The sequence below is a fragment of the Apodemus sylvaticus genome, unplaced genomic scaffold (genome assembly GCF_947179515.1).
Source record: "Apodemus sylvaticus unplaced genomic scaffold, mApoSyl1.1 scaffold_153, whole genome shotgun sequence".
Taxonomy (NCBI): Eukaryota; Metazoa; Chordata; class Mammalia; order Rodentia; family Muridae; genus Apodemus; species Apodemus sylvaticus.
In genome coordinates, this window is record NW_026263111.1 from 430,214 (window position 1) to 502,302 (window position 72,089).

At 36.6% G+C, this 72,089-nt stretch overlaps 1 non-coding gene and 2 pseudogenes across 1 annotated transcript; all 3 read right to left on the reverse strand.

Moving 5' to 3' along the window:
* Positions 1–40,778: 40,778 nt before the first annotated feature.
* LOC127676112 (U6 spliceosomal RNA) lies at positions 40,779–40,880 on the reverse strand. Its single transcript, XR_007975661.1, has one exon. It is a non-coding gene; the product is annotated as a U6 spliceosomal RNA (small nuclear RNA).
* Positions 40,881–40,884: 4 nt separating this feature from the next.
* Positions 40,885–40,984, reverse strand: LOC127676110 (uncharacterized; annotated as a pseudogene).
* Positions 40,985–40,988: 4 nt separating this feature from the next.
* Positions 40,989–41,060, reverse strand: LOC127676111 (uncharacterized; annotated as a pseudogene).
* Between the last annotated feature and the right edge of the window lie 31,029 nt (positions 41,061–72,089).

Here is a 72,089-nt window from a genome sequence, read left to right on the forward strand (position 1 = left end):
TTTATTTCTTCTCATAGAGTGTTTCAAATACATATGTATTTGTCTTTACTCTGCAAAACTGTATTTCCTTATAATGTGGTATTCTTACATGTTCTTTCGAGAGAAAACTCTCCTGTGCATTCTCTTTTGAGGCTACACGCTTAGACATACACGCAACATCAAAGCTTTTCTAGTTACAACGTGTTGTTTAGGAAAAACAAGATAATTTCGCACGATGAGTGATTTCCTTAAAACATGGATTTCTGACAAATTTTACGAACAAAAATTCTCCTGTGGGTTCTCTTTTGAGGCTTCACGTTTAGACGTACACGCCACACCAAATCTTTTCGAGTTACAATGTGTTGTTTAGGAGATACAAGCTAATTTTGTACGATGCGTTATTTCTTCTCATAAAGTTTTTCCAATAAGTATTTGTCTTTACTCTGCAACACTGTATTTCCTTATAACGTGGTATTCTTACATATTTTTTCGAGAGAAAACTCTCCTGTGCGTTCTCATTTGAGGCTACACGCTGAGACATACACGCAACAGCAAAGCTTTTCGAGTTACAACGTGTTGTTTAGGAAGAACAAGATAATTTCTCACGATGCGGGATTTCCTTAAAACGTGGTTTTCTGACAAATTTTGACGAAAGAAAATTCTCCTGTGGGTTCTCTTTTGAGGCTAAACGTTTAGACGTACACGCCACACCAAATCTTTTTGAGTTGCAACTCGTTGTTTAGGAGATACAAGCTAATTTTTTTACAATGAATTATTTCTTCTCGTAAAGTTTAAGTGTTTCCCATACGTATGTATTTGCCTCTACTCTGCAACACTGTATTTCCTTATAACGTGGTATTCTTACATATTCTTTCGAGAGAAAACTCTCCTGTGCGTTCTTTTTGGAGGCTACACACTTAGACATTCACGCAGCACGAAAGCTTTTCGAGGTACAACGTGTTGTTTAGGAAAAACAAGATAATTTCGCATGATGCGGGATTTCCTTAAAACGTGGTTTTCTGACAAATTTGACGAAAGAAAATTCTCCTGTGGGTTCTCTTTTGAGGATTCACATTTAGACGTACACGCCACACCAAATCCTTTTGAGTTCTAACGTGTTGTTTAGGATATACAAGCTAATTTTGTACTATGTGTTATTTCTTCTCGTAAAGCTTAAGTGTTTCCAATATGTATGTATTTGTCTTTACTCTGCAACACTGTATTTCCTTATAACTTAGTATTCCTACTTTTCTTTCGGGAGAAAACTCTCCCGTGCGTTCTCTTTTGAGGCTACACGTTTAGACGTACACGCCACACCAAATCTTTTTGAGTTACAACTTGTTGTTTAGGAGATACAAGCTAATTTTTTAACGATGAATTATTTCTTCTCGTAAAGTTTAAGTGTTCCAATATGTATATATTTGCCTCTACTCTGCAACACTGTATTTCCTTATAACGTGGTATTCTTACATATTCTTTCGAGAGTAAACTCTCCTGTGCGTTCTCATTGGAGGCTACACGCTTAGACATATACGCAACACCAAAGCTTTTCGAGTTACAACGTGTTGTTTAGGAAAAACAAGATAATTTCACATGATGCGGGATTCCCTTAAAACGTGGTTTTCTGAAAAGTGTTGACGAAAGAAAATTCTCCTGTGCGTTCTCTTTTGAGGCTACACGTTTAGATGTACACGCCACACCAAATCCTATCGAGTTATAACCTGTTGTTTAGGATATACAAGCTAATTTTGTACTATGTGTTATTTCTTCTCGTAAAGCTTAACTGTTTCCAATAAGTATGTATTTGTCTTTACTCTGCAACACTGTATTTCCTTATAACGTGGTATTCCTACATATTCTTTCGGGAGAAAACTCCCCTGTGCGTTCTCTTTTGAGGCTACACTTTTAGACGTACACGCCACACCAAATCTTTTTGAGTTACAACTTGTTGTTTAGGAGATACAAGCTAATTTTTTTACGATGAATTATTTCTTCTCGTAAATTTTAAGTGTTTCCAATACATATGTACTTGCCTCTACTCTGCCACACTGTATTTCCTTATAACGTGATATTCTTACATATTCTTTCGAGAGAAAACTCTCCTGTGCGTTCTCTTTGGAGGCTACACGCTTAGACATACACGCAACACCAAAGCATTTCGAGTTAGAATGTGTTGTTTAGGAAAAACAAGATAATTTCGCACGATGCGGGAATTCCTTAAAACGTGGTTTTCTGACAAATTTTGGGGAAATAAAATTCTCCTGTGGGTTTTCATTTGAGGCTAAACGTTTAGACGTACACGCCACACCAAATGTTTTCGAGTTACAACGTGTTCTTTAGGAGATACAAACTAATTTTTTACGATGCTTTATATCTTCTTGTAAAGTTTAAGTGTTTCCAAAAGGAATGTATTTATCTTTAATTTGCCACAATGAATTTCCTTATAACGTGGTATTCTTACATACTCGTTCGAGAGAAATTTCCTGTGCGTTCTCTTTTGAGGCTACATGCTTAGACATACACGCAACACCAAAGATTTTCGAGTTACAATGTGTTGTTTAGGAAAAACAAGATAGTTTCGCATGATGCGGGATTTCCTTAATAAGTGGTTTTCTGACAAATTTTGACGAAAGAAAATTCTCCTGTGGGTTCTCTTTGGAGGCTACACGTTTAGACGTACATGCCACACGAAATCTTTTCGAGTTACAACGTGTTGTTTAGGAGATACAAACTAATTTTTTACGATGCGTTATTTCTTCTCATAGAGTGTTTCAAATACATATGTATTTGTCTTTACTCTGCAAAACTGTATTTCCTTATAATGTGGTATTCTTACATGTTCTTTCGAGAGAAAACTCTCCTGTGCGTTCTCTTTTGAGGCTACACGCTTAGACATACACGCAACATCAAAGCTTTTCGAGTTACAACGTGTTGTTTAGGAAAAACAAGATAATTTCGCACGATGAGTGATTTCCTTAAAACATGGATTTCTGACAAATTTTACGAACAAAAATTCTCCTGTGGGTTCTCCTTTGAGGCTACACGTTTAGACGTACACGCCACACCAAATCTTTTCGAGTTACAATGTGTTGTTTAGGAGATACAAGCTAATTTTGTACGATGCGTTATTTCTTCTCATAAAGTTTTTCCAATAAGTATTTGTCTTTACTCTGCAACACTGTATTTCCTTATAACGTGGTATTCTTACATATTTTTTCGAGAGAAAACTCTCCTGTGCGTTCTCATTTGAGGCTACACGCTGAGACATACACGCAACAGCAAAGCTTTTCGAGTTACAACGTGTTGTTTAGGAAGAACAAGATAATTTCTCACGATGCGGGATTTCCATAAAACGTGGTTTTTTGACAAATTTTGACGAAAGAAAATTCTCCTGTGGGTTCTCTTTTGAGGCTAAACGTTTAGACGTACACGCCACACCAAATCTTTTTGAGTTGCAACTTGTTGTTTAGGAGATACAAGCTAATTTTTTTACAATGAATTATTTCTTCTTGTAAAGTTTAAGTGTTTCCAATACGTATGCATTTGCCTCTACTCTGCAACAGTGTATTTCCTTATAACGTGGTATTCTTACATATTCTTTCGAGAGAAAACTCTCCTGTGCGTTCTTTTTGGAGGCTACACACTTAGACATTCACGCAACACGAAAGCTTTTCGAGGTATAACGTGTTGTTTAGGAAAAACAAGATAATTTCGCATGATGCGGGATTTCCTTAAAACGTGGTTTTCTGACAAATTTGACGAAAGAAAATTCTCCTGTGGGTTCTCTTTTGAGGATTCACGTTTAGACGTACACACCACACCAAATCCTTTTGAGTTCTAACGTGTTGTTTAGGATATACAAGCTAATTTTGTACTATGTGTTATTTCTTCTCGTAAAGCTTAAGTGTTTACAATATGTATGTATTTGTCTTTACTCTGCAACACTGTATTTCCTTATAATGTAGTATTCCTACTTTTCTTTCGGGAGAAAACTCTCCCGTGCGTTCTCTTTTGAGGCTACACGTTTAGACGTACACGCCACACCAAATCTTTTTGAGTTACAACTTGTTGTTTAGGAGATACAAGCTAATTTTTTAACGATGAATTATTTCTTCTCGTAAAGTTTAAGTGTTTCCAATATGTATATATTTGCCACTACGCTGCAACACTGTATTTCCTTATAACGTGGTATTCTTACATATTCTTTCGAGAGAAAACTCTCCTGTGCGTTCTCTTTGGAGGCTACACGCTTAGACATACGCAACACCAAAGCTTTTCGAGTTACAACGTGTTTTTTAGGAAAAACAAGATAATTTCGCATGATGCGGGATTTCCTTAAAACGTGGTTTTCTGACAAATTTTGATGAAAGAAAATTCTCCTGTGGGTTCTCTTTTGAGGCTACACGTTTAGACATACACGCCACACCAAATCTTGTCGAGTTACAACGTGTTGTTTAGGAGATACAAGATAATTTTGCATGATGCGTTATTACTTCTCCTAAAGTGTTTCCAATAAGTACATATTTGTCTAAATTCTGCAACACTGTATTTCCTTATAACGTGGTATTCTTACATATTCTTTGGAGAGAAAACTATCCTGTGCATTCTCTTTGGAGGCTACACGCTTAGACGTACACGCAACACCAAAGCATTTCGAGTTAGAACGTGTTGTTTAGGAAAAACAAGATAATTTCTCATGATGCGGGAATTCCTTAAAACGTGGTTTTCTGACAAATTTTGAGGAAATAAAATTCTCCTGTGCGTTTTCATTTGAGGCTAAACGTTTAGACGTACACGCCACACCAAATGTTTTTGAGTTACAACGTGTTCTTTAGGAGATACAAGCTAATTTTTTACGATGCTTTATATCTTCTTGTAAAGTTTAAGTGTTTCCAAAAGGAATGTATTTATCTTTAATTTGCCACAATGTATTTCCTTATAACGTGGTATTCTTACATACTCGTTCGAGAGAAATCTCTCCTGTGCGTTCTCTTTTGAGGCTACATGCTTAGACATACACGCAACACCAAAGATTTTCGAGTTACAATGTGTTGTTTAGGAAAAACAAGATAGTTTCGCATGATGCGGGATTTCCTTAATAAGTGGTTTTCTGACAAATTTTGACGAAAGAAAATTCTCCTGTGGGTTCTCTTTGGAGGCTACACGTTTAGACGTACATGCCACACCAAATCTTTTCGAGTTACAACGTGTTGTTTAGGAGATACAAACTAATTTTTTACGATGCTTTATTTCTTCTCATAGAGTGTTTCAAATACATATGTATTTGTCTTTACTCTGCAAAACTGTATTTCCTTATAATGTGGTATTCTTACATGTTCTTTCGAGAGAAAACTCTCCTGTGCATTCTCTTTTGAGGCTACACGCTTAGACATACACGCAACATCAAAGCTTTTCTAGTTACAACGTGTTGTTTAGGAAAAACAAGATAATTTCGCACGATGAGTGATTTCCTTAAAACATGGATTTCTGACAAATTTTACGAACAAAAATTCTCCTGTGGGTTCTCTTTTGAGGCTTCACGTTTAGACGTACACGCCACACCAAATCTTTTCGAGTTACAATGTGTTGTTTAGGAGATACAAGCTAATTTTGTACGATGCGTTATTTCTTCTCATAAAGTTTTTCCAATAAGTATTTGTCTTTACTCTGCAACACTGTATTTCCTTATAACGTGGTATTCTTACATATTTTTTCGAGAGAAAACTCTCCTGTGCGTTCTCATTTGAGGCTACACGCTGAGACATACACGCAACAGCAAAGCTTTTCGAGTTACAACGTGTTGTTTAGGAAGAACAAGATAATTTCTCACGATGCGGGATTTCCTTAAAACGTGGTTTTCTGACAAATTTTGACGAAAGAAAATTCTCCTGTGGGTTCTCTTTTGAGGCTAAACGTTTAGACGTACACGCCACACCAAATCTTTTTGAGTTGCAACTCGTTGTTTAGGAGATACAAGCTAATTTTTTTACAATGAATTATTTCTTCTCGTAAAGTTTAAGTGTTTCCCATACGTATGTATTTGCCTCTACTCTGCAACACTGTATTTCCTTATAACGTGGTATTCTTACATATTCTTTCGAGAGAAAACTCTCCTGTGCGTTCTTTTTGGAGGCTACACACTTAGACATTCACGCAGCACGAAAGCTTTTCGAGGTACAACGTGTTGTTTAGGAAAAACAAGATAATTTCGCATGATGCGGGATTTCCTTAAAACGTGGTTTTCTGACAAATTTGACGAAAGAAAATTCTCCTGTGGGTTCTCTTTTGAGGATTCACATTTAGACGTACACGCCACACCAAATCCTTTTGAGTTCTAACGTGTTGTTTAGGATATACAAGCTAATTTTGTACTATGTGTTATTTCTTCTCGTAAAGCTTAAGTGTTTCCAATATGTATGTATTTGTCTTTACTCTGCAACACTGTATTTCCTTATAACTTAGTATTCCTACTTTTCTTTCGGGAGAAAACTCTCCCGTGCGTTCTCTTTTGAGGCTACACGTTTAGACGTACACGCCACACCAAATCTTTTTGAGTTACAACTTGTTGTTTAGGAGATACAAGCTAATTTTTTAACGATGAATTATTTCTTCTCGTAAAGTTTAAGTGTTCCAATATGTATATATTTGCCTCTACTCTGCAACACTGTATTTCCTTATAACGTGGTATTCTTACATATTCTTTCGAGAGTAAACTCTCCTGTGCGTTCTCATTGGAGGCTACACGCTTAGACATATACGCAACACCAAAGCTTTTCGAGTTACAACGTGTTGTTTAGGAAAAACAAGATAATTTCGCATGATGCGGGATTTCCTTAAAACGTGGTTTTCTGACAAATTTTGATGAAAGAAAATTCTCCTGTGGGTTCTCTTTTGAGGCTACACGTTTAGACGTACACGCCACACCAAATCCTTTCGAGTTATAACGTGTTGTTTAGGGTATACAAACTAATTTTTACTATGTGTTATTTCTTCTCGTAAAGCTTAAGTGTTTCCAATAAGTATGCATTTGTCTTTACTCTGCAACACTGTATTTCCTTATAACGTGGTATTCCTACATATACTTTCGGAAGAAAACTCTCCTGTGCGTTCTCTTTTGAGGCTACACGCTTAGACATACACGCACCACCAAAGCTTTTCGAGTTACATGTTGTTTAGGAAAAACAAGATAATTTCGCACGATGCGGTATTTCCTTAAAACGTGGTTTTCTGACAAATTTTGACGAAAGAAAACTCTCCTGTGGGTTCTCTTTTGAGGCTACACGTTTAGACATACACGCCACACCAAATCTTGTCGAGTTACAACGTGTTGTTTAGGAGATACAAGCTAATTTTGCATGATGCGTTATTTCTTCTCCTAAAGTGTTTCCAATAAGTACATATTTGTCTAAAATCTGGAACACTGTATTTCCTTATAACGTGGTATTCTTACATATTCTTTCGAGAGAAAACCATCCTGTGCATTCTCTTTGGAGGCTACACGCTTAGAAATACATGCACCACCAAAGATTTTCGAGTTACAACGTGTTGATTAGGAAAAACAAGATAATTTCGCACGATGAGGGATTTCCTTAAAACGTGGTTTTCTAACAAATTTTGACGAAAGAAAACTCTCCTGTGGGTTCTCTTTTGAGGCTACACTTTTAGACGTACACGCCACACCAAATCTTTTCGAGTTACAACGTGTTGTTTAGGACATACAAGCTAGTTTTGCAAGATGCGTTATTTCTTTCATAAAGTGCTCCCATTACATACGTATTTTCTTTACTCTGCCATACTGTATTTCTTTATAACGTGGTATTCTTACATATTCTTTCGAGAGAAAACTCTCCTGTGCGTTCTCTTTGGAGGCTACACGCTTAGACATTCATGCAACACCAAAGCTTTTCGAGTTACAACGTGTTGTTTAGGAAAAACAAGATAATTTCACATGATGCGGGATTCCCTTAAAACGTGGTTTTCTGAAAAGTGTTGACGAAAGAAAATTCTCCTGTGCGTTCTCTTTTGAGGCTACACGTTTAGATGTACACGCCACACCAAATCCTATCGAGTTATAACCTGTTGTTTAGGATATACAAGCTAATTTTGTACTATGTGTTATTTCTTCTCGTAAAGCTTAACTGTTTCCAATAAGTATGTATTTGTCTTTACTCTGCAACACTGTATTTCCTTATAACGTGGTATTCCTACATATTCTTTCGGGAGAAAACTCCCCTGTGCGTTCTCTTTTGAGGCTACACTTTTAGACATACACGCCACACCAAATCTTTTTGAGTTACAACTTGTTGTTTAGGAGATACAAGCTAATTTTTTTACGATGAATTATTTCTTCTCGTAAATTTTAAGTGTTTCCAATACATATGTACTTGCCTCTACTCTGCCACACTGTATTTCCTTATAACGTGATATTCTTACATATTCTTTCGAGAGAAAACTCTCCTGTGCGTTCTCTTTGGAGGCTACACGCTTAGACATTCACCCAACACCAAAGCTTTTCGAGTTACAACGTGTTGTTTAGGAAAAACAAGATAATTTCGCATGATGCAGGATTTCCTTAAAACGTGGTTTTCTGACAAATTTTGATGAAAGAAAACTCTCCTGTGGGTTCTCCTTTGAGGGTACACGTTTAGTCGTTCATGCCACACCAAATCTTTTCGAGTTACAACGTGTTGTTTAGGAGATACAAGCTAAGTTTGCATGATGTGTTATTTCTTTTCGTAAAGTGTTTCCAATAAGTACATATTTGTCTACACTCTGCAACACTGTATTTCCTTATAACGTGGTATTCTTACATATTCTTTCGAGAGAAAACTATCCCTTGCGTTCTCTTTGGAGGCTACACGCTTAGACATACACGCACCACCAAAGCTTTTCGAGTTACAACGTGTTGATTAGGAAAAACAAGATAATTTCCCATGATGCGGCATTTCCTTAAAAAGTGGTTTTCTGACAAATTTTGACGTAAGAAAATTCTCCTGTGCGTTCTCTTTTGAGGCTACACATTTAGACGTGCACGCCACACCAAATCTTTTTGAGTTACCACGTGTTGTTTAGGAGATACAAGCAAATTTTGTACCATGCATTATTTCTTCTCATAATATGTTTCCAATACGTATGTATTTGTCTTTACTCTTTAGCAATATATTTCCTTTTAACGTAGTATTCTTACATATTCTTTCGAGAGAAAACTCTCCTGTGCATTCTCTTTTGAGGCTACACGCTTACACATAGAGCCAACACCAAAGCTTTTCGAGTTACAATGTTTTGTTTATGAAAAACAAGATAATTGCGCACAATGCGGGATTTCCTTCAAACGTGGTTTTCTGACATATTTTGCCGAAAGAAAATTCTCCTGTGGGTTCTCTTTTGAGGCTACATGTTTAGACGTATACGCCACACCAAATCTTTTCGAGTTACAACGTGTTGTTTAGGAGATACAAGCTAATTTTGTACGATGCGTTATTTCTTCTCCTAAAGTGTTTCCAATATGTACGTATTTGTCTTTACTCTACAACACTGTATTTCCTTATAACATGGTATTCGTACATATTCTTTCGAGAGAAAACTCTCCTGTGCATTCCCTTTTGAGGCTACACGCTTAGATATACACGCAACACCAAAGCATTTCGAGTTAGAACGTGTTGTTTAGGAAAAACAAGATAATTTCTCATGATGCGGGAATTCCTTAAAACGTGGTTTTCTGACAAATTTTGAGGAAATAAAATTCTCCTGTGGGTTTTCATTTGAGGCTAAACGTTTAGACGTACACGCCACACCAAGTGATTTCGAGTTACAACGTGTTCTTTAGGAGATACAAGCTAATTTTTTAATATGCTTTATATCTTCTTGTAAAGTTTAAGTGTTTCCAAAAGGAATGTATTTATCTTTAATTTGCCACAATGTATTTCCTTATAACGTGGTATTCTTACATACTCATTCGAGAGAAATCTCTCCTGTGCGTTCTCTTTTGAGGCTACATGCTTAGACATACACGCAACACCAAAGATTTTCGAGTTACAATGTGTTGTTTAGGAAAAACAAGATAGTTTCGCATGATGCAGGATTTCCTTAATAAGTGGCTTTCTGACAAATTTTGACGAAAGAAAATTCTCCTGTGGGTTCTCTTTTGAGGCTACACGTTTAGACGTACATGCCAAACGAAATCTTTTCGAGTTACAACGTGTTGTTTAGGAGATACAAACTAATTTTTTACAATGCGTTATTTCTTCTCATAGAGTGTTTCAAATACATATGTATTTGTCTTTACTCTGCAAAACTGTATTTCCTTATAATGTGGTATTCTTACATGTTCTTTCGAGAGAAAACTCTCCTGTGCGTTCTCTTTTGAGGCTACACGCTTAGACATACACGCAACATCAAAGCTTTTCGAGTTACAACGTGTTGTTTAGGAAAAACAAGATAATTTCGCACGATGAGTGATTTCCTTAAAACATGGATTTCTGACAAATTTTACGAACAAAAATTCTCCTGTGGGTTCTCCTTTGAGGCTTCACGTTTAGACGTACACGCCACACCAAATCTTTTCGAGTTACAATGTGTTGTTTAGGAGATACAAGCTAATTTTGTATGATGCGTTATTTCTTCTCATAAAGTTTTTCCAATAAGTATTTGTCTTTACTCTGCAAAACTGTATTTCCTTATAACGTGGTATTCTTACATATTTTTTCGAGAGAAAACTCTCCTGTGCGTTCTCATTTGAGGCTACACGCTGAGACATACACGCAACAGCAAAGCTTTTCGGGTTACAACGTGTTGTTTAGGAAGAACAAGATAATTTCTCACGATGCGGGATTTCCTTAAAACGTGGTTTTCTGACAAATTTTGACGAAAGAAAATTCTCCTGTGGGTTCTCTTTTGAGGCTAAACGTTTAGACGTACACGCCACACCAAATCTTTTTGAGTTGCAACTTGTTGTTTAGGAGATACAAGCTAATTTTTTTACAATGAATTATTTCTTCTCGTAAAGTTTAAGTGTTTCCAATACGTATGTATTTGCCTCTACTCTGCAACACTGTATTTCCTTATAACGTGGTATTCTTACATATTCTTTCGAGAGAAAACTCTTCTGTGCGTTCTTTTTGGAGGCTACACACTTAGACATTCACGCAACACGAAAGATTTTCGAGGTACAACGTGTTGTTTAGGAAAAACAAGATAATTTCGCATGATGCGGGATTTCCTTAAAACGTGGTTTTCTGACAAATTTGACGAAAGAAAATTCTCCTGTGGGTTCTCTTTTGAGGATTCACGTTTAGACGTACACGCCACACCAAATGCTTTTGAGTTCTAACGTGTTGTTTAGGATATACAAGCTAATTTTGTACTATGTGTTATTTCTTCTCATAAAGCTTAAGTGTTTCCAATATGTATGTATTTGTCTTTACTCTGCAACACTGTATTTCCTTATAACGTAGTATTCCTACTTTTCTTTCGGGAGAAAACTCTCCCGTGCATTCTCTTTTGAGGCTACACGTTTAGATGTACACGCCACAACAAATCTTTTTGAGTTACAACTTGTTGTTTAGGATATACAAGCTAATTTTTTAACGATGAATTATTTCTTCTCGTAAAGTTTGTTTCCAATATGTATATATTTGCCTCTACGCTGCAACACTGTATTTCCTTATAACGTGGTATTCTTACATATTCTTCCGAGAGAAAACTCTCCTGTGCGTTCTCTTTGGAGGCTACACGCTTAGACACGAAAGCTTTTCGAGTTACAACGTGTTTTTTAGGAAAAACAAGATAATTTCGCATGATGTGGGATTTCCTTAAAACGTGGTTTTCTGACAAATTTTGATGAAAGAAAATTCTCCTGTGGGTTCTCTTTTGAGGCTACACGTTTAGACGTACACGCCACACCAAATCCTTTCGAGTTATAACGTGTTGTTTAGGGTATACAAACTAATTTTTACTATGTGTTATTTCTTCTCGTAAAGCTTAAGTGTTTCCAATAAGTATTCATTTGTCTTTACTCTGCAACACTGTATTTCCTTATAACGTGGTATTCCTACATATTCTTTCGGAAGAACACTCTCCTGTGCGTTCTCTTTTGAGGCTACACGCTTAGACATACACGCACCACCAAAGCTTTTCGAGTTACATGTTGTTTAGGAAAAACAAGATAATTTCGCACGATGCGGTATTTCCTTAAAACGTGGTTTTCTGACAAATTTTGACGAAAGAAAACTCTCCTGTGGGTTCTCTTTTGAGGCTACACGTTTAGACATACACGCCACACCAAATCTTGTCGAGTTACAACATGTTGTTTAGGAGATACAAGCTAATTTTGCATGATGCGTTATTTCTTCTCCTAAAGTGTTTCCAATAAGTACATATTTGTCTAAATTCTGCAACACTGTATTTCCTTATAACGTGGTATTCTTACATATTCTTTGGAGAGAAAACTATCCTGTGCATTCTCTTTGGTGGCTACATGCTTAGACATACACGCACCACCAAAGCTTTTCGAGTTACAACGTGTTGATTAGGAAAAACAAGATAATTGTGCACGATGCGGGATTTCCTTAAAACGTGGTTTTCTAACAAATTTTGACGAAAGAAAACTCTCCTGTGGGTTCTCTTTTGAGGCTACACTTTTAGACGTACACGCCACACCAAATCTTTTCGAGTTACAACGTGTTGTTTAGGACATACAAGCTAGTTTTGCAAGATGCGCTATTTCTCTCATAAAGTGCTCCCATTACATACGTATTTTCTTTACTCTGCCACACTGTATTTCCTTATAACGTGGTATTCTTACATATTCTTTCGAGAGAAAACTCTCCTGTGCGTTCTCTTTGGAGGCTACAGGCTTAGACATTCACGCAACACCAAAGCTTTTCGAGTTACAACGTGTTGTTTAGGAAAAACAAGATAATTTCGCATGATGCGGGATTCCCTTAAAACGTGGTTTTCTGAAAAGTGTTGACGAAAGAAAATTCTCCTGTGGGTTCTCTTTTGAGGCTACACGTTTAGATGTACACGCCACACCAAATCCTATCGAGTTATAACCTGTTGTTTAGGATATACAAGCTACTTTTGTACTATGTGTTATTTCTTCTCGTAAAGCTTAACTGTTTCCAATAAGTATGTATTTGTCTTTACTCTGCAACACTGTATTTCCTTATAACGTGGTATTCCTACATATTCTTTCGGGAGAAAACTCCCCTGTGCGTTCTCTTTTGAGGCTACACGTTTAGACGTACATGCCACACCAAATCTTTTTGAGTTACAACTTGTTGTTTAGGAGATACAAGCTAATTTTTTTACGATGAATTATTTCTTCTCGTAAAGTATAAGTGTTTCCAATACGTATGTACTTGCCTCTACTCTCCCACACTGTATTTCCTTATAACGTGATATTCTTACATATTCTTTCAAGAGAAAACTCTCCTGTGCGTTCTCTTTGGAGGCTACACGCTTAGACATTCACCCAACACCAAAGCTTTTCGAGTTACAACGTGTTGTTTAGGAAAAACAAGATAATTTCGCATGATGCGGGATTTCCTTAAAACGTGGTTTTCTGACAAATTTTGACGAAAGAAAATTCTCCTGTGGGTTCTCTTTTGAGGCTACACGTTTAGACGTACACGCCACACCAAATCCTTTCGAGTTATAACGTGTTGTTTAGGATATACAAGCTAATTTTGTACTATGTGTTATTTCGTCTCGTAAAGCTTAAGTGTTTCCAATAAGTATGTATTTGTCTTTACTCTGCAACACTGTATTTCCTTATAACGTGGTATTCCTACATATTCTTTCGGAAGAAAACTCTCCTGTGCGTTCTCTTTTGAGGCTACACGCTTAGACATACACGCACCACCAAAGCTTTTCGAGTTACAACATGTTGTTTAGGATAAACAAGATAATTTTGCACGATGCGGTATTTCCTTAAAACGTGGTTTTCTGACAAATTTTGACGAAAGAAAACTCTCCTGTGGGTTCTCTTTTGAGGCTACACGTTTAGACATACACGCCACACCAAATCTTGTCGAGTTACAACGTGTTGTTTAGGAGATACAAGCTAATTTTACATGATGCGTTATTTCTTCTCCTAAAGTGTTTCCAATAAGTACATATTTGTCTATACTCTGCAACACTGTATTTCCTTATAACGTGGTATTCTTACATATTCTTTGGAGAGAAAACTATCCTGTGCATTCTCTTTGGAGGCTACATGCTTAGACATACACGCACCACCAAAGCTTTTCGAGTTACAACGTGTTGATTAGGAAAAACAAGATAATTTTGCACGATGCGGGATTTCCTTAAAACGTGGTTTTCTAACAAATTTTGACGAAAGAAAACTCTCCTGTGGGTTCTCTTTTGAGGCTACACTTTTAGACGTACACGCCACACCAAATCTTTTCGAGTTACAACGTGTTGTTTAGGACATACAAGCTAGTTTTGCAAGATGCGTTATTTCTCTCATAAAGTGCTCCCATTACATACGTATTTTCTTTACTCTGCCACACTGTATTTCCTTATAACGTGGTATTCTTACATATTCTTTCGAGAGAAAACTCTCCTGTGCGTTCTCTTTGGAGGCTACAGGCTTAGACATTCACGCAACACCAAAGCTTTTCGAGTTACAACGTGTTGTTTAGGAAAAACAAGATAATTTCGCATGATGCGGGATTCCCTTAAAACGTGGTTTTCTGAAAAGTGTTGACGAAAGAAAATTCTCCTGTGGGTTCTCTTTTGAGGCTACACGTTTAGATGTACACGCCACACCAAATCCTATCGAGTTATAACCTGTTGTTTAGGATATACAAGCTACTTTTGTACTATGTGTTATTTCTTCTCGTAAAGCTTAACTGTTTCCAATAAGTATGTATTTGTCTTTACTCTGCAACACTGTATTTCCTTATAACGTGGTATTCCTACATATTCTTTCGGGAGAAAACTCCCCTGTGCGTTCTCTTTTGAGGCTACACGTTTAGACGTACACGCCACACCAAATCTTTTTGAGTTACAACTTGTTGTTTAGGAGATACAAGCTAATTTTTTTACGATGAATTATTTCTTCTCGTAAAGTTTAAGTGTTTCCAATACGTATGTACTTGCCTCTACTCTCCCACACTGTATTTCCTTATAACGTGATATTCTTACATATTCTTTCGAGAGAAAACTCTCCTGTGCGTTCTCTTTGGAGGCTACACGCTTAGACATTCACCCAACACCAAAGCTTTTCGAGTTACAACGTGTTGTTTAGGAAAAACAAGATAATTTCGCATGATGCGGGATTTCCTTAAAACGTGGTTTTCTGACAAATTTTGACGAAAGAAAATTCTCCTGTGGGTTCTCTTTTGAGGCTACACGTTTAGACGTACACGCCACACCAAATCCTTTCGAGTTATAACGTGTTGTTTAGGATATACAAGCTAATTTTGTACTATGTGTTATTTCGTCTCGTAAAGCTTAAGTGTTTCCAATAAGTATGTATTTGTCTTTACTCTGCAACACTGTATTTCCTTATAACGTGGTATTCCTACATATTCTTTCGGAAGAAAACTCTCCTGTGCGTTCTCTTTTGAGGCTACACGCTTAGACATACACGCACCACCAAAGCTTTTCGAGTTACAACATGTTGTTTAGGATAAACAAGATAATTTTGCACGATGCGGTATTTCCTTAAAACGTGGTTTTCTGACAAATTTTGACGAAAGAAAACTCTCCTGTGGGTTCTATTTTGAGGCTACACGTTTAGACATACACGCCACACCAAATCTTGTCGAGTTACAACGTGTTGTTTAGGAGATACAAGCTAATTTTACATGATGCGTTATTTCTTCTCCTAAAGTGTTTCCAATAAGTACATATTTGTCTATACTCTGCAACACTGTATTTCCTTATAACGTGGTATTCTTACATATTCTTTGGAGAGAAAACTATCCTGTGCATTCTCTTTGGAGGCTACATGCTTAGACATACACGCACCACCAAAGCTTTTCGAGTTACAACGTGTTGATTAGGAAAAACAAGATAATTTTGCACGATGCGGGATTTCCTTAAAACGTGGTTTTCTAACAAATTTTGACGAAAGAAAACTCTCCTGTGGGTTCTCTTTTGAGGCTACACTTTTAGACGTACACGCCACACCAAATCTTTTCGAGTTACAACGTGTTGTTTAGGACATACAAGCTAGTTTTGCAAGATGCGTTATTTCTCTCATAAAGTGCTCCCATTACATACGTATTTTCTTTACTCTGCCACACTGTATTTCCTTATAACGTGGTATTCTTACATATTCTTTCGAGAGAAAACTCTCCTGTGCGTTCTCTTTGGAGGCTACAGGCTTAGACATTCACGCAACACCAAAGCTTTTCGAGTTACAACGTGTTGTTTAGGAAAAACAAGATAATTTCGCATGATGCGGGATTCCCTTAAAACGTGGTTTTCTGAAAAGTGTTGACGAAAGAAAATTCTCCTGTGGGTTCTCTTTTGAGGCTACACGTTTAGATGTACACGCCACACCAAATCCTATCGAGTTATAACCTGTTGTTTAGGATATACAAGCTACTTTTGTACTATGTGTTATTTCTTCTCGTAAAGCTTAACTGTTTCCAATAAGTATGTATTTGTCTTTACTCTGCAACACTGTATTTCCTTATAACGTGGTATTCCTACATATTCTTTCGGGAGAAAACTCCCCTGTCCGTTCTCTTTTGAGGCTACACGTTTAGACGTACACGCCACACCAAATCTTTTTGAGTTACAACTTGTTGTTTAGGAGATACAAGCTAATTTTTTTACGATGAATTATTTCTTCTCGTAAAGTTTAAGTGTTTCCAATACGTATGTACTTGCCTCTACTCTCCCACACTGTATTTCCTTATAACGTGATATTCTTACATATTCTTTCGAGAGAAAACTCTCCTGTGCGTTCTCTTTGGAGGCTACACGCTTAGACATTCACCCAACACCAAAGCTTTTCGAGTTACAACGTGTTGTTTAGGAAAAACAAGATAATTTCGCATGATGCGGGATTTCCTTAAAACGTGGTTTTCTGACAAATTTTGACGAAAGAAAATTCTCCTGTGGGTTCTCTTTTGAGGCTACACGTTTAGACGTACACGCCACACCAAATCCTTTCGAGTTATAACGTGTTGTTTAGGATATACAAGCTAATTTTGTACTATGTGTTATTTCGTCTCGTAAAGCTTAAGTGTTTCCAATAAGTATGTATTTGTCTTTACTCTGCAACACTGTATTTCCTTATAACGTGGTATTCCTACATATTCTTTCGGAAGAAAACTCTCCTGTGCGTTCTCTTTTGAGGCTACACGCTTAGACATACACGCACCACCAAAGCTTTTCGAGTTACAACATGTTGTTTAGGATAAACAAGATAATTTTGCACGATGCGGTATTTCCTTAAAACGTGGTTTTCTGACAAATTTTGACGAAAGAAAACTCTCCTGTGGGTTCTCTTTTGAGGCTACACGTTTAGACATACACGCCACACCAAATCTTGTCGAGTTACAACGTGTTGTTTAGGAGATACAAGCTAATTTTACATGATGCGTTATTTCTTCTCCTAAAGTGTTTCCAATAAGTACATATTTGTCTATACTCTGCAACACTGTATTTCCTTATAACGTGGTATTCTTACATATTCTTTGGAGAGAAAACTATCCTGTGCATTCTCTTTGGAGGCTACATGCTTAGACATACACGCACCACCAAAGCTTTTCGAGTTACAACGTGTTGATTAGGAAAAACAAGATAATTTTGCACGATGCGGGATTTCCTTAAAACGTGGTTTTCTAACAAATTTTGACGAAAGAAAACTCTCCTGTGGGTTCTCTTTTGAGGCTACACTTTTAGACGTACACGCCACACCAAATCTTTTCGAGTTACAACGTGTTGTTTAGGACATACAAGCTAGTTTTGCAAGATGCGTTATTTCTCTCATAAAGTGCTCCCATTACATACGTATTTTCTTTACTCTGCCACACTGTATTTCCTTATAACGTGGTATTCTTACATATTCTTTCGAGAGAAAACTCTCCTGTGCGTTCTCTTTGGAGGCTACAGGCTTAGACATTCACGCAACACCAAAGCTTTTCGAGTTACAACGTGTTGTTTAGGAAAAACAAGATAATTTCGCATGATGCGGGATTCCCTTAAAACGTGGTTTTCTGAAAAGTGTTGACGAAAGAAAATTCTCCTGTGGGTTCTCTTTTGAGGCTACACGTTTAGATGTACACGCCACACCAAATCCTATCGAGTTATAACCTGTTGTTTAGGATATACAAGCTACTTTTGTACTATGTGTTATTTCTTCTCCTAAAGCTTAACTGTTTCCAATAAGTATTTATTTGTCTTTACTCTGCAACACTGTATTTCCTTATAACGTGGTATTCCTACATATTCTTTCGGGAGAAAAGTCCCCTGTGCGTTCTCTTTTGAGGCTACACGTTTAGACGTACACGCCACACCAAATCTTTTTGAGTTACAACTTGTTGTTTAGGAGATACAAGCTAATTTTTTTACGATGAATTATTTCTTCTCGTAAAGTTTAAGTGTTTCCAATACGTATGTACTTGCCTCTACTCTCCCACACTTTATTTCCTTATAACGTGATATTCTTACATATTCTTTCAAGAGAAAACTCTCCTGTGCGTTCTCTTTGGAGGCTACACGCTTAGACATTCACCCAACACCAAAGCTTTTCGAGTTACAACGTGTTTTTTAGGAAAAACAAGATAATTTCGCATGATGCGGGATTTCCTTAAAACGTGGTTTTCTGACAAATTTTGACGAAAGAAAATTCTCCTGTGGGTTCTCTTTTGAGGCTACACGTTTAGACGTACACGCCACACCAAATCCTTTCGAGTTATAACGTGTTGTTTAGGATATACAAGCTAATTTTGTACTATGTGTTATTTCGTCTCGTAAAGCTTAAGTGTTTCCAATAAGTATGTATTTGTCTTTACTCTGCAACACTGTATTTCCTTATAACGTGGTATTCCTACATATTCTTTCGGAAGAAAACTCTCCTGTGCGTTCTCTTTTGAGGCTACACGCTTAGACATACACGCACCACCAAAGCTTTTCGAGTTACAACATGTTGTTTAGGATAAACAAGATAATTTCGCACGATGCGGTATTTCCTTAAAACGTGGTTTTCTGACAAATTTTGACGAAAGAAAACTCTCCTGTGGGTTCTCTTTTGAGGCTACACGTTTAGACATACACGCCACACCAAATCTTGTCGAGTTACAACGTGTTGTTTAGGAGATACAAGCTAATTTTACATGATGCGTTATTTCTTCTCCTAAAGTGTTTCCAATAAGTACATATTTGTCTATACTCTGCAACACTGTATTTCCTTATAACGTGGTATTCTTACATATTCTTTCGAGAGAAAACTATCCTGTGCATTCTCTTTGGAGGCTACATGCTTAGACATACACGCACCACCAAAGCTTTTCGAGTTACAACGTGTTGATTAGGAAAAACAAGATAATTTTGCACGATGCGGGATTTCCTTAAAACATGGTTTCTGACAAATTTTGACGTAAGAAAATTCTCCTGTGGGTTCTCATTTGAGGCTACACGTTTAGATGTACACGCCACACCAAATATTTTTGAGTTACCACGTGTTGTTTCGGAGATGCAAGCTAATTTTGTACCATGCGTTATTTCTTCTCTTAATGTGTTTCCAAAACGTATGTATTTGTCTTTACTCTGCAGCAATATGTTTCCTTATAACATGGTATTCTTACATATTCTTTCGAGAGAAAACTCTCCTGTGCATTCTCTTTTGAGGCTACATGCTTAGACATACACGCAACACCAAATCCTTTCGAGTTATAACGTGTTGTTTAGGATATACAAGCTAATTTTGTACTATGTTTTATTTCTTCTCATAAAGTTTAAGTGTTTCCAATAATTATTTATTTGTCTTTACTCTGCAACACTGTATTTCCTTATAACGTGGTATTCCTACATATTCTTTCAGGAGAAAACTCTCCTGTGCGTTCTCTTTTGAGGCTACACGCTTAGACATATACGCAACACCAAAGCTTTTCGAGTTACAACATGGTGTTTAGGAAAAACAAGATAATTTCGCAGGATGCAGGATTTCCTTAAAACGTGGTTTTCTGACAAATTTTGACGAAAGAAAGCTCTCCTGTGGGTTCTCCTTTGAGGCTACACGTTTAGTCGTTCACGCCACACATAATCTTTTCGAGTTACAACGTGTTGTTTAGGAGATACAAGCTAAGTTTGCATGATGCGTTATTTCTTTTCGTAAAGTGTTTCCAATAAGTACATATTTGTCTATACTCTGCAACACTGTATTTCCTTATAACGTGGTATTCTTACATATTCTTTCGAGAGAAAACTATCCCTTGCGTTCTCTTTGGAGGCTACACGCTTAGACATACACGCACCACCAAAGCTTTTAGAGTTACAACATGTTGATTAGGAAAAACAAGATAATTTCCCACCATGCGGGATTTCCTTAAAAAGTGGTTTTCTGACAAATTTTGACTTAAGAAAATTCTCCTGTGGGTTCTCTGTTGAGGCTACACATTTAGACGTGCACGCCACACCAAATCTTTTTGAGTTACCACGTGTTGTTTAGGAGATACAAGCAAATTTTGTACCATGCATTATTTCTTCTAATAATATGTTTCCAATACGTATGTATTTGTCTTTACTCTGCAGCAATATATTTCCTTATAACGTGGTATTCTTACATATTCTTTCGAGAGAAAACTCTCCTGTGCATTCTCTTTTGAGGCTACACGCTTACACATACACCCAACACCAAAGCTTTTCGAGTTACAATGTTTTGTTTATGAAAAACAAGATAATTGCGCACAATGCGGGATTTCCTTAAAACGTGGTTTTCTGACAAATTTTGACGAAAGAAAATTCACCTGTGGGTTCTCTTTTGAGGCTACATGTTTAGACGTACACGCCACACCAAATCTTTTCGGGTTACAACGTGTTGTTTAGGAGATACAAGCTAATTTTGTACGATGCGTTATTTCTTCTCCTAAAGTGTTTTCAATATGTACGTATTTGTCTTTACTCTACAACACTGTATTTCCTTATAACATGGTATTCGTACATATTCTTTCGAGAGAAAACTCTCCTGTGCATTCTCTTTTGAGGCTACACGCTTAGACATACACGCAACACCAAAGCATTTCGAGTTAGAACGTGTTGTTTAGGAAAAACAAGATAATTTCTCATGATGCGGGAATTCCTTAAAACGTGGTTTTCTGACAAATTTTGAGGAAAGAAAATTCTCCTGTGGGTTTTCATTTGAGGCTAAATGTTTAGACGTACACGCCACACCAAATGTTTTCGAGTTGCAACGTGTTCTTTAGGAGATACAAGCTAATTTTTTACGATGCTTTATATCTTCTTGTAAAGTTTAAATGTTTCCAAAAGGAACGTATTTATCTTTAATTTGCCACAATGTATTTCCTTATAATGTGGTATTCTTACATACTCGTTCGAGAGAAATCTCTCCTGTGCGTTCTCTTTTGAGGCTACATGCTTAGACATACACGCAACACCAAAGACTTTCGAGTTACAATGTCTTGTTTAGGAAAAACAAGATAGTTTCGCATGATGCGGGATTTCCTTAATAAGTGGTTTACTGACAAATTTTGAAGAAAGAAAATTCTCCTGTGGGTTCTCTTTTGAGGCTACACGTTTAGACGTACATGCCACACCAAATCTTTTCGAGTTACAACGTGTTGTTTAGGAGATACAAACTAATCTTTTACGATGCGTTATTTCTTCTCATAGAGTGTTTCAAATACATATGTATTTGTCTTTACTCTGCAAAACTGTATTTCCTTATAATGTGGTATTCTTACATGTTCTTTCGAGAGAAAACTCTCCTGTGCGTTCTCTTTTGAGGCTACACGCTTAGACATACATGCAACATCAAAGCTTTTCGAGTTACAACGTGTTGTTTAGGAAAAACAAGATAATTTCGCACGATGAGTGATTTCCTTAAAACATGGATTTCTGACAAATTTTAACAAACAAAAATTCTCCTGTGGGTTCTCTTTTGAGGCTACACGTTTAGACGTACACGCCACACCAAAACTTTTCGAGTTACAATGTGTTGTTTAGGAGATCAAGCTAATTTTGTACGATGCGTTATTTCTTCTCGTAAAGTGTTTCCAATACGTACGTATTTGCCTTTAGTCTGCAACACTGTATTTCCTTATAACGTGGTATTCTTACATATTCTTTCGAGAGAAAACTCTCCTGTGCGTCCTCTTTTGAGGCTACACGCTTAGACATACACGCAACACCAAAGTTTTTCGCATTACAACGTGTTGTTTAGGAAAAACAAGATAATTTCGCACGATGAGGGATTTCCTTAATACGTGGTTTTCTGACAAATTTTGACAAAAGAAATTTCTCCTATTGGTTCTCTTTTGAGACTACACGTTTAGACGTACAGGTCACACCAAATCTTTTTAAGTTTCAACGTGTTGTTTAGGAGATACAGGTTAATTTGGTACGATGCGTTATTTCTTCTCATAAAGTTTTTCCAATAAGTAAGTATTTGTCTTTACTTTGCAACACTGTATTTCCTTATAAGGTGGTATTCTTACATATTTTTTCGAGAGAAAACTCTCCTGTGCATTCTCATTTGAGGCTACACGCTGAGACATACACGCAACACCAAAGCTTTTCGAGTTACAACGTGTTGTTTAGGAAGAACAAGATAATTTCTCACGATGCTGGATCTCCTTAAAACGTGGTTTTCTGACGAATTTTGACGAAAGAAAATTCTCCTGTGGGTTCTCTTTTGAGGCTAAACATTTAGACGTACACGCCACACCAAATATTTTTGAGTTACAACTTGTTGTTTAGGAGATACAAGCTAATTTTTTAACGATGAATTATTTCTTCTCGTAAAGTTTAAGTGTTTTCAATACGTATATATTTGCCTCTACTCTGCAAGACTGTATTTCCTTATAACGTGGTATTCTTACATATTCTTTCGAGAGAAAACTCTCCTGTGCATTCTCTTTGGAGGCTACACACTTAGACATTCACGCAACACCAAAGCTTTTCGAGTTACAACGTGTTGTTTAGGAAAAACAAGATAATTTCGCATGATGCGGGATTTCCTTAAAACGTGGTTTTCTGACAAATTTTGACGAAAGAAAATTCTCCTGTGGGTTCTGTTTTGAGGCTTCACGTTTAGACGTACACGCCACACCAAATCCTTTCGAGTTCTAACGTGTTGTTTAGGATATACAAGCTAATTTTGTACTATGTGTTATTTCTTCTCGTAAAGTTTAAGTGTTTCCAATAAGAATGTATTTGTCTTTACTCTACAAGACTGTATTTCCTTATAACGTAGTATTCCTACATATTCTTTCGGGAGAAAACTCTCCTGTGCGTTCTCTTTTGAGGCTACACGTTTAGACGTACACGCCACACCAAAACTTTTTGAGTTACAACTTGTTGTTTAGAAGATACGATCTAATTTTTTAACGATGAATTATTTCTTCTCGTAAAGTATAAGTGTTTCCAATATGTATATATTTGCCTCTACTCTGCAACACTGTATTTCCTTATAACGTGGTATTCTTACATATTCTTTCGAAAGAAAACTCTCCTGTGCGTTCTCTTTGGAGGCTTCACGCTTAGACATTCACGCAACACCAAAGCTTTTCGTGCTACAATGTGTGTTGATTAGGAAAAACAAGATAATTTCGCACGATGCGGGATTTCCTTAAAACGTGGTTTTCTGACACGTTTTAAGGAAATCCCACATCGTGAGAAATCATCTTCTTTTTCCTAAATAACATGTTGTAACTCGAAAAGCTTTGGTGTTGCGTGTATGTCTAAGCGTGGAGCCTCAAAAGAGAAGGCACAGGAGAGTTTTCTCTCGAAGGAATATGTAAGAATACCACGTTATAAAGAAATACAATTTTGTAGACTAAAGGCAAATAAGTACATATTGGAAACACTTTACGAGAAGAAATAATGCATCGTACAAAATTAGCTTGTATCTCCTAAACAACACGTTGTAACTCGAAAAGATTTGGTGTGACGTGTACGTCTATACGTGTAGCCTCAAAGGAAAGCCCACAGAAGAATTTTCCTTTGTCAAATTTTTCAGAAAACCACGTTTTAAATAAATCCCGCATCGTGCGAAATTATCTTTTTATTCATTAACAACACGTTGTAACTCGAAAAGCTTTGGTGTTGCCTGTATGTCTAAGTGTGTAGCCTCAAAACGGAACGCACAAGATAGTTTTCTCTCGAAAGAATATGTAAGAATACCACGTTATAAGGAAATACAGTGTTTCAGAGTAAAGACAAATACTTACATATTGGGAACATTTTACGAGAAGAAATAACGCATCGAACAAAATTAGCTTGTATCTCCTAAACAACACATGGTAAGTCGAAAAGATTTGGTTTGGCGTGTATGTCTAAACGTGTAGCCTCAAAGGAGAACACAAAGGAGAATTTTCTTTCGTCAAAATTTGTCAGAAAACCACGTTTTAAGGAAATACCGCATCGTGGGAAATTATCTTGTTTTTCCTAAACAACAAGTGGTAACTCGAAAAGCTTTGGTGTTGCGTGTATGTCTAAGCGTGTAGCCTCAAAAGAGAATGCACAGGAGAGTTTTCTCTCTTTAGAACATGTAAGAATTCAACGTTATAAGGAAATACAGTGTTGCAGAGTAAAGACAAATACGTACATATTGGAAACACATTGCGAGAAGAAATTAAGCATCACACAATATTAGCTTGTATCTCCTAAACAACAAGTGGAAACTCGAAAACATTTAGTTTGGCGTGTATGTCTAAAAGTTTAGCCTCAAAAGAGAACCCACTGGAGAATTTTCTTTCGTCAAAATTGGTCAGAAAACAAGGTTTTAACGAAATCCCGCATCCTGCGAAATTATCTTGTTTTTCCTAAACAACACGTTGTAACTCAAAAAGCTTGGGTGTTGCGTGTATGTCTCAGTGTGTAGCCTCAAAAGAGAACACACAGGAGAGTTTTCACTCAAAAGAATAAGTAAGAATACCAGGTTATAAGGAAATACAGTGTTGCAGAGTAAAGACAAATACGTACGTATTGGAAACACTTTACGTGAAGAAATAACGCATCATAAAAAATTAGCTTGTATCTCCTAAACAACACGTGGTAACTCGAAAATGTTTGGTGTGGCAGGTACGTCTAAACGTGTAGCCTCAAAAAGAGAACACACAGGAGAATTTTCTTTGGTCAAATTTGTCATAAAACCACGTATTAAGGAAATCCTACATCGTGCGAAATTATCTTGTTTTTCCTAAACAACACGTTGTAACTCGAAAACCTTTGGTGTTGCGTGTATGTCTCAGCGTGTAGCCTTAAAAGAGAACACACAGGGGAGTTTTCTCTCAAAAGAATATGTAAGAATACCACGTTATAAGGAAATACAGTGTTGCAGAGTAAAGAAAAATACGTACGTATTGGAAACCCTTAAACTTTACGAGATGAAATACAGCATCGTACAAAATTAGCTCGTATCTCCTAAACAACACTTTGTAACTCGAAAAGATTTGGTGTGGCGTGTACGTCTAAACTTGTAGCCTCAAAAGAGAACCCATAGGAGAATTTTCTTTCGTCAAAGTTTCAGAAAAGCACGTTTTAAGGAAATCCAGCATCGTGCAAAATTATCTTGTTTTTCCTAAACAACACGTAGTAACTCAAAAATCTTTGGTGATGCGTGTATGTCTAAGCGTGTAGCCTCAAAAGAGAACACACAGGAGAGTTTTCTCTCGAAAGAATATGTGAGAATACCACGTTATAAGGAAGTACAGTGTTGCAGAATAAAGACAAATACTTACGTATTGGAAACCCTTAAACTTTACGAGATGAAATAAAGCATCGTACAAAATTAGCTTGTATCTCCTAAACAACACGTTGTAATTCGAAAAGATTTGGTGTGGCGTATACGTCTAAAGGTGTAGCCTCAAAAGAGAACCACAGGACAATTTTCGTTCGTCAAAATTTGTCAGAAAACCACGTTTTAAGGAAATCCCGCATCGTGAGAAATTATCTTGTTCTTCATAAACAACACATTGTAATTCGAAAAGCTTTGGTGTTGCGTGTATGTTTAAGCGTGTACCCTCAAAAGAGAACGCACAGGAGAGTTTTCTCTCGAAAGAATATGTAAGAAATCCACGTATTAAGGAAATACCGTGTTGCAGAGTAAAGACAAATACGTACTTATTGGAAACACTTTACGAGAAGAAATAACGCATCGTAAAAAATTAGCTTGTATCTCCTAAACAACAGGTTGTAACTCGAAAAGATTTGGTGTGGCGTGTACGTCTAAAAGTGTAGCCTCAAAATAGTACACACAGGAGAGTTTTATTTGGTCAAAATTTGTCAGAAAACCACGTTTTAAGGAAATCCCGCATCGTGCGAAATTATGTTGTTTTTCCTAAACAACATGTTGTAACTCGAAAAGCTTTGGAGTTGAGTGTATGTCTAAGCATGTAGCCTCAAAGGAGACCGCACAGGAGAGTTTTCTCTCGAAAGAATATGCAAGAATACCTCGTTATAAGGAAATACAGTGTTGCAGAGTAAAGCCAAATATTTACATAATGGAAACACTTAAACTTTATGAGAAGAAATAATGCATCGTAAAAAAATTAGCTTGTATCTCCTAAACAACACGTTGTAACTCGACAAGATTTAGTGTCTCGGGCATCTAAATGTGTAGCCTCAAAAGAGAACCCACAGGAGTATTTTCTTTCGTCAAAATTTGTCAGAAAACCACGTTTTAAGGAAATCACGCATCATGCTAAATTATCTAGTTTTTCCTAAACAACACATTGTAACTCGAAAAACTTTGGTGTTGAGTGTATGTCAAAGCGTATAGCCTCAAAAGAGAACGCACAGGAGAGTTTTCTCTCGAAAGAATGTGTAAGAATACCACGTTATAAGGAAATACAGTGTTGCAGAGTAAAGACAAATACGTACATATTGGAAAATCTTAAACTTTACGAGAAGAAATAAGGCATCTTACAAAATTAGTTTGTATCTCCTAAACAACACGTTATAACTCGAAAAGATTTGGTGTGGTGTGTACGTCTAAACGTGTAGCCTAAAAAGAGAACCCAAAGGATAATTTTCTTTCGTCAAAATTTGTCAGAAAACCACGTTTTAAGGAAATCCCGCATCTTGTGAAATTATCTTGTTTTTCCTAAAAAACACGTTGTAACTCGAAAAGCTTTGGTGTTGCGTGTATGTCTAAGCATGTAGCCTCAAAGGGGAACGCACAGGAGAGTTTTCTCTCGAAAGAATATGCAAGAATACCACGTTATAAGGAAATACAGTGTTGCAGAGTAAAGGCAAATATGTACGTAATGGAAACACTTAAACTTTATGAGAAGAAATAACGCATCATAAAAAAATTAGCTTGTATCTCCTGAACAACACGTTGTAATTCGAAAAGATTTGGTGTTGCGTGAATGTCTAAGCATGTAGCCTCAAAGGAGAACACACAGGAGAGTTTTCTCTCGAAAGAATATGCAAGAATACCACGTTATAAGGAAATACAGTGTTGCAGAGTAAAGGCAAATATGTACGTAATGGAAACGCTTAAACTTTATGAGAAGAAATAACGCATCTTAAAAAAATTAGCTTGTTTCTCCTAAACAACACGTTGTAACTCGAAAAGATTTGCTGTGGCATGTACGTCTAAATGTGTAGCCTCAAAAGAGAACCCACAGGAGTATTTTCTTTCGTCAAAATTTGTCAGACAACCACGTTTTAAGGAAATCCCGCATCGTGCGAAATTATCTTGTTTTTCCTAAACAACACGTTGTAACTCGAAAAGCTTTGGTTTTGCTTGTATGTCTAAGCGTGTAGCCTCAAAAGAGAACGCAAAGGAGAGTTTTTTCTCGAAAGAATATGTAAGAATACCACGTTATTAGGAAATACAATGTTGCAGAGTAAAGACAAATACTTACGTCTTGGAAAAACTTTACGAGAAGAAATAACGCATCGTAAGAAATTAGCTTGTATCTCCTAAACAACACGTTGTAACTCGAAAAGCTTTGGTGTTGCGTGTATGTGTAAGCGTGTAGCCTCAAAGGAGAACGCAAAGGAGAGTTTTTTCTCGAAAGAATATGTAAGAATACCACGTTATTAGGAAATACAGTGTTGCAGAGTAAAGACAAATACTTATGTATTGGAAAAACTTTACGAGAAGAAATAACGCATCGTACAAAATTAGCTTGTATCTACTAAACAACACGTTGCAACTTAAAAAGATTTGGTGTGACCTGTACGTCTAAACGTGTAGCCTGAAGAAAGAAGCTATAGGAGAATTTTCTTAGGTCAAAATTTGTCAGAAAACCACGTATTAAGGAAATCCCGCATCGTGCGAAATTATCTTGTTTTTCCTAAACAAAACGTTTTAAATCGAAATGCTTTGGTGTTGCGTGTATGTCTAAGCGTGTAGCCTCAAAAGAGAACGTACAGGAGAGTTTTCTCTCGAAAGAATATGTAAGAATACCACGTTATAAGGAAATACAGTGTTGCAGAGTAAAGACAAATACGTACTTATTGGAAAAACTTAAACTTTACGAGAAGAAATAACGCATCGTACAAAATTAGCTTGTATCTCCTAAACAACACGTTGTAACTTGAAAAGATTTTGTGTGGCTTGTACGTCTAAACGTGTAGCCTCAAAAGAGTACCCACAGGAGAGTTTTATTTCGTCAAAATTTGTCAGAAAACCACGTTTTAAGGAAATCCCGCATCTTGCGAAATTATCTTGTTTTTCCTAAACAACACGTTGTAACTCGAAAAGCTTTGGTGTCGCGTGAATGTCTAAGCATGTAGCCTCAAAGGAGAACGCACAGGAGAGTTTTCTCTCGAAAGAATATGGAAGAATACCACGTTATAAGGAAATACAGTGTTGCAGAGTAAAGGCAATATGTACGTAATGGAAACACTTAAACTTTATGAGAAGAAATAACGCATAGTAAAAAATTAGCTTGTTTCTCCTAAACAACACGTTGTAACTCGAAAAGATTTGCTGTGGCGTGTACGTCTAAATGTGTAGCCTCAAAAGAGAACCCACAGGAGTATTTTCTTTCGTCAAAATTTGTCAGAAAACCACGTTTTAAGGAAATCCCGCATCGTGCAAAAATATCTTGTTTTTCCTAAACAACACGTTGTAACTCGAAAAGCTTTGGTGTTGCGTGTATGTCTAAGCGTGTAGCCTCAAAAGAGAACGCAAAGGAGAGTTTTTTCTCGAAAGAATATGTAAGAATACCACGTTATTAGGAAATACAGTGTTGTAGAGTAAAGACAAATACTTACGTCTTGGAAAAATATTACGAGAAGAAATAACGCATCGTACAAAATTAGCTTGTATCTCCTAAACAACACGTTGTAACTTAAAAAGATTTGGTGTGGCCTGTACGTCTAAACGTGTAGCCTCAAAAGAGAACCCATAGGAGAATTTTCTTTGGTCAAAATTTGTCAGAAAACCATGTATTAAGGAAATTCCGCATCGTGCGAAATTATCTTGTTTTTCCTAAACAAAACGTTTTAACTCGAAAAGCTTTGGTGTTGCGTGTATGTCTAAGCCTGTAACCTCAAAGGAGAATGCCCAGGAGAGTTTTCTCTCGAAAGAATATGTAAGAATACCACGTTATAAGGAAATACAGTGTTGCAGAGTAAAGACAAATACGTACTTATTGGAAAAACTTAAACTTTACGAGAAGAAATAAGGCATCTTACAAAATTAGTTTCTATCTCCTAAACAGCACGTTATAACTTGAATAGATTTGGTGTGGTGTGTACGTCTAAACTTGTAGCCTCAAAAGAGAACCCACAGGATAATTTTCTTTCGTCAAAATTTGTCAGAAAACCACGTTTTAAGGAAGTCCCGCATCTTGCGAAATTATCTTGTTTTTCCTAAACAACACGTTGTAACTCGAAAGCTTTGGTGTTGCGTGTATGTCTAAGCGTGTAGCCTCAAAAGAGAACGCACAGGAGAGTTTTCTCTCGAAAGAATACGTAAGGATACCACGTTATAAGGAAATACAGTATTGCAGAGTAAAGACAAATACATACGTATTGGAAACACTTTATGAGAGAAAAAACGCATCTGGCAAAATTAGATTTTGTGTCCTAAACAACTCGTTGTAACTCGAAAAGATTTGGTGTGGGGTGCACGTCTAAACGTGTAGCCTCAAAAGAGTACCCACAGGAGAGTTTTATTTCATCAAAATTTGTCAGAAAACCACGTTTTAAGGAAATCCCGCATCTTGCGAAATTATCTTGTTTTTCCTAAACAACACGTTGTAAATCGAAAAGCTTTGGTGTTGCGTGAATGTTTAAGCATGTAGCCTCAAAGGAGAACGCACAGGAGAGTTTTCTCTCGAAAGAATATGCAAGAATACCACGTTATAAGGAAATACAGTGTTGCAGAGTAAAGGCAAATATGTACGTAATGGAAACACTAAAACTTTATGAGAAGAAATAACGCATCGTAAAAAATTAGCTTGTTTCTCCTAAACAACACGTTGTAACTCGAAATGATTTGTTGTGGCATGTACGTCTAAATGTGTAGCCTCAAAAGAGAACCCACAGGAGTATTTTCTTTCGTCAAAATTTGTCAGAAAACCACGTTTTAAGGAAATCCCGCATCGTGCGAAATTATCTTGTTTTTCCTAAACAACACGTTGTAACTCGAAAAGCTTTGGTGTTGCGTGTATGTCTAAGCGTGTAGCCTCAAAAGAGAACGCAAAGGAGAGTTTTTTCTCGAAAGAATGTGTAAGAATACCATGTTTTTTGGAAATACAGTGTTGCAGAGTAAAGACAAATACTTACGTATTGGAAAAAACTTTACGAGAAGAAATAATGCATCGTAAGAAATTAGCTTGTATCTCCTAAACAACACGTTGTAGCTTAAAAAGATTTGGTGTGGCCTGTACGTCTAAACGTGTAGCCTGAAAAGAGAACCCATAGATGAATTTTCTTTGGTCAAAATATGTCAGAAAACCACGTATTAAGGAAATCACGCATAGTGCGACATTATCTTGTTTTTCCTAAACCAAACGTTTTAACTCGAAAAGCTTTCGTGTTGCGTGTATGTCTAAGCGTGTAGCCTCAAAAGAGAACGCACAGGAGAGTTTTCTCTCGAAAGAATATGTAAGAATACCACGTTATAAGGAAATACAGTGTTGCAGAGTAAAGACAAATACGTACTTATTGGAAAAACTTAAACCTTACGAGAAGAAATAAGGCATCTTACAAAATTAGTTTGTATCTCCTAAACAACACATTATAACTCGAAAAGATTTGGTGTGGTATGTATGTCTAAACGAATAGCCTCAAAAGAGAACCCACAGGAAAATTTTCTTTCGTCAAAATTTGTCAGAAAACCACGTTTTAAGGAAATCCCGCATTCTGCGAAATTATCTTGTTTTTCTTAAACAAAACGTTTAAACTCGAAAAGCTTTGGTGTTGCATGTATGTCTAAGCGTGTAGCCTCAAAAGAGAATGCACAGGAGAGTTTTCTCTCGAAAGAATATGTAAGAATATCACGTTATAAGGAAATACAGTGTTGCAGAGTAAAGAGAAATACTTACTTATTGGAAAAACTTAAACTTTAGGAGAAGAAATAACGCATCGTACAAAATTAGCTTGTATCTCCTAAACAACACGTTGTAACTTAAAAAGATTTGGTGTGGCCTGTACGTCTAAACGTGTAGCCTCAAAAGAGAATCCATAGGAGAATTTTCTTTGGTCAAAATTTGTCAGAAAACCACGTATTAAGGAAATTCCGCATCGTGCGAAATTATCTTGTTTTTCCTAAACAAAACGTTTTAACTCGAAAAGCTTTGGTGTTGCGTGTATGTCTAAGCCTGTAACCTCAAAGGAGAATGCCCAGGAGAGTTTTCTCTCGAAAGAATATGTAACAATACCACTTTATAAGGAAATACAGTGTTGCAGAGTAAAGACAAATACGTACTTATTGGAAAAACTTAAACTTACGAGAAGAAATAAGGCATCTTACAAAATTAGTTTCTATCTCCTAAACAACACGTTATAACTTGAATAGATTTGGTGTGGTGTGTACGTCTAAACTTGTAGCCTCAAAAGAGAACCCACAGGATAATTTTCTTTCGTCAAAATTTGTCAGAAAACCACGTTTTAAGGAAATCCCGCATCTTGCGAAATTATCTTGTTTTTCCTAAACAACACATTGTAACTCGAAAGCTTTGGTGTTGCTTGTATGTCTAAGCGTGTAGCCTCAAAAGAGAACGCACAGGAGAGTTTTCTCTCGAAAGAATATGTAAGGATACCACATTATAAGGAAATACAGTGTTGCAGAGTAAAGACAAATACGTACGTATTGGAAACACTTTATGAGAGAAATAACGCATCTGGCATAATTAGCTTGTATGTCCTAAACAACTCGTTGTAACTCGAAAAGATTTGGTGTGGGGTGCACGTCTAAACGTGTAGCCTCAAAAGAGTACCCACAGGAGAGTTTTATTTCGTCAAAATTTGTCAGAAAACCACGTTTTAAGGAAATCCCGCATCTTGCGAAATTATCTTGTTTTCCTAAACAACACGTAGTAACTCGAAAATCTTTGGTGATGCGTGTATGTCTAAGCATGTAGCCTCAAAAGAGAACACACAGGAGAGTTTTCTCTCGAAAGAATATGTGAGAATACCACGTTATAAGGAAGTACAGTGTTGCAGAATAAAGACAAATAATTACGTATTGGAAACCCTTAAACTTTAGGAGATGAAATAAAGCATCGTACAAAATTAGCTTGTATCTCCTAAACAACACGTTGTAACTCGAAAAGATTTGGTGTGGCGTGTACGTCTAAAGGTGTAGCCTCAAAAGAGAACCACAGGACAATTTTCGTTCGTCAAAATTTGTCTGAAAACCACGTTTTAAGGAAATCCCGCATTGTGAGAAATTATCATGTTCTTCATAAACAACACATTGTAACTCGAAAAGCTTTGGTGTTGCGTGTATGTTTAAGCGTGTACCCACAAAAGAGAACGCACAGGAGAGTTTTCTCTCGAAAGAATATGTAAGAATACCACGTATTAAGGAAATACCCTGTTGCAGAGTAAAGACAAATACGTACTTATTGGAAACACTTTACGAGAAGAAATAACGCATCGTAAAAAATTAGGTTGTATCTCCTAAACAACAGGTTGTAACTCGAAAAGATTTGGTGTGGTGTGTACGTCTAAACGTGTAGCCTCAAAAGAGTACACACAGGAGAGTTTTATTTGGTCAAAATTTGTCAGAAAACCACGTTTTAAGGAAATCCCGCATCATGCGAAATTATGTTGTTTTTCCTAAACAACATGTTGTAATTCGAAAAGCTTTGGAGTTGAGTGTATGGCTAAGCATGTAGCCTCAAAGGAGACCGCACAGGAGAGTTTTCTCTCAAAAGAATATGCAAGAATACCTCGTTATAAGGAAATACAGTGTTGCAGAGTAAAGCCAAATTTTTACATAATGGAAACACTTAAACTTTATGAGAAGAAATAATGCATCGTAAAAAAATTAGCTTGTATCTCCTAAACAACACGTTGTAACTCGACAAGATTTAGTGTCTCGGGCACGTCTAATTGTGTAGCCTCAAAAGAGAACCCACAGGAGTATTTTCTTTCGTCAAAATTTGTCAGAAAACCACGTTTTAAGGAAATCCCGCATCATGCTAAATTATCTTGTTTTTCCTAAACAACACATTGTAACTCGAAAACTTTGGTGTTGCGTGTATGTCAAAGCGTATAGCCTCAAAAGAGAACGCACAGGAGAGTTTTCTCTCGAAAGAATATGTAAGAATACCACGTTATAAGGAAATACAGTGTTGCAGAGTAAAGACAAATACGTACTTATTGGAAAAACTTAAACTTTACGAGAAGAAATAAGGCATCTTACAAAATTAGTTTCTATCTCCTAAACAACACGTTATAACTCGAAAAGATTTGGTGTGGTATGTACGTCTAAACGTGTAGCCTAAAAAGAGAACCCACAGGATAATTTTCTTTCGTCAAAATTTGTCAGAAAACCACGTTTTAAGGAAATCCCGCATCGTGTGAAATTATCTTGTTTTTCCTAAAAAACACGTTGTAACTCGAAAAGCTTTGGTGTTGCGTGTATGTCTAAGCATGTAGCCTCAAAGGGGAACGCACAGGAGAGTTTTCTCTCGAAAGAATATGCAAGAATACCACGTTATAAGGAAATACAGTGTTGCAGAGTAAAGGCAAATATGTACGTAATGGAAACACTTAAACTTTATGAGAAGAAATAACGCATCGTAAAAAAATTAGCTTGTATCTCCTAAACAACACGTTGCAACTCGAAAAGATCTGGTGTTGCGTGAATGTCTAAGCATGTAGCCTCAAAGGAGAACGCACAGGAGAGTTTTCTCTCGAAAGAATATGCAAGAATACCACGTTATAAGGAAATACAGTGTTGCAGAGTAAAGGCAAATATGTACGTAATGGAAACACTTAAACTTTATGAGAAGAAATAACGCATCGTAAAAAATTAGCTTGTTTCTCCTAAACAACACGTTGTAACTCGAAAAGATTTGGTGTGGCGTGTACGTCTAAATGTGTAGCCTCAAAAGAGAACCCACAGGAGTATTTTCTTTCGTCAAAATTTGTCAGAAAACCACGTTTTAAGGAAATCCCGCATCATGCGAAATTATCTTGTTTTTCCTAAACAACACGTTGTAAGTCGAAAAGCTTTGGTGTTGCGTGTATGTCTAAGCGTGTAGCCTCAAAAGAGAACGCAAAGGAGAGTTTTTTCTCGAAAGAATATGTAAGAATACCACGTTATTAGGAAATACAGTGTTGCAGAGTAAAGACAAATACTTACGTCTTGGAAAAACTTTACAAGAAGAAATAACGCATCGTAAGAAATTAGCTTGTATCTCCTAAACAACACGTTGTAACTCGAAAAGCTTTGGTGTTGCGTGTATGTGTAAGCGTGTAGCCTCAAAGGAGAACGCAAAGGAGAGTTTTTTCTCGAAAGAATATGTAAGAATACCACGTTATTAGGAAATACAGTGTTGCAGAGTAAAGACAAATACTTATGTATTGGAAAAACTTTACGAGAAGAAATAACGCATCGTACAAAATTAGCTTGTATCTACTAAACAACACGTTGCAACTTAAAAAGATTTGGTGTGGCCTGTACGTTTAAACGTGTAGCCTGAAAAAAGAAGCTATAGGAGAATTTTCTTTGGTCAAAATTTGTCAGAAAACCACGTATTAAGGAAATCCCGCATCGTGCGAAATTATCTTGTTTTTCCTAAACAAAACGTTTTAACTCGAAATGCTTTGGTGTTGCGTGTATGTCTAAGCGTGTAGCCTCAAAAGAGAACGCTCAGGAGAGTTTTCTCTCGAAAGAATATGTAAGAATACCACGTTATAAGGAAATACAGTGTTGCAGAGTAAAGACAAATACGTACTTATTGGAAAAACTTAAACTTTACGAGAAGAAATAACGCATCGTACAAAATTAGCTTGTATCTCCTAAACAACACGTTGTAACTTAAAAAGATTTGGTGTGGCCTGTACGTCTAAACGTGTAGCCTCAAAAGAGAACCCATAGGAGAATTTTCTTTGGTCAAAATTTGTCAGAAAACCACGTATTAAGGAAATTCCGCATCGTGCGAAATTATCTTGTTTTTCCTAAACAAAACGTTTTAACTCGAAAAGCTTTGGTGTTGCGTGTATGTCTAAGCCTGTAACCTCAAAGGAGAATGCCCAGGAGAGTTTTCTCTCGAAAGAATATGTAAGAATACCACGTTAAAGGAAATACAGTGTTGCAGAGTAAAGACAAATACGTACTTATTGGAAAAACTTAAACTTTACGAGAAGAAATAAGGCATGTTCCAAAATTAGTTTGTATCTCCTAAACAACACGTTATAACTTGAAAAGATTTGGTGTGGTGTGTACGTCTAAACTTGTAGCCTCAAAAGAGAACCCACAGGATAATTTTCTTTCGTCAAAATTTGCCAGAAAACCACGTTTTAAGGAAATCCTGCATCTTGCGAAATTATCTTGTTTTTCCTAAACAACACGTTGTAACTCGAAAGCTTTGGTGTTGCGTGTATGTCTAAGCGTGTAGCCTCAAAAGAGAACGCACGGGAGAGTTTTCTCTCGAAAGAATATGTAAGGATACCACGTTATAAGGAAATACAGTGTTGCAGAGTAAAGACAAATACGTACGTATTGGAAACACTTTATGAGAGAAATAACGCATCTGGCAAAATTGGCTTGTATGTCCTAAACAACTCGTTGTAACTCGAAAAGATTTGGTGTGGGATGCACGTCTAAACGTGTAGCCTCAAAAGAGTACCCACAGGAGAGTTTTATTTCGTCAAAATTTGTCAGAAAACCACGTTTTAAGGAAATCCCGCATCTTGCGAAATTATCTTGTTTTTCCTAAACAACACGTTGTAAGTCGAAAAGCTTTGGTGTTGCGTGTATGTCTAAGCGTGTAGCCTCAAAAGAGAACGCAAAGGAGAGTTTTTTCTCGAAAGAATATGTAAGAATACCACGTTATTAGGAAATACAGTGTTGCAGAGTAAAGACAAATACTTACGTCTTGGAAAAACTTTACAAGAAGAAATAACGCATCGTAAGAAATTAGCTTGTATCTCCTAAACAACACGTTGTAACTCGAAAAGCTTTGGTGTTGCGTGTATGTGTAAGCGTGTAGCCTCAAAGGAGAACGCAAAGGAGAGTTTTTTCTCGAAAGAATATGTAAGAATACCACGTTATTAGGAAATACAGTGTTGCAGAGTAAAGACAAATACTTATGTATTGGAAAAACTTTACGAGAAGAAATAACGCATCGTACAAAATTAGCTTGTATCTACTAAACAACACGTTGCAACTTAAAAAGATTTGGTGTGGCCTGTACGTTTAAACGTGTAGCCTGAAAAAAGAAGCTATAGGAGAATTTTCTTTGGTCAAAATTTGTCAGAAAACCACGTATTAAGGAAATCCCGCATCGTGCGAAATTATCTTGTTTTTCCTAAACAAAACGTTTTAACTCGAAATGCTTTGGTGTTGCGTGTATGTCTAAGCGTGTAGCCTCAAAAGAGAACGCTCAGGAGAGTTTTCTCTCGAAAGAATATGTAAGAATACCACGTTATAAGGAAATACAGTGTTGCAGAGTAAAGACAAATACGTACTTATTGGAAAAACTTAAACTTTACGAGAAGAAATAACGCATCGTACAAAATTAGCTTGTATCTCCTAAACAACACGTTGTAACTTAAAAAGATTTGGTGTGGCCTGTACGTCTAAACGTGTAGCCTCAAAAGAGAACCCATAGGAGAATTTTCTTTGGTCAAAATTTGTCAGAAAACCACGTATTAAGGAAATTCCGCATCGTGCGAAATTATCTTGTTTTTCCTAAACAAAACGTTTTAACTCGAAAAGCTTTGGTGTTGCGTGTATGTCTAAGCCTGTAACCTCAAAGGAGAATGCCCAGGAGAGTTTTCTCTCGAAAGAATATGTAAGAATACCACGTTAAAGGAAATACAGTGTTGCAGAGTAAAGACAAATACGTACTTATTGGAAAAACTTAAACTTTACGAGAAGAAATAAGGCATGTTCCAAAATTAGTTTGTATCTCCTAAACAACACGTTATAACTTGAAAAGATTTGGTGTGGTGTGTACGTCTAAACTTGTAGCCTCAAAAGAGAACCCACAGGATAATTTTCTTTCGTCAAAATTTGCCAGAAAACCACGTTTTAAGGAAATCCTGCATCTTGCGAAATTATCTTGTTTTTCCTAAACAACACGTTGTAACTCGAAAGCTTTGGTGTTGCGTGTATGTCTAAGCGTGTAGCCTCAAAAGAGAACGCACGGGAGAGTTTTCTCTCGAAAGAATATGTAAGGATACCACGTTATAAGGAAATACAGTGTTGCAGAGTAAAGACAAATACGTACGTATTGGAAACACTTTATGAGAGAAATAACGCATCTGGCAAAATTGGCTTGTATGTCCTAAACAACTCGTTGTAACTCGAAAAGATTTGGTGTGGGATGCACGTCTAAACGTGTAGCCTCAAAAGAGTACCCACAGGAGAGTTTTATTTCGTCAAAATTTGTCAGAAAACCACGTTTTAAGGAAATCCCGCATCTTGCGAAATTATCTTGTTTTTCCTAAACAACACGTTGTAAATCGAAAAGCTTTGGTGTTGCGGGAATGTTTAAGCATGTAGCCTCAAAGGAGAACGCACAGGAGAGTTTTCTCTCGAAAGAATATGCAAGAATACCACGTTATAAGGAAATACAGTGTTGCAGAGTAAAGGCAAATATGTACGTAATGGAAACACTAAAACTTTATGAGAAGAAATAACGCATCGTAAAAAATTAGCTTGTTTCTCCTAAACAACAGGTTGTAACTTGAAATGATTTGGTGTGGCATGTACGTCTAAACGTGTAGCCTCAAAAGAGAACCCACAGGAGTATTTTCTTTCGTAAAAATTTGTCAGAAAACCACGTTTTAAGGAAATCCCGCATCATGCGAAATTATCTTGTTTTTCCTAAACAACACGTTGTAACTCGAAAAGCTTTGGTGTTGCGTGTATGTCTACGCGTGTAGCCTCAAAAGAGAACACACAGGAGAGTTTTTTCTCGAAAGAATGTGTAAGAATACCACGTTTTTAGGAAATACAGTGTTGCAGAGTAAAGACAAATACTTACATATTGGAAAAAACTTTACGAGAAGAAATAATGCATCGTAAGATATTAGCTTGTATCTCCTAAACAACACGTTGTAGCTTAAAAAGATTTGGTGTGGCCTGTACGTCTAAACGTGTAGCCTGAAAAGAGAACCCATAGATGAATTTTCATTGCTCAAAATATGTCAGAAAACCACGCATTAAGGAAATCCCGCATAGTGCGAAATGATCTTGTTTTTTCTAAACCAAACGTTTTAACTCGAAAAGCTTTGGTGTTGCGTGTATGTCTAAGCGTGTAGCCTCAAAAGAGAACGCACAGGAGAGTTTTCTCTCGAAAGAATATGTAAGAATACCACGTTATAAGGAAATACAGTGTTGCACAGTAAAGACAAATACGTACTTATTGGAAAAACTTAAACCTTACGAGAAGAAATAAGGCATCTTAAAAAATTAGTTTGTATCTCCTAAACAACACATTATAACTCGAAAAGATTTGGTGTGGTGTTTATGTCTAAACGTGTAGCCTCAAAAGAGAACCCACAGGAAAATTTTCTTTCGTCAAAATTTGTCAGAAAACCACGTTTTAAGGAAATCCCGCATTCTGCGAAATTATCTTGTTTTTCTTAAACAAAACGTTTTAACTCGAAAAGCTTTGGTGTTGCGTGTATGTCTAAGCGTGTAGCCTCAAAAGAGAACGCACAGGAGAGTTTTCTCTCGAAAGAATATGTAAGAATACAACGTTATAAGGAAATACAGTGGTGCAGAGTAAAGACAAATACGTACTTATTGGAAAAACTTAAACTTAAGAGAAGAAATAACGCATCGTTCAAAATTAGCTTGTATCTCCTAAACAACACGTTGTAACTTAAAAAGATTTGGTGTGGCCTGTACGTCTAAACGTGTAGCCTCAAAAGAGAACCCATAGGCGAATTTTCTTTGGTCAAAATTTGTCAGAAAACCACGTATTATGGAAATACCGCATCGTGCGAAATTATCTTGTTTTTCCTAAACAAAACGTTTTAACTCGAAAAGCTTTGGTGTTGCGTGTATGTCTAAGCCTGTAACCTCAAAGGAGAATGCCCAGGAGAGTTTTCTCTCGAAAGAATATGTAAGAATACCACGTTATAAGGAAATACAGTGTTGCAGAGTAAAGACAAATACGTACTTATTGGAAAAACTTAAACTTTACGAGAAGAAATAAGGCATCTTACAAAATTAGTTTGTATCTCCTAAACAACACGTTATAACTTGAAAAGATTTGGTGTAGTGTGTACGTCTAAACTTGTAGCCTCAAAAGAGAACCCACAGGATAATTTTCTTTCGTCAAAATTTGTCAGAAAACCACGTTTTAAGGAAATCCCGCATCTTGCGAAATTATCTTGTTTTTCCTAAACAACACGTTGTAACTCGAAAGCTTTGGTGTTGCGTGTATGTCTAAGCGTGTAGCCTCAAAAGAGAACGCACAGGAGAATTTTCTCTTGAAAGAATATGTAAGTATACCACGTTATAAGGAAATACAGTGTTGCAGAGTAAAGACAAATACGTACGTATTGGAAACACTTTATGAGAGAAATAACGCATCTGGCAAAATTAGCTTGTATGTCCTAAACAACTCGTTGTAACTCGAAAAGATTTGGTGTGGGGTGCACGTCTAAACGTGTAGCCTCAAAAGAGTACCCACAGGAGAGTTTTATTTCGTCAAAATTTGTCAGAAAACCACGTTTTAAGGAAATCCCGCATCTTGCGAAATTATCTTGTTTTCCTAAACAACACGTAGTAACTCGAAAATCTTTGGTGATGCGTGTATGTCTAAGCGTGTAGCCTCAAAAGAGAACACACAGGAGAGTTTTCTCTCGAAAGAATATGTGAGAATACCACGTTATAAGGAAGAACAGTGTTGCAGAATAAAGACAAATAATTATGTATTGGAAACCCTTAAACTTTACGAGATGAAATAAAGCATCGTACAAAATTAGCTTGTATCTCCTAAACAACACGTTGTAACTCGAAAAGATTTGGTGTGGCGTGTACGTCTAAAGGTGTAGCCTCTGTATCACGAATTTGCGTGTCATCCTTGCGCAGGGGCCATGCTAATCTTCTCTGTATCACGAATTTGCGTGTCATCCTTGCGCAGGGGCCATGCTAATCTTCTCTGTATCACGAATTTGCGTGTCATCCTTGCGCAGGGGCCATGCTAATCTTCTCTGTATCACGAATTTGCGTGTCATCCTTGCGCAGGGGCCATGCTAATCTTCTCTGTATCACGAATTTGCGTGTCATCCTTGCGCAGGGGCCATGCTAATCTTCTCTGTATCAAGAATTTGCTTGTCATCCTTGCGCAGGGGCCATGCTAATCTTCTCTGTATCACGAATTTGCGTGAAGGTGTAGCCTCAAAAGAGAACCACAGGACAATTTTCGTTCGTCAAAATTTGTCAGAAAACCACGTTTTAAGGAAATCCCGCATTGTGAGAAATTATCTTGTTCTTCATAAACAACAAATTGTAACTCGAAAAGCTTTGGTGTTGCGTGTATGTTTAAGCGTGTACCCTCAAAAGAGAACGCACAGGAGAGTTTTCTCTCGAAAGAATATGTAAGAATACCACGTATTAAGGAAATACCGTGTTGCAGAGTAAAGACAAATACGTACTTATTGGAAACACTTTACGAGAAGAAATAACGCTTCGTAAAAAATTAGCTTGTATCTCCTAAACAACAGGTTGTAACTCGAAAAGATTCGGTGTGGCGTGTACGTCTAAACGTGTAGCCTCAAAAGAGTACACACAGGAGAGTTTTATTTGGTCAAAATTTGTCAGAAAACCACGTTTTAAGGAAATCCCGCATCGTGCGAAATTATGCTGTTTTTCCTAAACAACATGTTGTAATTCGAAAAGCTTTGGAGTTGAGTGTATGTCTAAGCATGTAGCCTCAAAGGAGACCGCACAGGAGAGTTTTCTCTCAAAAGAATATGCAAGAATACCTCGTTATAAGGAAATACAGTGTTGCAGAGTAAAGCCAAATTTTTACATAATGGAAACACTTAAACTTTATGAGAAGAAATAATGCATCGTAAAAAAATTAGCTTGTATCTCCTAAACAACACGTTGTAACTCGATAAGATTTAGTGTCTCGGGCACGTCTAAATGTGTAGCCTCAAAAGAGAACCCACAGGAGTATTTTCTTTCGTCAAAATTTGTCAGAAAACCACGTTTTAAGGAAATCCCGCATCATGCTAAATTATCTTGTTTTTCCTAAACAACACATTGTAACTCGAAAAACTTTGGTGTTGCGTGTATGTCAAAGGGTATAGCCTCAAAAGAGAACGCACAGGAGAGTTTTCTCTCGAAAGAATATGTAAGAATACCACGTTATAAGGAAATACAGTGTTGCAGAGTAAAGACAAATACGTACTTATTGGAAAAACTTAAACTTTACGAGAAGAAATTAGGCATCTTACAAAATTAGTTTCTATCCCCTAAACAACACGTTATAACTCGAAAAGATTTGGTATGGTATGTACGTCTAAACGTGTAGCCTAAAAAGAGAACCCACAGGATAATTTTCTTTCGTCAAAATTTGTCAGAAAACCACGTTTTAAGGAAATCCCGCATCATGTGAAATTATCTTGTTTTTCCTAAAAAACACGTTGTAACTCGAAAAGCTTTGGTGTTGCGTGTATGTCTAAGCATGTAGCCTCAAAGGGGAACGCACAGGAGAGTTTTCTCTCGAAAGAATATGCAAGAATACCACGTTATAAGGAAATACAGTGTTGCAGAGTAAAGGCAAATATGTACGTAATGGAAACACTTAAACTTTATGAGAAGAAATAACGCATCGTAAAAAAATTAGTTTGTATCTCCTAAACAACACGTTGCAACTCGAAAAGATCTGGTGTTGCGTGAATGTCTAAGCATGTAGCCTCAAAGGAGAACGCACAGGAGAGTTTTCTCTCGAAAGAATATGCAAGAATACCACGTTATAAGGAAATACAGTGTTGCAGAGTAAAGGCAAATATGTACGTAATGGAAACACTTAAACTTTATGAGAAGAAATAACGCATCGTAAAAAAATTAGCTTGTTTCTCCTAAACAACACGTTGTAACTCGAAAAGATTTGGTGTGGCGTGTACGTCTAAATGTGTAGCCTCAAAAGAGAACCCACAGGAGTATTTTCTTTCGTCAAAATTTGTCAGAAAACCACGTTTTAAGGAAATCCCGCATCATGCGAAATTATCTTGTTTTTCCTAAACAACACGTTGTAAGTCGAAAAGCTTTGGTGTTGCGTGTATGTCTAAGCGTGTAGCCTCAAAAGAGAACGCAAAGGAGAGTTTTTTCTCGAAAGAATATGTAAGAATACCACGTTATTAGGAAATACAGTGTTGCAGAGTAAAGACAAATACTTACGTCTTGGAAAAACTTTACAAGAAGAAATAACGCATCGTAAGAAATTAGCTTGTACCTCCTAAACAACACGTTGTAACTCGAAAAGCTTTGGTGTTGCGTGTATGTGTAAGCGTGTAGCCTCAAAGGAGAATGCAAAGGAGAGTTTTTTCTCGAAAGAATATGTAAGAATACCACGTTATTAGGAAATACAGTGTTGCAGAGTAAAGACAAATACTTAAGTATTGGAAAAACTTTACGAGAAGAAATAACGCATCGTACAAAATTAGCTTGTATCTACTAAACAACACGTTGCAACTTAAAAAGATTTGGTGTGGCCTGTACGTCTAAACGTGTAGCCTGAAAAAAGAAGCTATAGGAGAATTTTCTTTGGTCAAAATTTGTCAGAAAACCACGTATTAAGGAAATCCCGCATCGTGCGAAATTATCTTGTTTTTCCTAAACAAAACGTTTTAACTCGAAATGCTTTGGTGTTGCGTGTATGTCTAAGCGTGTAGCCTCAAAAGAGAACGCTCAGGAGAGTTTTCTCTCGAAAGAATATGTAAGAATACCACGTTATAAGGAAATACAGTGTTACAGAGTAAAGACAAATACGTACTTATTGGAAAAACTTAAACTTTACGAGAAGAAATAACGCATCGTATAAAATTAGCTTGTATCTCCTAAACAACACGTTGTAACTTGAAAAGATTTGGTGTGGCTTGTACGGCTAAACGTGTAGCCTCAAAAGAGTACCCACAGGAGAGTTTTATTTCGTCAAAATTTGTCAGAAAACCACGTTTTAAGGAAATCCCGCATCATGCGAAATTATCTTGTTTTTCCTAAACAACACATTGTAAATCGAAAAGCTTTGGTGTTGCGTGAATGTCTAAGCATGTAGCCTCAAAGGAGAACGCACAGGAGAGTTTTCTCTCGAAAGAATATGCAAGAATACCACGTTATAAGGAAATACAGTGTTGCAGAGTAAAGGCAAATATGTACGTAATGGAAACACTTAAACTTTATGAGAAGAAATAACGCATCGTAGAAAAATTACCGTGTTGCTCCTAAACAACACGTTGTAACTCGAAAAGATTTGGTGTGGCGTGTACGTCTAAATGTGTAGCCTCAAAAGAGAACCCACAGGAGTATTTTCTTTCGTCAAAATTTGTCAGAAAACCACGTTTTAAGGAAATCCCGCATCGTGCAAAAATATCTTGTTTTTCCTAAACAACACGTTGTAACTCGAAAAGCTTTGGTGTTGCGTGTATGTCTAAGCATGTAGCCTCAAAAGAGAACGCAAAGGAGAGTTTTTTCTCGAAAGAATATGTAAGAATACCACGTTATTAGGAAATACAGTGTTGCAGAGTAAAGACAAATACTTACGTCTTGGAAAAACTTTACGAGAAGAAATAACGCATCGTAAGAAATTAGCTTGTATCTCCTAAACAACACGTTGTAACATAAAAAGATTTGGTGTGGCCTGTACGTCTAAACGTGTAGCCTGAAAAGAGAACCCATAGGAGAATTTTCTTTGGTCGAAATTTGTCAGAAAACCATGTATTAAGGAAATCCTGCATAGTGCGACATTATCTTGTTTTTCTTAAACCAAACGTTTTAACTCGAAAAGCTTTCGTGTTGCGTGTATGTCTAAGCGTGTAGCCTCAAAAGAGAACACACAGGAGAGTTTTCTCTCGAAAGAATATGTAAGAATACCACGTTATAAGGAAATACAGTGTTGCAGAGTAAAGACAAATACGTACTTATTGGAAAAACTTAAACCTTACGAGAAGAAATAAGGCATCTTAAAAAATTAGTTTGTATCTCCTAAACAACACATTATAACTCGAAAAGATTTGGTGTGGTGTGTATGTCTAAACGTGTAGCCTCAAAAGAGAACCCACAGAAATATTTTCTTTCGTCAAAATTTGTCAGAAAACCACGTTTTAAGGAAATCCCGCATTCTGCGAAATTATCTTGTTTTTCTTAAACAAAACGTTTTAACTCGAAAAGCTTTGGTGTTGCGTGTATGTCTAAGCGTGTAGCCTCAAAAGAGAACGCACAGGAGAGTTTTCTCTCGAAAGAATATGTAAGAATACCACGTTATAAGGAAATACAGTGTTGCAGAGTAAAGACAAATACGTACTTATTGGAAAAACTTAAACTCAAGAGAAGAAATAACGCATCGTACAAAATTAGCTTGTATCTCCTAAACAACACGTTGTAACTTAAAAAGATTTGGTGTGGCCTGTACGTCTAAACGTGTAGCCTCAAAAGAGAACCCATAGGAGAATTTTCTTTGGTCAAAATTTGTCAGAAAACCACGTATTAAGGAAATTCCGCATCGTGCGAAATTATCTTGTTTTTCCTAAACAAAACGTTTTAACTCGAAAAGCTTTGGTGTTGCGTGTATGTCTAAGCCTGTAACCTCAAAGGAGAATGCCCAGGAGAATTTTCTCTCGAAAGAATATGTAAGAATACCACGTTAAAGAAATACAGTGTTGCAGAGTAAAGACAAACACGTACTTATTGGAAAAACTTAAACTTTACGAGAAGAAATAAGGCATGTTCCAAAATTAGTTTGTATCTCCTAAACAACACGTTATAACTTGAAAAGATTTGGTGTGGTGTGTACGTCTAAACTTGTAGCCTCAAAAGAGAACCCACAGGATAATTTTCTTTCGTCAAAATTTGCCAGAAAACCACGTTTTAAGGAAATCCTGCATCTTGCGAAATTATCTTGTTTTTCCTAAACAACACGTTGTAACTCGAAAGCTTTGGTGTTGCGTGTATGTCTAAGCGTGTAGCCTCAAAAGAGAACGCACGGGAGAGTTTTCTCTCGAAAGAATATGTAAGGATACCACGTTATAAGGAAATACAGTGTTGCAGAGTAAAGACAAATACGTACGTATTGGAAACACTTTATGAGAGAAATAACGCATCTGGCAAAATTGGCTTGTATGTCCTAAACAACTCGTTGTAACTCGAAAAGATTTGGTGTGGGATGCACGTCTAAACGTGTAGCCTCAAAAGAGTACCCACAGGAGAGTTTTATTTCGTCAAAATTTGTCAGAAAACCACGTTTTAAGGAAATCCCGCATCTTGCGAAATTATCTTGTTTTTCCTAAACAACACGTTGTAAATCGAAAAGCTTTGGTGTTGCGTGAATGTTTAAGCATGTAGCCTCAAAGGAGAACGCACAGGAGAGTTTTCTCTCGAAAGAATATGCAAGAATACCACGTTATAAGGAAATACAGTGTTGCAGAGTAAAGGCAAATATGTACGTAATGGAAACACTAAAACTTTATGAGAAGAAATAACGCATCGTAAAAAATTAGCTTGTTTCTCCTAAACAACAGGTTGTAACTTGAAATGATTTGGTGTGGCATGTACGTCTAAACGTGTAGCCTCAAAAGAGAACCCACAGGAGTATTTTCTTTCGTAAAAATTTGTCAGAAAACCACGTTTTAAGGAAATCCCGCATCATGCGAAATTATCTTGTTTTTCCTAAACAACACGTTGTAACTCGAAAAGCTTTGGTGTTGCGTGTATGTCTACGCGTGTAGCCTCAAAAGAGAACACACAGGAGAGTTTTTTCTCGAAAGAATGTGTAAGAATACCACGTTTTTAGGAAATACAGTGTTGCAGAGTAAAGACAAATACTTACATATTGGAAAAAACTTTACGAGAAGAAATAATGCATCGTAAGATATTAGCTTGTATCTCCTAAACAACACGTTGTAGCTTAAAAAGATTTGGTGTGGCCTGTACGTCTAAACGTGTAGCCTGAAAAGAGAACCCATAGATGAATTTTCATTGCTCAAAATATGTCAGAAAACCACGCATTAAGGAAATCCCGCATAGTGCGAAATGATCTTGTTTTTTCTAAACCAAACGTTTTAACTCGAAAAGCTTTGGTGTTGCGTGTATGTCTAAGCGTGTAGCCTCAAAAGAGAACGCACAGGAGAGTTTTCTCTCGAAAGAATATGTAAGAATACCACGTTATAAGGAAATACAGTGTTGCACAGTAAAGACAAATACGTACTTATTGGAAAAACTTAAACCTTACGAGAAGAAATAAGGCATCTTAAAAAATTAGTTTGTATCTCCTAAACAACACATTATAACTCGAAAAGATTTGGTGTGGTGTTTATGTCTAAACGTGTAGCCTCAAAAGAGAACCCACAGGAAAATTTTCTTTCGTCAAAATTTGTCAGAAAACCACGTTTTAAGGAAATCCCGCATTCTGCGAAATTATCTTGTTTTTCTTAAACAAAACGTTTTAACTCGAAAAGCTTTGGTGTTGCGTGTATGTCTAAGCGTGTAGCCTCAAAAGAGAACGCAAAGGAGAGTTTTTTTCTCGAAAGAATGTGTAAGAATACCACGTTATTAGGAAATACAGTGTTGCAGAGTAAAGACAAATACTTATGTATTGGAAAAAACTTTATGAGAAGAAATAACGCATCGTAAGAAATTAGCTTGTATCTCCTAAACAACACGTTGTAACTTAAAAAGATTTGGTGTGGCCTGTACGTCTAAACGTGTAGCCTGAAAAGAGAACCCATAGGAGAATTTTCTTTGGTCAAAATATGTCAGAAACTACGTATTAAGGAAATCCCGCATAGTGCGAAATTATCTTGTTTTTTCTAAACCAAACGTTTTAACTCGAAAAGCTTTGGTGTTGCGTGTATGTCTAAGCGTGTAGCCTCAAAAGAGAACGCACAGGAGAGTTTTCTCTCGAAAGAATATGTAAGAATACCACGTTATAAGGAAAGACAGTGTTGCAGAGTAAAGACAAATACGTACTTATTGGAAACACTTAAACTTTACGAGAAGAAATAAGGCATCGTACAAAATTAGTATGTATCTCCTAAACAACACGATATAACTCGGAAAGATTTGGTGTGGTGTGTATGTCTAAACATGTAGCCTCAAAAGAGAACCCACAGGAGAATTTTTGTTCGTTAAATTTTGTCAGAAAACCACGTTTTAAGGAAATCCCGCATTGTGCGAAATTATCTTGTTTTTCCTAAACAACACGTTGTAACTCGAAAAGCTTTGGTGCTGCGTGTATGTCTAAGCGTATAGCCTCAAAAGAGAACGCAAAGGAGAGTTTTTTCTCGAAAGAATATGTAAGAATACCACGTTATTAGGAAATACACTGTTGCAGAGTAAAGACAAATACTTACGTATTGGAATAACTTTACGAGAAGAAATAACGCATCGTAAGAAATTAGCTTGTATCTCCTAAACAACACGTTGTAACTTAAAAAGATTTGGTGTGGCCTGTACGTCTAAACGTGTAGCCTGAAAAGAGAACCCATAGGAGAATTTTCTTTGGTCAAAATTTGTCAGAAAACCACTTATTGAGGATATCCCGCATAGTGCGAAATTTTCTTGTTTTTCCTAAACCAAAAGTTTTAACTCGAAAAGCTTTGGTGTTGCGTGTATGTCTAAGCGTGTAGCCTCAAAAGAGAACGCACAGGAGAGTTTTCTCTCGAAAGAATATGTAAAAATACCACGTTATAAGGAAATACAGTGTTGCAGAGTAAAGACAAATACGTACTTATTGGAAAAACTTAAACTTTACGAGAAGAAATAAGGCATCTTACAAAATTAGGTTGTATCTCCTAAACAACACGTTATAACTCGAAAAGATTTGGTGTGGTGTGTACGTCTAAACGTGTAGCCTAAAAAGAGAACCCACAGGATAATTTTCTTTCGTCAAAATTTGTCAGAAAACCACGTTTTAAGGAAATCCCGCATCGTGTGAAATTATCTTGTTTTTCCTAAAAAACACGTTGTAACTCGAAAAGCTTTGGTGTTGCGTGTTTGTCTAAGCATGTAGCCTCAAAGGGGAACGCACAGGAGAGTTTTCTCTTGAAAGAATATGCAAGAATACCACGTTATAAGGAAATACAGTGTTGCAGAGTAAAGGCAAATATGTACGTAATGGAAACACTTAAACTTTATGAGAAGAAATAACGCATCGTAAAAAAATTAGCTTGTATCTCCTAAACAACATGTTGTAACTAGAAAAGATTTGGTGTTGCGTGAATGTCTAAGCATGTAGCCTCAAAGGAGAACGCAAAGGAGAGTTTTTTCTCGAAAGAATATGCAAGAATACCACGTTATAAGGAAATACAGTGTTGCAGAGTAAAGGCAAATATGTACATAATGGAAACACTTAAACTTTATGAGAAGAAATAACGCATAGTAAAAAAATTAACTTGTTTCTCCTAAACAACACGTTGTAACTCGAAAAGATTTGGTGTGGCGTGTACGTCTAAATGTGTAGACTCAAAAGAGAACCCACGGGAGTATTTTCTTTTGTCAAATTTTGTCAAAAACCACATTTTAAGGAAATCCCGCATCGTGCGAAATTATCTTGTTTTTCCTAAACAACACGTTGGAACTCGAAAAGCTTTGGTGTTGCGTGTATGTCTAAGCGTGTAGCCTCAAAAGAGAACGCAAAGGAGAGTTTTTTCTCGAAAGAATATGTAAGAATACCACGTTATTAGGAAATACAGTGTTGCAGAGTAAAGAGAAATACTTACTTATCGGAAAAAACTTTACGAGAAGAAATAACACATCGTAAGAAATTAGCTTGTATCTCCTAAACAACACGTTGTAACATAAAAAGATTTGGTGTGGCCTGGACGTCTAAACGTGTAGCCTGAAAAGAGAACCCATAGGAGAATTTTCTTTGGTCAAAATTTGCCAGAAAACCACGTATTAAGGAAATCCAGCATAGTGCGAAATTATCTTGTTTTTCCTAAACCAAACGTTTTAACTCGAAAAGCTTTGGTGTTGCGTGTATGTCTAAGCGTGTAGCCTCAAAAGAGAACGCACAGGAGAGTTTTCTCTCGAAAGAATATGTAAGAATACCACGTTATAAGGAAATACAGTGTTGCAGAGTAAAGACAAATACGTACTTATTGGAAAAACTTAAACTTTACGAGAAGAAATAATGCATCTTACAAAATTAGTTTGCATCTCCTAAACAACACGTTATAACTCGAAAAGATTTGGTGTGGTGTGTACGTCTAAACGTGTAGCCTCAAAAGAGAACCCACAGGATAATTTTCTTTCGTCAAAATTTGTCAGAAAACCACGTTTTAAGGAAATCCCGCATCATGCTAAATTATCTTGTTTTTCCTAAAAAACACATTGTAACTCGAAAAACTTTGGTGTTGCGTGTATGTCAAAGGGTATAGCCTCAAAAGAGAACGCACAGGAGAGTTTTCTCTCGAAAGAATATGTAAGAATACCACGTTATAAGGAAATACAGTGTTGCAGAGTAAAGACAAATACGTACTTATTGGAAAAACTTAAACTTTACGAGAAGAAATTAGGCATCTTACAAAATTAGTTTCTATCCCCTAAACAACACGTTATAACTCGAAAAGATTTGCTGTGGTATGTAGGTCTAAACGTGTAGCCTAAAAAGAGAACCCACAGGATAATTTTCTTTCGTCAAAATTTGTCAGAAAACCACGTTTTAAGGAAATCCCGCATCGTGTGAAATTATCTTGTTTTTCCTAAAAAACACGTTGTAACTCGAAAAGCTTTGGTGTTGCGTGTATGTCTAAGCATGTAGCCTCAAATGGGAACGCACAGGAGAGTTTTCTCTCGAAAGAATATGCAAGAATACCACGTTATAAGGAAATACAGTGTTGCAGAGTAAAGGCAAATATGTACGTAATGGAAACACTTAAACTTTATGAGAAGAAATAACGCATCGTAAAAAAATTAGTTTGTATCTCCTAAACAACACGTTGCAACTCGAAAAGATCTGGTGTTGCGTGAATGTCTAAGCATGTAGCCTCAAAGGAGAACGCACAGGAGAGTTTTCTCTCGAAAGAATATGCAAGAATACCACGTTATAAGGAAATACAGTGTTGCAGAGTAAAGGCAAATATGTACGTAATGGAAACACTTAAACTTTATGAGAAGAAATAACGCATCGTAAAAAAATTAGCTTGTTTCTCCTAAACAACACGTTGTAACTCGAAAAGATTTGGTGTGGCGTGTACGTCTAAATGTGTAGCCTCAAAAGAGAACCCACAGGAGTATTTTCTTTCGTCAAAATTTGTCAGAAAACCACGTTTTAAGGAAATCCCGCATCATGCGAAATTATCTTGTTTTTCCTAAACAACACGTTGTAAGTCGAAAAGCTTTGGTGTTGCGTGTATGTCTAAGCGTGTAGCCTCAAAAGAGAACGCAAAGGAGAGTTTTTTCTCGAAAGAATATGTAAGAATACCACGTTATTAGGAAATACAGTGTTGCAGAGTAAAGACAAATACTTACGTCTTGGAAAAACTTTACAAGAAGAAATAACGCATCGTAAGAAATTAGCTTGTACCTCCTAAACAACACGTTGTAACTCATAAAGCTTTGGTGTTGCGTGTATGTGTAAGCGTGTAGCCTCAAAGGAGAACGCAAAGGAGAGTTTTTTCTCGAAAGAATATGTAAGAATACCACGTTATTAGGAAATACAGTGTTGCAGAGTAAAGACAAATACTTAAGTATTGGAAAAACTTTACGAGAAGAAATAACTCATCGTACAAAATTAGCTTGTATCTACTAAACAACACGTTGCAACTTAAAAAGATTTGGTGTGGCCTGTACGTCTAAACGTGTAGCCTGAAAAAAGAAGCTATAGGAGAATTTTCTTTGGTCAAAATTTGTCAGAAAACCACGTATTAAGGAAATCCCGCATCGTGCGAAATTATCTTGTTTTTCCTAAACAAAACGTTTTAACTCGAAATGCTTTGGTGTTGCGTGTATGTCTAAGCGTGTAGCCTCAAAAGAGAACGCTCAGGAGAGTTTTCTCTCGAAAGAATATGCAAGAATACCACGTTATAAGGAAATACAGTGTTGCAGAGTAAAGGCAAATATGTACGTAATGGAAACACTTAAACTTTATGAGAAGAAATAACGCATCGTAAAAAAATTAGCTTGTTTCTCCTAAACAACACGTTGTAACTCGAAAAGATTTGGTGTGGCGTGTACGTCTAAATGTGTAGCCTCAAAAGAGAACCCACAGGAGTATTTTCTTTCGTCAAAATTTGTCAGAAAACCACGTTTTAAGGAAATCCCGCATCATGCGAAATTATCTTGTTTTTCCTAAACAACACGTTGTAAGTCGAAAAGCTTTGGTGTTGCGTGTATGTCTAAGCGTGTAGCCTCAAAAGAGAACGCAAAGGAGAGTTTTTTCTCGAAAGAATATGTAAGAATACCACGTTATTAGGAAATACAGTGTTGCAGAGTAAAGACAAATACTTATGTCTTGGAAAAACTTTACAAGAAGAAATAACGCATCGTAAGAAATTAGCTTGTACCTCCTAAACAACACGTTGTAACTCGAAAAGCTTTGGTGTTGCGTGTATGTGTAAGCGTGTAGCCTCAAAGGAGAACGCAAAGGAGAGTTTTTTCTCGAAAGAATATGTAAGAATACCACGTTATTAGGAAATACAGTGTTGCAGAGTAAAGACAAATACTTATGTATTGGAAAAACTTTACGAGAAGAAATAACGCATCGTACAAAATTAGCTTGTATCTACTAAACAACACGTTGCAACTTAAAAAGATTTGGTGTGGCCTGTACGTCTAAACGTGTAGCCTGAAAAAATAAGCTATAGGAGAATTTTCTTTGGTCAAAATTTGTTCAGAAAACCACGTATTAAGGAAATCCCGCATCGTGCGAAATTATCTTGTTTTTCCTAAACAAAACGTTTTAACTCGAAATGCTTTGGTGTTGCGTGTATGTCTAAGCGTGTAGCCTCAAAAGAGAACGCTCAGGAGAGTTTTCTCTCGAAAGAATATGTAAGAATACCACGTTATAAGGAAATACAGTGTTACAGAGTAAAGACAAATACGTACTTATTGGAAAAACTTAAACTTTACGAGAAGAAATAACGCATCGTATAAAATTAGCTTGTATCTCCTAAACAACACGTTGTAACTTGAAAAGATTTGGTGTGGCTTGTACGGCTAAACGTGTAGCCTCAAAAGAGTACCCACAGGAGAGTTTTATTTCGTCAAAATTTGTCAGAAAACCACGTTTTAAGGAAATCCCGCATCATGCGAAATTATCTTGTTTTTCCTAAACAACACATTGTAAATCGAAAAGCTTTGGTGTTGCGTGAATGTCTAAGCATGTAGCCTCAAAGGAGAACGCACAGGAGAGTTTTCTCTCGAAAGAATATGCAAGAATACCACGTTATAAGGAAATACAGTGTTGCAGAGTAAAGGCAAATATGTACGTAATGGAAACACTTAAACTTTATGAGAAGAAATAACGCATCGTAGAAAAATTACCTTGTTGCTCCTAAACAACACGCTGTAACTCGAAAAGATTTGGTGTGGCGTGTACGTCTAAATGTGTAGCCTCAAAAGAGAACCCACAGGAGTATTTTCTTTCGTCAAAATTTGTCAGAAAACCACGTTTTAAGGAAATCCCGCATCGTGCAAAAATATCTTGTTTTTCCTAAACAACACGTTGTAACTCGAAAAGCTTTGGTGTTGCGTGTATGTCTAAGCATGTAGCCTCAAAAGAGAACGCAAAGGAGAGTTTTTTCTCGAAAGAATATGTAAGAATACCACGTTATTAGGAAATACAGTGTTGCAGAGTAAAGACAAATACTTACGTCTTGGAAAAACATTACGAGAAGAAATAACGCATCGTAAGAAATTAGCTTGTATCTCCTAAACAACACGTTGTAACATAAAAAGATTTGGTGTGGCCTGTACGTCTAAACGTGTAGCCTGAAAAGAGAACCCATAGGAGAATTTTCTTTGGTCAAAATTTGTCAGAAAACCATGTATTAAGGAAATCCCGCATAGTGCGACATTATCTTGTTTTTCTTAAACCAAACGTTTTAACTCGAAAAGCTTTCGTGTTGCGTGTATGTCTAAGCGTGTAGCCTCAAAAGAGAACACACAGGAGAGTTTTCTCTCGAAAGAATATGTAAGAATACCACGTTATAAGGAAATACAATGTTGCAGAGTAAAGACAAATACGTACTTATTGGAAAAACTTAAACCTTACGAGAAGAAATAAGGCATCTTAAAAAATTAGTTTGTATCTCCTAAACAACACATTATAACTCGAAAAGATTTGGTGTGGTGTGTATGTCTAAACGTGTAGCCTCAAAAGAGAACCCACAGGAAAATTTTCTTTCGTCAAAATTTGTCAGAAAACCACGTTTTAAGGAAATCCCGCATTCTGCGAAATTATCTTGTTTTTCTTAAACAAAACGTTTTAACTCGAAAAGCTTTGGTGTTGCGTGTATGTCTAAGCGTGTAGCCTCAAAAGAGAACGCACAGGAGAGTTTTCTCTCGAAAGAATATGTAAGAATACCACGTTATAAGGAAATACAGTGTTGCAGAGTAAAGACAAATATGTACTTATTGGAAAAACTTAAACTCAAGAGAAGAAATAACGCATCGTACAAAATTAGCTTGTATCTCCTAAACAACACGTTGTAACTTAAAAAGATTTGGTGTGGCCTGTACGTCTAAACGTGTAGCCTCAAAAGAGAACCCATAGGAGAATTTTCTTTGGTCAAAATTTGTCAGAAAACCACGTATTAAGGAAATTCCGCATCGTGCGAAATTATCTTGTTTTTCCTAAACAAAACGTTTTAACTCGAAAAGCTTTGGTGTTGCGTGTATGTCTAAGCCTGTAACCTCAAAGGAGAATGCCCAGGAGAATTTTCTCTCGAAAGAATATGTAAGAATACCACGTTAAAGAAATACAGTGTTGCAGAGTAAAGACAAACACGTACTTATTGGAAAAACTTAAACTTTACGAGAAGAAATAAGGCATGTTCCAAAATTAGTTTGTATCTCCTAAACAACACGTTATAACTTGAAAAGATTTGGTGTGGTGTGTACGTCTAAACTTGTAGCCTCAAAAGAGAACCCACAGGATAATTTTCTTTCGTCAAAATTTGCCAGAAAACCACGTTTTAAGGAAATCCCGCATCTTGCGAAATTATCTTGTTTTTCCTAAACAACACGTTGTAACTCGAAAGCTTTGGTGTTGCGTGTATGTCTAAGCGTGTAGCCTCAAAAGAGAACGCACAGGAGAGTTTTCTCTCGAAAGAATATGTAAGGATACCACGTTATAAGGAAATACAGTGTTGCAGAGTAAAGTCAAATACGTACGTATTGGAAACACTTTATGAGAGAAATAACGCATCTGGCAAAATTGGCTTGTATGTCCTAAACAACTCGTTGTAACTCGAAAAGATTTGGTGTGGGGTGCACGTCTAAACGTGTAGCCTCAAAAGAGTACCCACAGGAGAGTTTTATTTCGTCAAAATTTGTCAGAAAACCACGTTTTAAGGAAATCCCGCATCTTGCGAAATTATCTTGTTTTTCCTAAACAACACGTTGTAAATCGAAAAGCTTTGGTGTTGCGTGAATGTCTAAGCATGTAGCCTCAAAGGAGAACGCACAGGAGAGTTTTCTCTCTAAAGAATATGCAAGAATACCACGTTATAAGGAAATACAGTGTTGCAGAGTAAAGGCAAATATGTACGTAATGGAAACACTAAAACTTTATGAGAAGAAATAACGCATCGTAAAAAATTAGCTTGTTTCTCCTAAACAACACGTTGTAATTCGAAATGATTTGGTGTGGCATGTACATCTAAATGTGTAGCCTCAAAGAGAACCCACAGGAGTATTTTCTTTCGTCAAAATTTGTCAGAAAACCACGTTTTAAGGAAATCCCGCATCGTGCGAAATTATCTTGTTTTTCCTAAACAACACGTTGTAACTCGAAAAGCTTTGGTGTTGCGTGTATGTCTAAGCGTGTAGCCTCAAAAGAGAACGCAAAGGAGAGTTTTTTTCTCGAAAGAATGTGTAAGAATACCACGTTATTAGGAAATACAGTGTTGCAGAGTAAAGACAAATACTTATGTATTGGAAAAAACTTTATGAGAAGAAATAACGCATCGTAAGAAATTAGCTTGTATCTCCTAAACAACACGTTGTAACTTAAAAAGATTTGGTGTGGCCTGTACGTCTAAACGTGTAGCCTGAAAAGAGAACCCATAGGAGAATTTTCTTTGGTCAAAATATGTCAGAAACCACGTATTAAGGAAATCCCGCATAGTGCGAAATTATCTTGTTTTTTTCTAAACCAAACGTTTTAACTCGAAAAGCTTTGGTGTTGCGTGTATGTCTAAGCGTGTAGCCTCAAAAGAGAACGCACAGGAGAGTTTTCTCTCGAAAGAATATGTAAGAATACCACGTTATAAGGAAATACAGTGTTGCAGAGTAAAGACAAATACGTACTTATTGGAAACACTTAAACTTTACGAAAAGAAATAAGGCATCGTACAAAATTAGTATGTATCTCCTAAACAACACGATATAACTCGGAAAGATTTGGTGTGGTGTGTATGTCTAAACATGTAGCCTCAAAAGAGAACCCACAGGAGAATTTTTGTTCGTTAAATTTTGTCAGAAAACCACGTTTTAAGGAAATCCCGCATTGTGCGAAATTATCTTGTTTTTCCTAAACAAAACGTTGTAACTCGAAAAGCTTTGGTGCTGCGTGTATGTCTAAGCGTATAGCCTCAAAAGAGAACGCAAAGGAGAGTTTTTTCTCGAAAGAATATGTAAGAATACCACGTTATTAGGAAATACACTGTTGCAGAGTAAAGACAAATACTTACGTATTGGAATAACTTTACGAGAAGAAATAACGCATCGTAAGAAATTAGCTTGTATCTCCTAAACAACACGTTGTAACTTAAAAAGATTTGGTGTGGCCTGTACGTCTAAACGTGTAGCCTGAAAAGAGAACCCATAGGAGAATTTTCTTTGGTCAAAATTTGTCAGAAAACCACTTATTGAGGATATCCCGCATAGTGTGAAATTTTCTTGTTTTTCCTAAACCAAAAGTTTTAACTCGAAAAGCTTTGGTGTTGCGTGTATGTCTAAGCGTGTAGCCTCAAAAGAGAACGCACAGGAGAGTTTTCTCTCGAAAGAATATGTAAAAATACCACGTTATAAGGAAATACAGTGTTGCAGAGTAAAGACAAATACGTACTTATTGGAAAAACTTAAACCTTACGAGAAGAAATAAGGCATCTTACAAAATTAGGTTGTATCTCCTAAACAACACGTTATAACTCGAAAAGATTTGGTGTGGTGTGTACGTCTAAACGTGTAGCCTAAAAAGAGAACCCACAGGATAATTTTCTTTCGTCAAAATTTGTCAGAAAACCACGTTTTAAGGAAATCCCGCATCGTGTGAAATTATCTTGTTTTTCCTAAAAAACACGTTGTAACTCGAAAAGCTTTGGTGTTGCGTGTTTGTCTAAGCATGTAGCCTCAAAGGGGAACGCACAGGAGAGTTTTCTCTTGAAAGAATATGCAAGAATACCACGTTATAAGGAAATACAGTGTTGCAGAGTAAAGGCAAATATGTACGTAATGGAAACACTTAAACTTTATGAGAAGAAATAACGCATCGTAAAAAAATTAGCTTGTATCTCCTAAACAACATGTTGTAACTAGAAAAGATTTGGTGTTGCGTGAATGTCTAAGCATGTAGCCTCAAAGGAGAACGCAAAGGAGAGTTTTTTCTGGAAAGAATATGCAAGAATACCACGTTATAAGGAAATACAGTGTTGCAGAGTAAAGGCAAATATGTACGTAATGGAAACACTTAAACTTTATGAGAAGAAATAACGCATAGTAAAAAAATTAGCTTGTTTCTCCTAAACAACACGTTGTAACTCGAAAAGATTTGGTGTGGCGTGTACGTCTAAACGTGTAGACTCAAAAGAGAACCCACGGGAGTATTTTCTTTTGTCAAATTTTGTCAGAAAACCACATTTTAAGGAAATCCCGCATCGTGCGAAATTATCTTGTTTTTCCTAAACAACACGTTGGAACTCGAAAAGCTTTGGTGTTGCGTGTATGTCTAAGCGTGTAGCCTCAAAAGAGAACGCAAAGGAGAGTTTTTTCTCGAAAGAATATGTAAGAATACCACGTTATTAGGAAATACAGTGTTGCAGAGTAAAGAGAAATACTTACTTATTGGAAAAAACTTTACGAGAAGAAATAACACATCGTAAGAAATTAGCTTGTATCTCCTAAACAACACGTTGTAACATAAAAAGATTTGGTGTGGCCTGGACGTCTAAACGTGTAGCCTGAAAAGAGAACCCATAGGAGAATTTTCTTTGGTCAAAATTTGCCAGAAAACCACGTATTAAGGAAATCCAGCATAGTGCGAAATTATCTTGTTTTTCCTAAACCAAACGTTTTAACTCGAAAAGCTTTGGTGTTGCGTGTATGTCTAAGCGTGTAGCCTCAAAAGAGAACGCACAGGAGAGTTTTCTCTCGAAAGAATATGTAAGAATACCACGTTATAAGGAAATACAGTGTTGCAGAGTAAAGACAAATACGTACTTATTGGAAAAACTTAAACTTTACGAGAAGAAATAATGCATCTTACAAAATTAGTTTGCATCTCCTAAACAACACGTTATAACTCGAAAAGATTTGGTGTGGTGTGTACGTCTAAACGTGTAGCCTCAAAAGAGAACCCACAGGATAATTTTCTTTCGTCAAAATTTGTCAGAAAACCACGTTTTAAGGAAATCCCGCATCGTGCGAAATTATCTTGTTTTTCCTAAACAACACGTTGTAACTCGAAAAGCTTTGGTGTTGCGTGTATGTCTAAGCATGTAGCCTCAAAGGGGAACGCACAGGACAGTTTTCTCTTGAAAGAATATGCAAGAATACCACGTTATAAGGAAATACAGTGTTGCAGAGTAAAGGCAAATATGCACGTCATGGAACCACTTAAACTTTATGAGAAGAAATAACGCATCGTAAAAAAATTAGCTTGTATCTCCTAAACAACATGTTGTAACTAGAAAAGATTTGGTGTTGCGTGAATGTCTAAGCATGTAGCCTCAAAGGAGAACGCAAAGGAGAGTTTTCTCTTGAAAGAATATGCAAGAATACCACGTTATAAGGAAATACAGTGTTGCAGAGTAAAGGCAAATATGTATGTAATGGAAACACTTAAACTTTATGAGAAGAAATAACGCATAGTAAAAAATTAGCTTGTTTCTCCTAAACAACACGTTGTAACTCGAAAAGATTTGGTGTGGCGTGTACGTCTAAATGTGTAGCCTCAAAAGAGAACCCACGTGAGTATTTTCTTTCGTCAAAATTTGTCAGAAAACCACGTTTTAAGGAAATCCCGCATCGTGCGAAATTATCTTGTTTTTCCTAAACAACACGTTGTAACTCGAGAAGCTTTGGTGTTGCGTGTATGTCTAAGCGTGTAGCCTCAAAAGAGAACGCAAAGGAGAGTTTTTTCTCGAAGGAATATGTAAGAATACCACGTTATTAGGAAATACAGTGTTGCAGAGTAAAGACAAATACTTACTTATTGGAAAAAACTTTAGAGAAGAAATAACGCATCGTAAGAAATTAGCTTGTATCTCCTAAACAACACGTTGTAACATAAAAAGATTTGGTGTGGCCTGTACGTCTAAACGTGTAGCCTGAAACAGAACCCATAGGAGAATTTTCTTTGGTCAAAATTTGTCAGAAAACCACGTATTAAGGAAATCCCGCATCGTGCGAAATTATCTTGTTTTTCCTAAACCAAACGTTTTAACTCGAAAAGCTTTGATGTTGCGTGTATGTCTAAGCGTGTAGCCTCAAAAGAGAACGCACAGGAGAGTTTTCTCTCGAAAGAATATGTAAGAATACCACGTTATAAGGAAATACAGTGTTGCAGAGTAAAGACAAATACGTACTCATTGGAAAAACTTAAACTTTACGAGAAGAAATAAGGCATCTTACAAAATTAGATTGTATCTCCTAAACAACACGTTATAACTCGAAAAGATTTGGTGTGGTGTGTACGTCTAAACGTGTAGCCTCAAAAGAGAACCCACAGGATAATTTTCTTTCGTCAAGAATTTGTCAGAAAACCACGTTTTAAGGAAATCCCGCATCGTGCGAAATTATCTTGTTTTTCCTAAAAAACACGTTGTAACTCGAAATGCTTTGGTGTTGCGTGTATGTCTAAGCATGTAGCCTCAAAGGGGAACGCACAGGAGAGTTTTTTCTCGAAAGAATATGCAAGAATACCACGTTATAAGGAAATACAGTTTTGCAGAGTAAAGGCAAATATGTACATAATGGAAACACTTAAACTTTATGAGAAGAAATAACGCATCGTAAAAATATTAGCTTGTATCTCCTAAACAACACGTTGTAACTCGAAAAGATTTGGTGTGGCATGTACGTCTAAATGTGTAGCCTCAAAAGAGAACCCACAGTAGTAATTTTTTTCGTCAGAATTTGTCAGAATACCACGTTTTAAGGAAATCCCGCTTCGTGATAAATTATCTTGTTTTTTCTAAACAACACAATGTAACTCGAAAAACTTTGGTGTTTCGTGTATGTCAAAGCGTGTAGCCTCAAAAGAGAACGCACAGGAGAGTTTTCTCTCGAAAGAATATGTAAGAATACCACGTTATAAGGAAATACAGTGTTGCAGAGTAAAGACAAATACGTACTTATTGGAAACACTTAAACTTTACAAGAAGAAATAAGGCATCGTACAAAATTAGTATGTATCTCCTAAACAACACGTTATAACTCGGAAGGATTTGGTGTGGTGTGTACATCTAAACGTGTAGCCTCAAAAGAGAACCCACAGGAGAATTTTTGTTCGTTAAATTTTGTCAGAAAACCAAGTTTTAAGGAAATCCCGCATTGTGCGAAATTATCTTGTTTTTCCTAAACAACACGTTGTAACTCGAAAAGCTTTGGTGCTGCGTGTATGTCTAAGCGTATAGCCTCAAAAGAGGACGCAAAGGAGAGTTTTTTCTCGAAAGAATATGTAAGAATACCACATTATTAGGAAATACACTGTTGCAGAGTAAAGACAAATACTTACGTATTTGAAAAACTTTATGAGAAGAAATAACGCATCGTAAGAAATTAGCTTGTATCTCCTAAACAACACGTTGTAACTTAAAAAGATTTGGTGTGGCCTGTACGTCTAAACGTGTAGCCTGAAAAGAGAACCCATAGGAGAATTTTCTTTGGTCAAAATTTGTCAGAAAACCACGTAATAAGGAAATCCCGCATTGTGCGAAATTATCTTGTTTTTCCTAAACAAAACGTTTTAACTCGAAAAGCTTTGGTGTTGCGTGTATGTCTAAGCGTTTAGCCTCAAAGGAGAACGCACAGGAGAGTTTTCTCTCGAAAGAATATGTAAGAATACCACGTTATAAGGAAATACTGTGTTTCAGAGTAAAGACAAATACATACTTATTGGAAAAACTTAAACTTTATGAGAAGAAATAAGGCATCGTTCAAAACTAGTTTAATCTCCTAAAGAACACGTTATAACTCGAAAAGATTTGGTGTGGTGTGTACGTCTAAACGTGTAGCCTCAAAAGAGAACCCACAGGATAATTTTCTTTCGTCAAAATTAGTCAGAAAACCACGTTTTAAGGAAATCCCGCATCGTGCGAAATTATCTTGTTTTTCCTAAACAACACGTTGTAACTCGAAAAGCTTTGCTGTTGCGTGTATGTCTAAGCGTGTAGCCTCAAAAGATATTGCACAGGAGAGTTTTCTCTCGAAAGAATATGTAAGGATACCACGTTATAAGGAAATACAGTGTTGCAGAGTAAAGACAAATACGTACGTATTGGAAACACTTTATGAGAGAAATAACGCATTTTGCAAAATTAGCTTTTATGTCCTAAACAACACGTTGTAACTCGAAAAGTTTTGGTGTGGCGTGTACGTCTAAACGTGTAGCCTCAAAAGAGTACCCACAGGAGAGTTTTATTTCGTCAAAATTTGTCAGAAAACCACGTTTTAAGGAAATCCCGCATCTTGCGAAATTATCTTGTTTTTCCTAAACAACACGTTGTAAATCGAAAAGCTTTGGTGTTGCGTGAATATCTAAGCATGTAGCCTCAAAGGAAAACGCACAGGAGAGTTTTCTCTCAAAAGAATATGCAAGAATACCACGTTATAAGGAAATACAGTGTTGCAGAGTAAAGGCAAATATGTACGTAATGGAAACACTTAAACTTTATGAGAAGAAATAAGGCATCGTAAAAAAATTAGCTTGTTTCTCCTAAACAACACGTTGTAACTCGAAAAGATTTGGTGTGGCGTGTACGTCTAAATGTGTAGCCTCAAAAGAGAACCCACAGGAATATTTTCTTTCGTCAAAATTTGTCAGAAAACCACGTTTTAAGGAAATCCAGCATCGTGCGAAATTATCTTGTTTTTCCTAAAGAACACGTTGTAACTCGAAAAGCTTTGGTGTTGCGTGTATGTCTAAGCGTGTAGCCTCAAAAGAGAACGGAAAGGAGAGTTTTTTCTCAAAAGAATATGTAAGAATACCACGTTATTAGGAAATACACTGTTGCAGAGTAATGACAAATACTTACGTATTGGAAAAAACTTTACGCGAAGAAATAACGCATCGTAAGAAATTAGCTTGTATCTCCTAAAAAACACGTTGTAACTTAAAAAGATTTGGTGTGGCCTGTACGTCTAAACGTGTAGCCTGAAAAGAGAACCCATAGGAGAATTTTCTTTGGTCAAAATTTGTCAGAAAACCACGTATTAAGGAAATCCCGCATAGTGCGAAATTATCTTGTTTTTCCTAAACCAAATGTTTTAACTCGAAAAGCTTAGGTGTTGTGTGTATGTCTAAGCGTGTAGCCTCAAAAGAGAACGCACAGGAGAGTTTTCTCTCGAAAGAATATGTAAGAATACCACGTTATAAGGAAATACAGTGTTGCAGAGTAAAGACAAATACGTACTTATTGGAAAAACTTAAACTTTATGAGAAGAAATAAGGTATCTTACAAAATTAGTTTGTTTCTCCTAAACAACACGTTATAACTCGAAAAGATTTGGTGTGGTGTGTACGTCTAAACGTGTAGCCTCAAAAGAGAACCCACAGGATGATTTTCTTTTGTCAAAATTTGTCAGAAAACCACGTTTTAAGGAAATCCCGCATCGTGCGAAATTATCTTGTTTTTCCTAAACAACACGTTGTAACTCGAAAAGCTTTGGTGTTGCGTGTATGTCTAAGCGTGTAGCCTCAAAGGGGAACGCACAGGAGAGTTTTCTCTCGAAAGAATATGCAAGAATACCACGTTATAAGGAAATACAGTGTTGCAGAGTAAAGGCAAATATGTACATAATGGAAAAACTTAAACTTTATGAGAAGAAATAACGCATCTTAAAATATTAGCTTGTATCTCCTAAACAACACGTTGTAATTCGAAAAGATTTGGTGTGGCGTGTACGTCTAAACGTGTAGCCTCAAAAGAGATCCCACAGGAGAGTTTTCTTTGGTCAAAATTTGTCAGGAAAGCACGTTTTAAGGAAATCCCGCATCGTGCGAAATTATCTTGTTTTTCCTAAACAACATGTTGTAACTCGAAAAGCTTTGGTGTTGCGTGTATGTCTAAGCCTGTAGCCTCAAAAGTGAATGCACAGGAGAGTTTTCTCCCGAAAGAATATGTAGGAATACCACATTATAAGGAAATACAGTGTTGCAGAGTAAAGACAACTACATAATTATTGGAAACAATTAAACTTTACAAGAAGAAATAACGCATCGTAAAAAAATTAGCTTGTATCTCCTAAACAACACGTTGTAACTTAAAAAGATTTGGTGAGGCCTGTACGACTAAACGTGTAGCCTCAAAAGAGAACCAACAGGATAATTTTCTTTCGTCAAAATTTGTCAGAAAACCACGTTTTAAGGAAATCCCGCATCCTGCGAAATTATCTTGTTTTTCCTAAAAAACACGTTGTAACTCGAAAAGCTTTGGTGTTGCGTGTATGTCTAAGCGTGTAGCCTCAAAGGGGAACGCACAGGAGAGTTTTCTCTCGAAAGAATATGCAAGAATACCACGTTATAAGGAAATACAGTGTTGCAGAGTAAAGGCAAATATGTACGTAATGGAAAAACTTAAACTTTATGAGAAGAAATAACGCATCTTAAAATATTAGCTTGTATCTCCTAAACAACACGTTGTAATTCGAAAAGATTTGGTGTGGCGTGTAAGTCTAAACGTGTAGCCTCAAAAGAGATCCCACAGGAGAGTTTTCTTTGGTCAAAATTTGTCAGGAAAGCACGTTTTAAGGAAATCCCGCATCGTGCGAAATTATCTTGTTTTTCCTAAACAACATGTTGTAACTCGAAAAGCTTTGGTGTTGCGTGTATGTCTAAGCGTGTATCCTCAAAAGTGAACGCACAGAAGAGTTTTTTCCCGAAAGAATATGTAGGAATACCACATTATAAGGAAATACAGTGTTGCAGAGTAAAGACAACTACATAATTATTGGAAACACTTAAACTTTACAAGAAGAAATAACGCATCGTAAAAAAATTAGCTTGTATCTCCTAAACAACACGTTGTAACTTAAAAAGATTTGGTGAGGCCTGTACGACTAAACGTGTAGCCTCAAAAGAGAACCCATAGGAGAAGTTTCTTTCGTCAAAATTTGTCAGAAAAGCCCGTATTAAGGAAATCCCGCATCGTGCGAAATTATCTTGTTTTTCCTAAACAACACGTTGTAACTCAAAAAGCTTTGGTGTTGCGTGAATGTCTAAGCATGTAGCCTCAAAGGAGAAAGCACAGGAGAGTTTTCTCTCGAAAGAATATGCAAGAATACCACGTTATAAGGAAATACAGTGTGGCAGAGTAAAGGCAAATATGTACGTAATGGAAACACTTAAACTTTATGAGAAGAATTAACACATCGTAAAAAAATTAGCTTGTTTCTCCTAAACAACAGGTTGTAACTCGAAAAGATTTGGTGTGGCGTGGATGTCTAAACGTGTAGCCTCAAAGGAAAACCCACAGGAGAGTTTTCTTTCGTCAAAATTTGTCAGCAAACCACGTTTTAAGGAAATCCCGCATCGTGCGAAATTATCTTGTTTTTCCTAAACAACACGTTGTAACTAGAAAAGCTTTGGTGTTGCGTGTATGTCTAAGCGTGTAGCCTCAAAGGAGAACGCAGAGGAGAGTTTTCTCTCGAAAGAATATGTAAGAATACCACGTTATAAGGAAATACAGTGTTGCAGAGTAAAGGCAAATACGTACATATTGGAAACAATTAAACTTTAAGAGAAGAAATAAAGCATCTTAAAAAATTAGCATGTATCTCCTAAACAACACGTTGTAATTCGAAAAGATTTAGTGTGGCGTGTACGTCTAAATATGTAGCCTCAAAAGGGATCCCACAGGTTCTCTTTGGAGGCTACACGCTTAGACATACACGCACCACCAAAGCTTTTCGAGTTACAACGTGTTGATTAGGAAAAACAAGATAATTTCCCACGATGCGGGATTTCCTTAAAAAGTGGTTTTCTGACAAATTTTGACGTAAGAAAATTCTCCTGTGGGTTCTCTTTTGAGGCTACACATTTAGACGTGCACGCCACACCAAATCTTTTTGAGTTACCACGTGTTGTTTAGGAGATACAAGCAAATTTTGTACCATGCATTATTTCTTCTCATAATATGTTTCCAATACGTATGTATTTGTCTTTACTCTGCAGCAATATATTTCCTTATAACGTGGTATTCTTACATATTCTTTCGAGAGAAAACTCTCCTGTGCATTCTCTTTTGAGGCTACACGCTTACACATACACCCAACACCAAAGCTTTTCGAGTTACAATGTTTTGTTTATGAAAAACAAGATAATTGCGCACAATGCGGAATTTCCTTAAAACGTGGTTTTCTGACAAATTTTGAGGAAAGAAAATTCGCCTGTGGGTTCTCTTTTGAGGCTACATGTTTAGACGTACACGCCACACCAAATCTTTTCGAGTTACAACGTGTTGTTTAGGAGATACAAGCTAATTTTGTACGATGCGTTATTTCTTCTCCTAAAGTGTTTCCAATATGTTCGTATTTGTCTTTACTCTACAACACTGTATTTCCTTATAACATGGTATTCGTACATATTCTTTCGAGAGAAAACTCTCCTGTGCATTCTCTTTTGAGGCTACACGCTTAGACATACACGCAACACCAAAGCATTTCGAGTTAGAACGTGTTGTTTAGGAAAAACAAGATAATTTCTCATGATGCGGGAATTCCTTAAAACGTGGTTTTCTGACAAATTTTGAGGAAAGAAAATTCTCCTGTGGGTTTTCATTTGAGGCTAAGTGTTTAGACGTACACGCCACACCAAATGTTTTCGAGTTACAACGTGTTCTTTAGGAGATACAAGCTAATTTTTTACGATGCTTTATATCTTCTTGTAAAATTTAAGTGTTTCCAAAAGGAACGTATTTATCTTTAATTTGCCACAATGTATTTCCTTATAACGTGGCATTCTTACATACTCGTTCGAGAGAAATCTCTACTGTGCGTTCTCTTTTGAGGCTACATGCTTAGACATACACGCAACACCAAAGATTTTCGAGTTCCAATGTGTTGTTTAGGAAAAACAAGATAGTTTCGCATGATGCGGGATTTCCTTAATAAGTGGTTTTCTGACAAATTTTGAAGAAAGAAAATTCTCCTGTGCGTTCTCTTTTGAGGCTACACGTTTAGACGTATACGCCACACCAAATCCTTTCGAGTTATAACGTGTTGTTTAGGATATACAAGCTAATTTTTTACTATGTGTTATTTCTTCTCGTAAAGCTTAAGTTTTCCAATAAGTATGTATTTGTCTTTACTCTGCAACACTGTATTTCCTTATAACGTGGTATTCCTACATATTCTTTCGGAAGAAAACTCTCCTGTGCGTTCTCTTTTGAGGCTACACGCTTAGACATACACGCAACACCAAAGCTTTTCGAGTTACAACGTGTTGTTTAGGAAAAACAAGATAATTTCGCATGATGCGTGATTTCCTTAAAACGTGGTTTTCTGACAAATATTGATGAAAGAAAATTCTCCTGTGGGTTCTCTTTTGAGGCTACACGTTTAGACATACATGCCACACCAAATCTTGTCGAGTTACAACGTGTTGTTTAGGAGATACAAGCTAATTTTACATGATGCGTTATTTCTTCTCCTAAAGTGTTTCCAATAAGTACATATTTGTCTATACTCTGCAACACTGTATTTCCTTATAACGTGGTATTCTTACATATTCTTTCGAGAGAAAACTATCCTGTGCGTTCTCTTTGGAGGCTACACGCTTAGACATACACGCACCACCAAAGCTTTTCTAGTTACAACATGTTGATTAGGAAAAACAAGATAATTTCGCACGATGCGGGATTTCCTTAAAACATGGTTTTCTGACAAATTTTGACGTAAGAAAATTCTCCTGTGGGTTCTCTTTTGAGGCTACACGTTTAGATGTACACGCCACACCAAATATTTTTGAGTTACCACGTGTTGTTTCGGAGATACAAGCTAATTTTGTACCATGCGTTATTTCTTCGTTTAATGTGTTTCCAAAACGTATGTATTTGTCTTTACTCTGCAGCAATATGTTTCCTTATAACATGGTAATCTTACATATTCTTTCGAGAGAAAACTCTCCTGTGCATTGTCTTTTGAGGCTACATGCTTAGATATACACGCAACACCAAATCCTTTCGAGTTATAACGTGTTGTTTAGGATATACAAGCTAATTTTGTACTATGTTTTATTTCTTCTCGTAAAGTTTAAGTGTTTCCAATAAGTATTTATTTGTCTTTACTCTGCAACACTGTATTTCCTTATAAAGTGGTATTCCTACATATTCTTTCGGGAGAAAACTCTCCTGTGTGTTCTCTTTTGAGGCTACACGCTTAGACATATACGCAACACCAAAGCTTTTCGAGTTACAACATGTTGTTTAGGAAAAACAAGATAATTTCGCAGGATGCAGGATTTCCTTAAAACGTGGTTTTCTGACAAATTTTGACGAAAGAAAACTCTCCTGTGGGTTCTCCTTTGAGGCTACACGTTTAGTCGTTCACGCCACACCAAATCTTTTCGAGTTACAACGTGTAGTTTAGGAGATACAAGCTAAGTTTGCATGATGTGTTATTTCTTTTCGTAAAGTGTTTCCAAGAAGTACATATTTGTCTATACTCTGCAACACTGTATTTCCTTATAACATGGTATTCTTACATATTCTTTCGAGAGAAAACTATCCCTTGCGTTCTCTTTGGAGGCTACACGCTTAGACATACACGCACCACCAAAGCTTTTCGAGTTACAACGTGTTGATTAGGAAAAACAAGATAATTTCTCACGATGCGGGATTTCCTTAAAAAGTGGTTTTCTGACAAATTTTGACGTAAGAAAATTCTCCTGTGGGTTCTCTTTTGAGGCTACACATTTAGACGTGCACGCCACACCAAATCTTTTTGAGTTACCACGTGTTGTTTAGGAGATACAAGTAAATTTTGTACCATGCATTATTTCTTCTCATAATATGTTTCCAATACGTATGTATTTGTCTTTACTCTGCAGCAATATATTTCCTTATAACGTGGTATTCTTACATATTCTTTCGAGAGAAAACTCTCCTGTGCATTCTCTTTTGAGGCTACACGCTTACACATACACCCAACACCAAAGCTTTTCGAGTTACAATGTTTTGTTTATGAAAAACAAGATAATTGCGCACAATGCGGAATTTCCTTAAAACGTGGTTTTCTGACAAATTTTGACGAAAGAAAATTCTCCTGTGGGTTCTCTTTTGAGGCTACATGTTTAGACGTACACGCCACACCAAATCTTTTCGAGTTACAACGTGTTGTTTAGGAGATACAAGCTAATTTTGTACGATGCGTTATTTCTTCTCCTAAAGTGTTTCCAATATGTACGTATTTGTCTTTACTCTACAACACTGTATTTCCTTATAACATGGTATTCGTACATATTCTTTCGAGAGAAAACTCTCCTGTGCATTCTCTTTTGAGGCTACACGCTTAGACATACACGCAACACCAAAGCATTTCGAGTTAGAACGTGTTGTTTAGGAAAAACAAGATAATTTCTCATGATGCGGGAATTCCTTAAAACGTGGTTTTCTGACAAATTTTGAGGAAAGAAAATTCTCCTGTGGGTTTTCATTTGAGGCTAAATTTTTAGACGTACACGCCACACCAAATGTTTTCGAGTTACATCGTGTTCTTTAGGAGATACAAGCTAATTTTTTACGATGCTTTATATCTTCTTGTAAAGTTTAAGTGTTTCCAAAAGGAACGTATTTATCTTTAATTTGCCACAATGTATTTCCTTATAACGTGGTATTCTTACATACTCGTTCGAGAGAAATCTCTACTGTGCGTTCTCTTTTGAGGCTACATGCTTAGACATACACGCAACACCAAAGATTTTCGAGTTCCAATGTGTTGTTTAGGAAAAACAAGATAGTTTCGCATGATGCGGGATTTCCTTAATAAGTGGTTTTCTGACAAATTTTGACGAAAGAAAATTCTCCTGTGGGTTCTCTTTTGAGGCTACACGTTTAGACTTACACGCCACACCAAATCCTTTTGAGTTATAACGTGTTGTTTAGGATATACAAGCTAATTTTTTACTATGTGTTATTTCTTCTCGTAAAGCTTAAGTGTTTCCAATAAGTATGTATTTGTCTTTACTCTGCAACACTGTATTTCCTTATAACGTGGTATTCCTACATATTCTTTCGGAAGAAAACTCTCCTGTGCGTTCTCTTTTGAGGCTACACGCTTAGACATACACGCAACACCAAAGCTTTTCGAGTTACAACGTGTTGTTTAGGAAAAACAAGATAATTTCGCATGATGCGTGATTTCCTTAAAACGTGGTTTTCTGACAAATATTGATGAAAGAAAATTCTCCTGTGGGTTCTCTTTTGAGGCTACACGTTTAGAGGTACACGCCACACCTAATCCTTTCAAGTTATAACGTGTTGTTTAGGATATACAAACTAATTTTTACTATGTGTTATTTCCTCTCGTAAAGCTTAAGTGTTTCCAATAAGTATGCATTTGTCTTTACTCTGCAACACTGTATTTCCTTATAACGTAGTATTCCTACATATTCTTTCGGGAGAAAACTCTCCTGTGCGTTCTCTTTTGAGGCTACACGTTTAGACGTACACGCCACACCAAATCTTTTTGAGTTACAACTTGTTGTTTAGGAGGTACAAGCTTATTTTTTAACGATGAATTATTTCTTCTCTTAAAGTTTAAGTGTTTCCAATATGTATATATTTGCCTCTACTCTGCAACACTGTATTTCCTTATAACGTGGTATTCTTACATATTCTTTCGAGAGAAAACTCTCCTGTGCGTTCTCTTTGGAGGCTACACACTTAGACATTCACGCAACACCAAAGCTTTTCGAGTTACAACGTGTTGTTTAGGAAAAACAAGATAATTTCGCATGATGCGGGATTTCCTTAAAACGTGGTTTTCTGACAAATTTTGACGAAAGAAAATTCTCCTGTGGGTTCTCTTTTGAGGCTACACGTTTAGACATACACGCCACACCAAATCCTTTCGAGTTATAACGTGTTGTTTAGGATATACAAACTAATATTTACTATGTGTTATTTCTTCTCGTAAAACTTAAGTGTTTCCAATAAGAATGCATTTGTCTTTACTCTGCAACACTGTATTTCCATATAACGTGGTATTCCTACATATTCTTTTGGAAGAAAACTCTCCTGTGCGTTCTCTTTTGAGGTTACACGCTTAGACATACACGCAACACCAAAGCTTTTCGAGTTACAACGTGTTGTTTAGGAAAAACAAGATAATTTCGCATGATGCGGGATTTCCTTAAAACGTGGTTTTCTGACAAATATTGATGAAAGAAAATTCTCCTGTGGGTTCTCTTTTGAGGCTACACGTTTAGACGTACACGCCACACCTAATCTTTTCAAGTTATAACGTGTTGTTTAGGATATACAAACTAATTTTTACTATGTGTTATTTCCTCTCGTAAAGCTTAAGTCTTTCCAATAAGTATGCATTTGTCTTTACTCTGCAACACTGTATTTCCTTATAACGTGGTATTCCTACATATTCTTTCGGAAGAAAACTCTCCTGTGCGTTCTCTTTTGAGGCTACACGCTTAGACATACACGCACCACCAAAGCTTTTCGAGTTACATGTTGTTTAGGAAAAACAAGATAATTTCGCACGATGCGGTATTTCCTTAAAACGTGGTTTTCTGACAAATTTTGACGAAAGAAAACTCTCCTGTGTGTTCTCTTTTGAGGCTACACGTTTAGACATACACGCCACACCAAACCTTGTCGAGTTACAACGTGTTGTTTAGGAGATACAAGCTAATTTTGCATGATGCGTTATTTCTTCTCCTAAAGTGTTTCCAATAAGTACATATTTGTCTAAATTCTGCAACACTGTATTTCCTTATAACGTGGTATTCTTACATATTCTTTCGAGAGAAAACTATCCTGTGCATTCTCTTGGAGGCTACACGCTTAGACATACAAGCACCACCAAAGATTTTCGAGTTACAACGTGTTGATTAGGAAAAACCAGATAATTTCCCATGATGAGGGATTTCCTAAAAACGTGGTTTTCTAACAAATTTTGACGAAAGAAAACTCTCCTGTGGGTTCTCTTTTGAGGCTACACTTTTAGACGTACACGCCACACCAAATCTTTTTGAGTTACAACGTGTTGTTTAGGACATACAAGCTACTTTTGCAAGATGCGTTATTTCTCTCATAAAGTGCTCCCATTACTTACGTATTTTCTTTACTCTGCCACACTGTATTTCCTTATAACGTGGTATTCTTACATATTCTTTCGAGAGAAAACTCTCCTGTGCGTTCTCTTTGGAGGCTACACGCTTAGACATTCACGCAACACCAAAGCTTTTCGAGTTACAACGTGTTGTTTAGGAAAAACAAGATAATTTCGCATGATGCGGGATTCCCTTAAAACGTGGTTTTCTGAAAAGTGTTGACGAAAGAAAATTCTCCTG